Source organism: Musa acuminata, chromosome BXJ3-3 (assembly GCF_036884655.1).
Source record: "Musa acuminata AAA Group cultivar baxijiao chromosome BXJ3-3, Cavendish_Baxijiao_AAA, whole genome shotgun sequence".
In the NCBI taxonomy this organism is placed as follows: domain Eukaryota; kingdom Viridiplantae; phylum Streptophyta; class Magnoliopsida; order Zingiberales; family Musaceae; genus Musa; species Musa acuminata.
In genome coordinates, this window is record NC_088351.1 from 1,223,208 (window position 1) to 1,290,596 (window position 67,389).

The following is a 67,389-nucleotide window of genomic DNA, read 5'->3' on the forward strand; positions in this document are numbered from 1 at the left end:
CCTCCCATGGGATTCGGCCTCTCTGCTGAGGACAAGAGCAAGCCTGCCCTCCTCCCGAAGAAACGGATTGGTTTGTAGTGTTGCTGCCATTATTACGGCATGCATGCTCTCATGTGCCATCTCCTGTCTCCGTCCCCGACCTTGCTTTCTGCTCAAGTGATTTGTTTTCAGTGTTGCTTACCTTGTGGTTTGGACCTTCGCGTACACACTCTAATCATTTGTTTATCAGCCAAATTCCTTCATCTTCTTGCACTTATTATGGAGCAATTGCTTTTCTCTGCATGTAGCTCTGATGGTGAGGAAAGCAGATAAGCGTTCGATGGTCATTCAATTCACTGCACATCCCGCATTCTTAGTGTCCAAACCTCTCACATACCAGTCAGTATAATGGGGACAAAACCAGTAATGCAGACACACAGACACTGCTGTCGATGCTGAGGTAAATGGTTTGGCCATCCTGACCTGATTCTGAGGACTTGTACTACATAATTCTACAATACTACATATAATAATAGGTAGGTCTTCATAGTTTACTCCTGCCATTTGTAGCCACTGTCTGGGGCATCTTTTCCCTCATGCACCTGAACTGCAAAGTCTAGCAGTGGGATTTGTTTGGCATGCCTGAGGAGCCTACTAAAATATTCACTCGGAGACCCTTAAATACTTCACATGCTTCATGCCTCACCAGACTCGGAAGCAGAGTGGGTTGTTGTGGCTCTGTCCAGAGGAACACAGTGAGCAGACCAAGAGCTTCAGCTTATCATTGATTGAAGCTATAGCTTTGTCACAGGTTAGGGTCCATACTTGTCATCTCTGCTTCTTCTCTTTTGTCAGTCATCAGCTCTGGAGTTCTCTCTTGGCTTCCTCCGATTGCTTCATATTGTGATGATAGTTGGCATTTTAAGTATGGAGAATTTTGAGCCAATAGAGAATTTATTGCACCCATCATATGCTGTGGAGATTTTGCATTGTGATATCTCATGCAGCTAGCTAGTTTTTCTCATTTGAGTTTGTCATGCTTATGTCCACACCCACCAAAACATTGCTCTTCTTTTTTGAGATTGTTCATATCGAGTCTTTTGAGATAGCATTGCAAAGAAATATAATAAAATCATCATTGCTGTACTTTCAACTTTTTCTTTTCTTTTTTTAAAAGTCAACTTTGTCCAACTATTGGTACTTATTTGCCAAGAGGATTAGATAAACTTCTGAAAAATCTGACAAATGGGAGCTACTCCTTCCATCAAATGAAGATGACTTGAATAACATTTGAATTGCATGAGTGAGACCTTCATGTGAAGATCTTGATGATGTGCAGTAGCAGGTAGAGTTTTCCAATACCCCCATTCTACAAATGACCTTTCAAAATCACTCCTACTTTTAATAGGATGTAGAAACAGCTTATCTTTTCTAAGAGATGGTGGGTTATGATCTAAAACTCAAAACAGATGTTTGCAGAGCATATGCAGTGTCAAATATTCCATCACATTGACTTGATCATTCCATGCAAGAGCACACTGTCACTGAGTCCCTGCAATTCTTCAGCTATATACTTCACTAGTGAGACAAAATATTATTTTTCTTTCTGTACTGTTTCATGCAGTTGTGGAATATGTGATTAATGTTCATCAGATGACAACTTCCATTGAAAATAATCAATCGATTACAGACTGTGATGTGGAATATGTGCAGGGATAAAACCCACTTCTTTTTTCCATTGATAGATTCTGAGCATAACTCAACAAATTGGTAAAGAAACAGAGAGTGACCAGAACTAGTTGCTTTGCAGTTTAAAAGAACAAATCTTATTGAAGTCATATCGATCGCAAGACAATCATCCAATGGAGAGGTTTCTGAGGAAGTATGACAAAGAGTGCATGAAGATGATGCTGCTGAAGCATGAAGAGACCTTCAGGCAACAGGTAGGCTTCCAGCATCTGATCCTTCCTCCTCCTTTAACCATTTCAATCACTAACATCTGATTCTTTACCAGGTGCAGGAGCTCCATCGCTTGTATAGAGTACAGAAGCTTCTGATGACGGACGTCAAGATCAAACAGAGCTTTGTTGACTGCACTCAGTATCATGTTGGTGGAGGAAAGGATGCAGCAGATTCATGTGTACCAAGTAGCAGCCACCGCGACCGGCGTCGGCGGCGGCGTCGGGTGCTCAATCTTGAGCTTCCAGCAGACGAATACATCGAAAGAGCTGAAGAAGATGCAATGCTGGAGGTAGAGCAAGAGGGTGACATAGAGCTGACACTGGCTACAGGAAGCAGCAGCTGGAGGAAGAGAGAGGAGACATCCCTCACTTGTGATTCCGTAGCAAGTGTCTCCTCATCATCGACCGAGTCTGGAGGTCTGAAGTTGAGTGGCCATGGATGGGAACTACAGCAGGTGGGGGATGTAAACATCAGCTATGAATTGGGAGGAGGACTGAGAGAGGACAGGCTGCAGCAGCCATCCTGGCACTTGCAGTGTTTGAGTCTTAGGATGACTTGATGTGAGCTTCTCACACTCTTGCATGTTTCCTCCACTTCAGTAGTCAATGCAGATCAGTTGTTTTCTTTTTTTGGGATGCATGAGAACCTCAAAATCTAGTATAATTTCATAGAATTACAAGAAATTCCACCATGTTTGAGGTCTTCTTTTCTTTAATTTAGTTCAATCATATTATTATTCCCTATCCTTAAGTTGATTGATTTGGTGGTGTGAAGAGTAAGCTTCATTTCCAATGTAAAATTAGACATTTATGAAACTCAACAAATAAGTACAAATACAAAAATAAGATCATAATATCTTAATTATTTAAGATCGATTATATGAATATTTTATCATTCTTTTCGAATTCGAATGAATTATATATAGATATCTTAATTATTTAAATTTTAGATAAATTATTTTTAGTCGGATGAGTTGTGAGAAAAAATAATTATTATATGAATTAAAATTATTTTAGTATCGTAATAAAACTTAATGTATATAATCTTATTTTTATGTATGAAGAAATTATTTTAGATATTAAAAAATGGCTCTATATATTATGTTAAATCGGCTGCGCGCTCGCCTGCCTTTCTTTCCCGCTTCTGTCGATGGATCCTTCGATTCCATAGAGTAACAGCAGCCGACCACCCTGAGAGTGGAGGGAGAAGCCAGGGGTTGTCGAGAATGAGCCCCGAGGGTAAGGTCTATTCGCATTCCTCCGACTTCGATCTTTGGTATCCTATGGAGATCGATCCCTCGATGGGTTTTCGGTGGGTAGGGCTTGGAATCGCAGCTCGTCGGACTAGAAATCCGACGAGGAAGAAGCCATGGCCATCACAGGTTCTTCAACTCGTTCCTCTCTCTGCTTGTGTGCCACGCGTAACTAGCTTTCGTGCGTGATTCGGTCTGTTCATATGCGACGGGATTGGGAAGGTCGAAATTTGGATTCGACGGGTTTAGGGTTTTTCATGGAAAGTGTTTCTTGGTAGTATTGATCATTGATCGAAGGTATGGATCTTTGAAGTGCGATATGATCGGAGCAAACGGGTTTCGTCATGATATCGCTACATCATTCACTTATGATGAAATTTGGACAGTTAGGGTCATGATATGATCTATTTTGGGTTTCTGGTTTGCCTGATTACTCTCAGGAGGGCTTTATTGGACTTCTTAAACAAATGGTGAAAATTATAGTTTCTGTATAGTAGTTTTCTGTGAGATCTGTGATTCTAGCTAGATCAGAATATGTTACATTTTTCATTGTATAATGTACTAAATATTATGACAATATTAGTACCATAGGAGCTCTACTTGATGATCTAATCAACACGGGTCTTTTCGGATTGAACTGGATTTTCGAATCAATATTTGTTGTGGTGGATTGGAAAGGTTCACTTGTTTGGAAAGCTTGGCGAATTCTTAGAATACTTAGTATTCTAACTATCTGAATTGATCAAACTGAGAATACTTATGCGATCATAGGCCACTTCTAACTGTCTGAATTCCATTCTACATGAACAGATCCAACCAAGATCTATTCGATTCAGCATACATGATTAATCTGACTTGCATCCAATCGGTTCAAGAGACACGCCAACAGAACAAGAGAAACAATGGCTGGGAGGAGGAGAAGAACCTCGATGGTAAATCTCAACTGTTGGGGCTTGTTCTTGTTCATATTCTTGAGTGTCGTTCTTGACTCTGCATGAAGCCGCATCTGGAAATCTTTCCAATATGGTTGCACACATAAGATCTTGTATTGATGGAAGCCTCATGCGCATTCATATATTAAAGATGTTTAGAGTTGGAGTTCTTTTGCATATATATTTAAAGAGTTGGGAGCTCCTTTATATATGGATGTAAACATCTTTGGTGCTATCTTTCTGAAGGCCAACTTGGCAGGTAGATATCATTGTTCGAGCTAAATGGTTTTTCTAAGCTAATCAGTATGGTTGGTTGCTTTGGTTTGGTTGTTTGATTCCTCTTAAAAGTTTTTATGCTTACTTATTTGGAGATATGGTTGGTGCTGAAAGTGCTTCTACATCCGACATTAAGTGAACAACCTCATAGTAATTACTTCAATAGCTAGGTTGAAGTTGTTGTAGCTTAATATTCTTTGTGATCATGGTACCTCAGATTCATTTTTGATATATAGCTGCAATCTCCTATTTAACAGAATATTCCGCTCTAGAGCAAAAAATATAATGACACTCCAGTTGGTTCAACACTATTTTTACCTTCTACAACAATGATTTTGAAACCTGAGAAACTTTGTCACAGATGTATATTGTGTTTTTGGTTTCTATCTGAGTCATGTCATCTATTAATATGCTTCATGGGTATGCTGGTGCTCGGTAGTCATGTTAAATTATTGATCACTGCTAGTTTAAAAACTTAATTTACCAGCTTGTGAAAGCAACTAAGAGAGCATCGTTATCATCTTTATGGCACAATCAGATTTGAAAAATCCTTGCCAAAAATTAGATTGTACATTTGTCCTGTTGCTTGGTTCAACTTGATTAATTACTAAATTGATAAGAACAGATGTTCAACTTGCTCCAATTCAAAAGGCAGATAAAGGTGTAATCTGCTGTGAGAAAGTGTTGGAAGATACCATTTGTCATACCGGTCAAGCTTATTACCATAGCATTTATGATTGACATATCTGAATGACAAAATGCAATTTTATTTCATGTTAGGTTTTGGAACTCCAATATTCTTAGACTACAATTCTTGTGATCAAATAATCAGCTTTGAAGTCATGCATTAATGACACTTGTAATTTTCCAATCTTGATATGCAAACTCTGCTATCTACTTTAGCAATCTTACGTTATGACTCGATGGTTTCTAGTCTTAAAATTGGATACTCTACTGTGCATTTACATGACATTTTCCTAACTTGGTTAGGAGTTTGCCTGTGTCAATCTGAACTCATGAATTAGATATGATAAAACATGATATGAGTTGATATACAGAAAAATCTGGGTATCTTTTGGGTAGTCGATCATTTCTCTAATGATGCTTACAAATATATTCTCTAATGACCTGATAGTGTAATTATTTCCTTCCATATGGCAAATAATATTCCTCAATCTAATGTTTATTGCACTTTTGCTAATTAGCTTTTCAGTTTTTGTTGATGGTGGATTTCAATGTCGATAAAAATTGATACCTTGCTGCCAACCAAAGCAACAAGGAAAGCATCTACTCAAGAATTTGTATGCGGAAAGTATGCAAATTAGGCTACTACGACAGCGATATTGCTGGCGAGATGCACTTGATGGGATTGTCTCAACATCAACAATCTTAAATTCAGAAAGAATAGTTCCCATCAAAAAACAGAGTACGTTTCTTCTTCTTACTCTAATTAGTCTGCTAATGATTTATGCTTGAAGTCTCTAGTACCAAAGATCCCAATCCATTCATATCATCTCCTTGTATGCATAATTGGTAGTATATTATTGTGTACCAAATGCATCTCAGCTTAACTTGAGAAATCATTTCTTGTTTTTGTTTTAATCGAGTATTCTGCATCATCTAAAGGAGAAGAGCAAATTTAGTTCAAATTCAACATTGCCTGCTTCTTGTCTGAATACATGTCTCTGTAAGACTGGCTTGGGCACCACCGATGAGACGATCAATTAGAGCGTCTGGACTCTGTTGTGCCTCACTGCGTGATAAGTCAAACCAGGAATTTATAGCAACTACCAAAAAGGGTTGTGTTATGTCCCGACTTAACTCGTGAGGCAACCTGATTGCGCCCGTGAGTTATGTTAGGACATAACGAGTACAAGAAATAATGAGATATACTTGCGCAAGAATTCCAATTGTGCATGATTTGGCAGACATAGATTACGTCAATCTCCACTTCAGGCCCACTCTGGAATCTTCCATGAGAAACATTCCTCCCTGGCGGGTCAGCAGTGGTTTCAAAGGTTGACCACCACTGTGGACCGATGACAAAAGTCAACCGGAAGATGCAATGTGTCCCTGGACTTTTTGTGGAGAATGTGGAATGTTTCCCGGGTAAGCATTAGCCTTGGAAAATAATGACATGCTGATGCTGCAACCAAGAATGCTCAGATTCTTTTCTCTTATTTCTCTCATCAGTTATTCTATAAACTTCATTGTTTTTATCTCTACTTTATTGAGCCAACTGCCGAGTGTAAGAAGCACGTTTTCCATCAATCTTCTTCTTTTCTGTGACACAAGGTTGTTCCTTGCAAGTAACACGTCAGTGATCACCATCAGATTGCCAACTCTTGCAGGGCGTCTGCATTCAACAAATATAATCATCGAAAGAGAGAAGAATAGAAAGAGACGGGCTCCTATCTTCCTTCCAACTTTGCTTCCCCAACCCGGTATCATCCACGCCAACTTTCTTCGCTTTCATCGTCGAAGTGCCGTCCTTTTCAGCATCCTTCCCTGTGTCTCTCTGCCGCTGTCTCTACGTCCCAAAATTAAGCGAAGTAAAGGAATCAGAAGAGGACTTTATTCTCTGACGCCAACTTTCTTCGCTTTCAGCGTCAAATGCCTTCCCTTTCAGCATCTCCAACTTTGCATCTTTCCTATATCTCTCTTTCTTTTTTGGTGATCTCCGCAACGTTTTAGCTACCAGCGCGCGCGGCGGCGGCAGAGAAAGATCCCAGCTTTGGCGATCCCGAGGCCGTTCCGGCTACCAGCAAGCGCGGAGGCGTAGAAAGAACCCTCATTTCGAGATATCGAGGATGCTGCGCTCGTGCTTGAGGCCGCTGGAGCGATGCTCCGGGAGGCTCGGCGGCGGCGACGGGCTGCTGTGGCACATGGATCTTAAACCCCATGCCTCCGGCGAGTTCTCCATCGCCGTCGCCCAGGCCAACGTCTCCCTCGAGGACCAGGGCCAGGTGTTCGCCTCCCCTTCCGCCACCTACATCGGCGTCTATGATGGCCACGGCGGCCCCGAGGCGTCTCGATTCATCAGCAACCGCCTTTTCTCCCATCTCGATCGTACTTCTCTCCGTCCTCCCTTCATCGAATCTATCAAAATGTCATCTTGATGAGACAATCTGATGATAGTTCGATTTTTCTTTTTGGAACCGGGCAGGGTTCGCGTCGGAGCAAGGGGGCTTGTCCTCGGAGGTGATCAAACGAGCGTTTGACGCGACGGAGGAGGAGTTTTTGTATCTGGTGAAGCGGTCATGGCGGTCACGGCCACAGATGGCGTCGGTGGGGTCGTGCTGTCTCATCGGGGCGATCACTGACGACAGACTCTACGTGGCCAATTTGGGGGACTCCCGGGCTGTTCTCGGCCGCTGCAGCTTGGGTGGGAGGGCCGTGGTGGCCGAGCGGCTGTCAACCGACCACAATGTCTCAATGGAGGAAGTCAGAAAGGAGGTTGCTGCGAATCATCCTGACGATAAGCAAATTATTGTGCATACCCGTGGGGCTTGGCGGATCAAAGGGATCATTCAGGTGAGGAGACTATCCATAATTAATAGTTCGAAATTTCTAATAATCTCAGTTGCTTAAATTTATAGGATTTCCACTAATAGAGCTTATTGGAGTGGAACAACTAAAAAGAAATAGTATTACTTTGGTCCATAATAAGCATCTCCGTTGAAGCCTGTTGTTTCTTAACACTCTTTTGTTCCCCTCTTTTCTCCTCCACAGTTTTAGTTTCTGTTGCAGAGTGTATGCACACCGGTGTTCATCTCTGTTCTTTCCTTGAGAAGGTTTTCTTGTATTTTAATACATGCACACCTCTTAATAATGTCATCTTGAACCCTGGCCGTTTGAATATAATGTAGTTACCTTGTCCTTTAGGGGTTGAGATCTTCATGGGTTCACCTTGTGTTATTCATCCATCTGCTACCTTGATGCACTGCAGAAGCAATCAAAAATGTTATCTTTTCTTCATGTCCCCAGTATTTTATTGTTTTGTTCTCAATGTTCAAGTGGACCTAATTCTGTGGATGTATATGTACATGTACATGTACATGTACATGTATATGTATATGTGTATACCACGTGTGTGTGTGTGTGTGTGTGTGTGTGTGTGTGTGTGTGTGTGTGTGTGTGTGTGTGTGTGTGTGTATACCACGTGGCTCAGCCCGGTCATCCCGACCTCTTGCTCAGTCCTTCACTTGACTGTTAGACACCTTCCGAGACATGCTTCGGATCACTGTCCTATCCTCCTAGCTGTTGTTTCCCTTGACAAAAACCGTAGTCATCTCTTTAGGTTCCAAAATTCTTGGTTATCATATACTGATGTTAAAGAGTTCATCCAGAAATCTTGGACTTTGCTTAATCTGCATTTCCTCCATAGATTATCACTTTATGCCTGGATAAAAAAGATGCACCTTTTCTTCTTGGCCTTGCCACGGCCTTACTACTATAAAGAGACTATCGAGTTGTAAACGAGTCATACTTTTTGGAGTCAAAGAAGAGGAGTCTGACCACTGAGCCACTGGAAGGGAATCGGTGCAGGGATAAATTTCTTATCATAACTCAAAGTTGTCAGACAATGTACTAAATTTCTTAATGCATGTATAAGTTGAAAATATTGTACAATTTATTACCTATAACAAATCAATTAAATGTATTATATGGGCTTGGAGAATTGGTTCATGGCTGATGACTAGCACATTGTTTGAACTTTTTTTTTTTGGTCACATGTCTTTGGTGTTTTTTTTGTACATTCTATACTATGTTTGGTGCTTTCCTCAAGCATGGTTAATTTACTTGTTTCTCAGCATGCATGTTCATGAAAATTAATTGTCATGTAGTACTGTTGTTTATGGGGCTTCTGACCATTTTTTAAACTCTAATGTATTGATATCACAAATTCACAATTATATGTTCTGATGGCACATTCAACATCAAAGAAGCAATTAAGATTATCAATCTTATAACAAGCAATGATCAGCTTTTAAGTACATTTGTGCAATATGTCATTTTGATATTTTTTTTTATGCTTGTTAGGTCTCCAGGTCTATCGGGGACGTCTACTTGAAGAAACCCGAGTTCAGTAGCGATCCATTGTTCCAGCAGTTTGTTTCTCCTGTTCCATTGGAGAGGCCTGTCATCACCGCAGAGCCATCAATTCGGGTCCATAAGCTTAAGCCACATGACTTATTTTTTATATTTGCATCAGATGGACTATGGGAGCAATTAAGTGACGAAGCTGCAGTCAAGATAGTATTCAAGAACCCAAGAGCAGTTAGCTTCTTAACTCCTTCAGTTCTAGCATGCTTTCTTCTAATAGTTCTTTATTTCTTAGCATTTCTTCATCGGCGTCATGCTTTTGATGTAAACATAAGGTGTTCTCTGTTGAAACTCATACAGGGAATAGCGAAACGATTGGTCCGAGCTGCTCTAATTGAAGCTGCAAGAAAACAGGGAATGAGTTATGATGATCTAAAACATATTGAAAAGGGAATTCGACGGCGTGTTCATGACGACATCACTGTTGTAGTGATCTATATTGATCAGCACCATCAAGGTGGTCATTCCAGATTCAACCGCAGCAATCATGACTGCACTAGTGCACCTGTTGACATCTTTTCATTCAATTTTGATGAATCTGAAGACCCTCTTCGGCGAGCTGAGTAAATACTATGTGGAGGTCAACCTGTACAAGTACATAATCTGTCGATTTCATTATCAATAATGCTTCGATATATATAATCTGTCTACCATAAGCCTATGATCTAACATAAGGTGCAGAAAATTGGGTTGTTAGCTACTGTCGAATTCGTGGGCAGCCGGTGATGCCAAAGCATGACCTAAGACTTGAGATTTTTGGTATGCACTTTTGTTGACATTTTATCATAATGTTGTAAACATGTTTCATTTTCAAAATAATTATGATGATAATAATCGAGAAGTTGTATCAAAGTGATTGTTTGTGATCGTATGCAGTTTAGCATTCATCTCAATTGCCATTCAGAGGAGTTTGTTGTAATTGGGCCTTTGCGATTAGTGTGTTCTATCCCTATTAAATCTGTTATATAAGCACAATTCTTTTCCGGTTCTTAAGACTTGCAATCAGTTTTACTTGTCTTGAACTACAGGAGGAGCCCATCTTTGGATTTGAAAATTGCTATGCCATGATATCTTAGCATAATAATGACATTGAAAATGCAAAAATTTATGGATAAGATCTCTTGCAGATATTCTGATGTGTGTTAAGTGGTAAACTGCAAACATGTCTGATTGGGGTGAAATAGCATAAATTGATCGATTTGTTTCGTAAAGGCTGCCTTTAGCTATGATGTCGTCAACAGATTCTGACTGTTTGGCTATCGTATGGTGACAATAATATCTTTTTCTTTTTTTTGGAACTTTTATCAATGAATTTATTCTTTTCCAAATTATTTTATTATCCTGAAATGGTTGATGGATTCTCTGTCATGCAGCCTATTCGGATGCATATATATGCATGGCTGTCTGTATCTTATGATTCCACCTTCTCTTTTTCTCTTTTCGCATGCATGCACTGTCATCATCATTCGTATTCTCCTTTCATATGAATTCCCCACTTGACTTCCATCCCTGCCTTCTCAGCCAAGCAATCAAGATTTGCGTAGGCATCCAACCAACAAAGTGTTGCTGCACAGCCTTCGGCAGCAGAGTTACTCATGCATGCAGGTACGTAATGAGCTAAACCGTCAGATTCCCTTTTTTTTTAGATCGATTTGACATGCAACTTTATATATATATATATATATATATATATATATAATAGTTAAATTAAAATTTTATAATTATAATTTCTAATAAAATCTTCTCAAATCTTACTTATACTATTCCATTAATACTCACTCAATTGTCTCGTATCTTCTACAAATTATACACCACCGTTAAGTTGACTGATATCTCACGGATGTGATAATTGACTGAACCCTATAAAATTGATGCATTGTATCTAACTCAACCAAATATTATCTCATGTTCTTTAGATTCGGTACTACACAATCACATATGTGGTTAGAGAAAATATGTAACTGTTTTGAGTAATAATCATGACCTCAAACTAATAGGTAAAAATATCATACTAAAAAGATCCTTGGAAATATTCTCAAGACGGTTCGTTTTTATAGTGAGTTGTATCTTTCGTATTCAATACTTGATTGAATCATATAAATCCTTTACGGATTTATACATCAGATGGATCTTTGTCGGATGACACCTTCGATACAGTTCCTTTTTTTAAAGATCCTTTATGAAACCCACTCAATATTCACAATATTGACTTCCAATCCCTCCACACATTCCGACAATCAAATTCTATCAGGAAAAATAAAATAAAATAAAAACAAACCCCTTTATTTGTTGTGGATATTGCGCAAAAAAGCCAGCAACATCAGCTGGTCATGCAGACTCTGAAGTTAGAGGTTCACTTCAAGTCAATGAAATTTGTTGCTTTGATAAAAGGGTGATGCAGATCTGAGGATAAGTCTCTTGAAGTCAATGAAATTTGTTGCTTTGCTAAAAGGGTGATGCAGACCTGAGGATAAGAAGTCTTTTGTCCCCCATTTTCGAGGCTTTGAATCAAGTCCATCTTCTTTTCTAGCCAAGTGGAGCATGACATCCCATCTGAATGCCTTCGGCTAAAGATGATACTGATTACTTTACATCCGCTTGTCTGACATATCACAGCTTGCACAGGAACAAAGAACTTGAAAGTCTTGCCTGCAAAGAAAGTGATGTTTGCTTCCTGTCATGCTTGGCATGAATGGAAAGATCCGACTACCTAAGAGAAGCAGCCATTAACAAATGCCACTTATGCATAAGCACAGCAAACTACCTTAGCAGCATATATTTATTTAGGAGCACACAGAAACTGACATTATAGCCAATACCTGAGAGGTTCATCATGTTTGCTGCTTCCTTTCTTCAGGGGCATCACAAGCTAATATTTTGCAAAAGGGCAGTGAACATTGGATCCTCACTTCTTGTGTCTGCTCCTTTTGGGTTCCCCGATGACATATCTCCCATCAATGGCATAGGTCCCCACTGTCCCACTGGAAAAGGTGAGGGTACACACATGAATGAGGGATGTCCAAAGAAGCTTCCTTGAACTATAACCAGACAATACAAGGGCAGATATAGTTAGTTATCAAGCTTACTCATACTACCTGAAATATTCCAGAGGCAATGAATGTGAGGGAATAGTACCTGTCGATGTTACCTTATTACCTGGGCTGTGAAAGGTAGCCATGCCCTGTTCCATGAACAAAGGAATCCATGAACAAAGGAATTCAGCAAATGAGGCCCTGCAACAAGTGGCACAACTGACAAATGATATAAGCATTCGATACGAGAGGGCTAAGATCGACACAAGCAAAAACAATATGTTTTGGTTTACATCAACTCGACAAATATGATTGCAGTAGGTTAAGGAAAAGTAGGCTCCCGACCTCGGATCCAATCTACTAGCTTTCTTCATACTCCACAGTTTTGACACCAACCAAACAAACACACATGAATATGAAAAGAAAGTCTTGTTACAAACAGCCAGCTTTCGTGTTGTTGTGCATGAAGGGGGCAGGGCAGCCCATAATTATGACAACACAAAGTAACCAAACCGGGAAAGCTTCAAGAATTCTGTACTAACGCTATAAGCATCACCTTAAGCGTGCAGGTGGCAGATCCATGAATAATTATGCTCCTACTTACACAGGATTATTAAAAGTAGCAGACTCCAAATCCCCCCCCCCCTAAAGTTAGCTGCTTACCTCCAGTTTATGCTGAGTTAGTCTGATCAAGAAAAAGAGCTGCGATTATCGACAAATTGAGTTCACTTCCTTAACATTAGACCTCCACCCTCCACCAGATGTTATCATCAGAAACATCATGTGACTTCTCCAGCGCTGCAACTTTAGCCCTGTGACTTCCAGCCATGGTGCTTCTTCCCCTCTCTGCTTGAGGTGGTAGCTCACGGGCTTCACTGACTGATCCATCTTTTACATCAGCTGGAGGAATGAAACAGTCCATCGAGAGACCTGGGACATTAAAGGCTACTTCTTCGATGCTCCAAACTTCCTCCATTCTTGTCTTTGTATGGCTCATGGCCACTTCACCAAACCGGAAAAGGGTGACCACCGAATGCCCTGAATGGGCGATCATCATGCCCTCAACAGGGCGGTAGTCATGAATTCTGGAGTTGATGGTGGTCTCCCAATATACAGCATCACCTCCAGCACTCGACTGGATTCGAGTGAGATGTGAGTCTTCCATACAAGTAAGAAGCCCAGTCTTCTGGCTAAAGTAACCAAAGAAGACATGCCTAATGATCTCTACAGAACCTTCACTCCTAGCCTTCAGTGTCTGTGGATCTGCACAGAGCTTGAGGATGAAGCAATCTTCCCCATCGATCTTCTTCTCCCCAATGCACTGTGCATCAGCAAACACGTTCACGACGGCCAAAGGATCAAGACCCTACAAAGTCATCATCGCCAATAAGAATTAGTTTATCCTGAGCATAAACAGAATTTAAGCATCCTAGATAGATAGACTGAGATGGTAGCTTATGCTACATCAATTGCTTCTGCACCTGGAGTGCTCGACGGAGGGGTCGAACAGAGCCCGTGGCAGCATGGGCACCAAGCCAGGGAGTGTGGCGCCAAACAAGCTTGCCATTGCAACCAGCATGGACCTTGCTGCCACCGATGGCAAGTTCGACGTACCACATGTCCGGTGCCATCTGCCAGAGGACAAATCCACCAGACTCTGCATCCTTGGGCGAATTGCGATTTTTGATGACCCTAGACGCCGTTTCAAACTCGGATACCACCATCGTCACCTTCCCCATTGCATATGAGTTTCTGATGGAGCTCAGAAGCTTCAGCCCACCTGTTGCCGCTGTGTACTGCTGTAGTATATATTGAGCTGTCGATGTTTCCTACCACAGACCATCATCAAAATTCCACCAACTTGAAACACTCTGACATGAAAATTGCATATGTAGAATAGCAGCAGTTGAATGCATAAATGTTGGAAATCACTAGCATTTATAGCTACCACCCAATGGAAGAGAATCGACAGACATACATGCCACTAAAGGAAGAAACTCACAATGGGAGTGTCCTTGATACTGAGTGGAGGGAGCGAGTTGGTGGGGGAGACGTGGACGGGGGCCAGAGGCGCCCCCATGACGCCGAGGAGGAAGCGGAGGTCCGAGCTACGGCAGGAGGCGGATGGGGCACGAGAGAGCTGCCCCTTCACCCACCGGCCCCACCCTTCCTTCCTGCGCCCCAAGTCGTCCCCCTCCGGCCCCTCCGCCAGCGGCGCCAGGCTCCCGGACGCCGGGACCAACAGCTCATCCGGAAACCCCCGCGGCGGCTGGCGCCTCCACCGTCGAGGGAGGAGCAGCTCCGCCACCGTCGACGGGTTCTCCGACCTCGACCTCCCCGGCGACAGCCCCCGCGCCACCTCCTCCCGCAGCGCCGAGAAGAACCCTTGTTTCCTCTCCATCCGTTCCCAAAACCCTAACCCTAATGATAGAAGAGCGAGCGATGGAGGCGGACGCGAATGCTAAAAGGGAGAAGACACGCACCGACTCGCTTAGTGATCTCCAAACAGGAAGCCGGAGACGAGGACAGGGACTAAAATTCGATTATTCTTCTTTTGGAGGATCGAGAAGCAGAAAGAGGAAGGCCGAGGCGGTGCGAGAGCGCAGTGGAAGAAGAAGAAGAAGAAGAAGAAGAAGAGGAAGAGGAGAAAAAGAAGGCGAAAAGAACGAACGCGCCGTCGGTAGTGGTGGGAACGGGATGTAGTCGTGGAATAAAGGAAATGCGAGGGGGATAAAAGTCAAAAAGGAAAAGCTCGAATTTAAAAAGCAGCAGGTGAGATTACCGCTGACACGGTCTCGAAGGTTTCACAGTCGATTCGGGAATTTTTGACGATTGGGATGATGTGCGATGGCATACGTACGGTTACCGAATCCGAGATCACCGCGCCGGGCTCATCAAACGGCGTTGTTGATGAGGGCCGATCACGGCGCTGGGTTCGCGAACTTTTGGCCTCTTGGCACCGCAAAAGCGGGAGGTGAGCTGACGCTACGGTCACCAGAACTGAGATTAACGGCGCGTCGTAGGCCAAGACGGTCACGGTTGGCTCCGATAACCGCCGTAAGCACCTCCGATACGTTTTTGCGATTTTAGCTGGCCATGTATTGACGTCATGGAAGGCGGACGGTAATCTGACCGTCCGTCACCAAATCGGAGTGACGGTTCAGTTCGTTTGAGTCACGTGGTCGCCTGTGCACGGCAGCAGCGTTTCGTTTATCTGCAATAACGCCCTTCTTCGTTGCAAACAACAAATCATGCAGCCTTTTCCTTCACTCACTTTCTTATGCTCGGATACTGTTTAACGGTAAAGAAGAAAGAAGTCGTTGACGTGTCATCGATGACGTAGTTCCAACTCATATGTAAAAAATTATTCGAGATATATCTGAGATAAACATCAAGGTCGGAAGAGTTTTTTAATTCGATCTTAATAATTCGAGGTACATGGGTATAAGCATAAATAGTTTAAAAAAATAGTTATTCTTTTTATTATGTTGAAGATTAATTTTTATATATAATTAAATAAAATATTTAATAAAATATTCTACGAGGAAGTGGTCTCTAATCGCCTCCAACAACCTCCATTTTATCTTTTATTCACGCAAGTGATAGAGGGGGATAACCAAAAACGTTTACTTTGGAACCTTATTCACATGAGCAGACAAGTGGTGGGTGGCCTTCGTCTTTTCCTTTCACCCTGGACACCACATGAAGGTCATGTGTCGAATGACGATTGATTGAAGATGTTTTTTCTATCATTGTCCCCACCAAAAATGTGCTTTGTGGCTCTCATGAGAGGGATCCAAAGTGTGACATATAGTTCATTTGATATGTTAACCTTATACCTTTTCATTTGGTTTTTTGATTTTGCACATTAGGCGAATATCGATAGGGTTGGGGGACACTTGACCCATACCTTGAATCGACGGCCTTGGTCCCTTGGCAAGGGATCACTTCTCATCTATGAGCCCTCCTCGATAGCAGATCAATCCTTGTTAATATAAATCTGACCCTCCTTCGAGCATGGAGGTCGACAACAATAGGGGTTGATTTCTCGACCCCCATGGCTCGACAAAAGTGAAAGGGAAGGGTTGGGTTTCTTGACTTTCATACCTCGGATGGAGGAAGGGGTTCGATTTCCTAACCTCTCTAGCTCGATGAGGTCCACAAGTGAGGAGTGTGAACATTGTTGATGGCGATCCATTACTGACCTACCTCTCTCGATCGCCATGCCTCAAATTATATATCCTTTAACCTCCTTAGCATAGTGACAACCACAAGCAATGAGTGTGAATGCTCCTAGTGATGGTCCATCATCGATCTACCCCTCTTCTTCTACTCACCATCGAGGTGGGTTGTATGCGGTGTGGAGATGGGCTCTTCCTCAGTTCATCCCTAAGGGACTCATGTCATGCAACGTGTCCACAATGGGGATGTTGTGAAGCCTCCCATTATTGACCTACCCCTATTCTTCTCCTCGCTATTGAGGTAGGCCACAAGAGGAGTCGAGGTAGGCTGTAAGTGGCTTGGAGGTGGGGTCTTCTGCTCATCCCTAAGGAATCCATATGGGGCAATAGATCGATAGCGGGGATATTGCGAAGCCCCCCATCGCCAACTTGCCTCTCTTTTCATCTACTCGCCATTGAGGTCGGCTATGAGAGGAGCCGAAGCAAGCTACAAGCAATGCCCCTCTTCCTCTACTCACTGTCAAGGAAGATTGAATGAGGAGCCAATGCAAGCTGTAGGTTGCACGGAGGTGGGCTCCTCCTTTGCTCGTCCTCGAGAGGCCCATGTTGGGCAACGAGTCCACAATGAGGATACTGTGAAGTCCGCCATCGTTGACCTGCCCCCTCTTCCTCTACTCATTATCGAGGCAAGCTGTGAGAGGAGTCGGGGCAGGTTGCATGTAGTGCCTCTCTTCCTCTACTTATCCCTGAGTGACCCATATCGAGTAATAGGTCCACAATAGGGATGCTACAAAGTTTCTCATTATCAGCTTACCCCTTTTCCTTTGCTCGCCATCAAGGCGAGCTACAAGAGGAGCCAAGGAAGGCTGTAGGCAATGCGGAGGTGTTCTCCTCCTTTGTTCGTTATGGAGGGGGTCAGGTTTGTTGACCTCTACGCCTCGGGCTATAGGTGGTGTCAAGGTAGTCCCCTCCTCTATTCATTGTGGATGAGAGGGTCAAGTTTCCTAACCTGACGATGATCCATCGTTGACCTGCCCCTCCTATCATCATGGGACCCACCTCGAGCGGAGGGGCTCATTTCTACCTAAGGTCTCTACATCTACTCTTTCTATTTTTTGTTATGGGCCTCCAAGTTGATGGGCTATATTGAGCAGTGGCCTACCCACCTCAAGTAAAAGAGGGGTCGACACTCCACCTCCTTTCTTTAGGCATTCTTTCCTTTGTGTCTTCCGTTGTGACAGATCTACTTGCATGAGGGTTGGGTTTTCCCGACTTATGTGTCTTGGACATATCTTGCTTTGTGTCTCCCATCGTGATAGGTTTATTCTTACTGAGGTTAGGTTTTCTCATCTTATGCGACTTAGATACATTTGGTCTTAGGCTTCTTGCCGTAGTAACTTTCTTATAACATGATTTAGGTTGTCCTGACTCATATGGAAAGGGTATATTTTATCTTATACCTCCCATCATTGTGGGTTTCTTATTATATGGGTTGAGGTTTTTTTACTCATGTGCCTTGGACACATTTTGTCTTTGCCTTCCGCCATAATGATTTTCTTATTACACGAGTCAGATTTTTTAGATGCATATACATTGGGTATATTTTATCTTTTATCTCCTATCATAATGAATTTTTTTATTATACGAGTCAGGTTTTCCCGATCCATGCACCTCGGGCATATTTTGTTTTATGCCCTCCTACTACGATGGGTGTCTTTTAACATGACTTAGGTTTTATTTTTACTCATGCACCTTAGCATTTTGTCTTGTGCTTCCCGCCATGGCGGGTTTCTTATTGTATGAGTTGGGTTTTCTCGACTCACATACCTCAACAATATTTTATCTTATGCCTCCTATTGTGACATATTTTTTTCATATTTTTCGAAGTGGTCTTCGAACATTAATCACTTTTGCGCTTTCTGATGCTAGTACTCATCGGAAACTTCATCATCATATGGTAGATCAATACCACCACTCTCAGTCTGCTCAATGTGGGTGGCTTATGATTATGTTATATATCGAGGGAATATCCATTATCATGAATTTAGCTAGCATCATTTTAGAGCAATGCTCGTCTCTGAATGTGATATGTAGGCTCATGGTCTCGAGAGGCGAGATAGAGTCACTAGTAAATCCCATTAGCAAAAAAGTTAGAGGGGATAAAATTGTTAGTCGAGAGCTTAAGTTTTGGAAAGCACAAAAGTAGATGATATTAGCAGAGTTATATATATCAATTGTGACCCTTTTCGCTCGAGCGTTGATCATCCACATAGAAACTATCAAAGCATTATCATGATTCGGGTCAAGATACTTTATCTCTTCCTCCTTAAAAGTTATCTACATGTCATCCTCTGTCCTCGGACATTTTTCAATGGTAGCTCGGGCATAAACCTTACGACCTGAGTTATCTCTCCCCGAGCCAAGTCCATAAATGATGATGTCGATATGTCTCTCTACTGACCTCTGAGGTTTGGGTGAGGGTTTTCGGTGCTTTTAGACAAACCACAAGAGGTGTTCTCGATGTATGAATTCTTCAATATGCTCTTTTAAGTCGTGATAATCATTTGTGTCATGGTCGTAATCCCCGTAGAATCGATAGTGTTTAGACTTGTTTCTTTTTGTCAGTGGGGTCTTCCTCGAGTGAGGATATTTCAAGAGCTCCTTTTTTATCCGTAGAAAAACTTCAGTTCTAGCAAAATTTGGAAGGGTCGACTTGGACCTTGGGTGAGATAACTCAGGTGTTCATTAAAAGGGTTGGGGGCAATAATTATTATAAAAACGAACCCTCTTTTTAGTGTTAAAATGATAGGGGCAGAAATCTTTGATGTCTTAGTCAATCCGACATGATTCGAACACGTATACACACGGTTGTTTGAAATGTCTCTGATATGGAAACATCGAGCTCTTAATATGCCACATACATGAAGATTGAGGTAAGGAGAGATTTTTCAACCCGATCCCTCCAATGCAAGTTACTAACCAGAGGCTTGAACAAATTTGATCGATAATTCATATATGTGATATGGTTGATTTCTGTAGAGGAACTGTTTCTAACATCAAAATACAGGCATATTTCCAGTTCCATGAGATCATATCTTCGTCCCCTGCACATTACTCATGCTATAGACCTGGCAATCTTCTCCACTTGTGAATGAGCCTTCTACAGATGGGACAGACCTTGTTTTGCTCCTCCAGCACCCTGCAACCAAAGCCCACACACACTTGTAGCTTTCTCTTCTCGCATGGAGACAGACCAAAGGCCATTGCTTTACCTCTGCGCACAGGAGCAGCAAGCGACGCTGTGGCCGCAAGGGGTGAAGAAGCAACTGCGCCTCTCGTCGTAGCAGATGACGCATATCTTCCCGTCGTACAGGTCGTCGGCGGTGCAGCACACGCTCGACTCCGCCTCCTCTTCCGTGGCTCCGTAACCGCAGGCTATCTCTTTCCTCGGCGCTATCGGCTCTGTCTCCGCCTCCGCCGCCGCCGCCTCAACGCCCTGCTCTCGCCTCGTCTGCTCAACGCAGCATGCTCCAAGATGCTTGAGTATGACGGAAACAATCACGACCAAAAAGCCTGCAACAATCACACAACATACATTAGCTTCTCTTGTTTCCTTGTTCGATGTAGATTACAGTGAGCGGCAGGCAACCCACCTGTGACTAAGAAGTAGGAAGTCAAGCGGGCTACGAAGGAGAGTTGGATGTGCCAAACCTTGAGGGGCACCTAATTAAGGAACAAACGCCATGGATTCGAGTGTCTTTGTGTAGAGGCTCGGATAAGATCTGAGAACGCTTACCTCACTGTCTGATGTTGCCAACACATAGTACTGGGCGTTGGGGAACAGAAGCTTGAGCTTGCATTCGCCATTGCTGGTGGAGCATATGCTTGTGGCTTTGCTGGTGTCGTACATTTTGGATGCGATCTTTATGTTCATGTTCATGGTGATGCTCCGAAGAGAGAGATTGATGACGCCAAGGTAATACATGCCGTCCTCCGCAACAGTGAATTCTCGGTTGCTACCTGAGGATGCAAAGGAAAGCACAGTGTAATGTATCATCATCAACATCATCCACAGCAATGCCATTCTCTGCTTCGATTCCTGGGCTTTGAAAGGAACGTTTGTTTCTTTCTCTGCTTCGATCACAAAGAACTCGAAAGAGTGGGGGATGATAGCTTAAGCTTTTGGATTGTGTTCGTAAATAACTTAAGCTAAAGCTTAAGTTCGTAAATAAATCAGCTGCTAGCCTTTGTTGATCACATGCAAATAAATAATGATCATAAGAAGAGATAAATTGCAGGTGTTCACTTACCATCCCTTGAGTTGCCCATGTCATCATGGGAGTATCTCTCCAGCTCCTCCAAGTTCTGTTCTCCTGTCACAGTTTTAGTTCGAATGGATCAGCAACACCAGAAGAAGAAGAAGAAGAAGAAGAATTAGATGGCCAAAGCTTGCTGTAAAACTCAAGTCAACCCAGATTACCCTTGATCAAAACCACAAGCATGTCTGCATAGCTCTCACCACCATAACCCACCTGCCATGCCATCCAAATCCTGGATCCTCTGTTCAACCACATGGAGAATCCCTAACCAAAGATCAAACGAAATTTATATTTGCCAGTGATGGATGGCTCAACCTGATAACAACGTAGAAATTGATCGAGATAATTTTATTTTATTTCTTTCTATCAAGTGTATGATGTAAGTCCAAATGAATAATGAGTATTGTATGAATATTTGAAGTTAAAATACTGAAGAGGAAAAAAGAGAAGGAATTCAAACTCATATGTTTCTATCTTCCTACTGTTAAGGACAGTCGGGGGATGGAAATCTCACCTGGCGACTGTAGGTGTCGACGAAGAGATCACTGGAAATGGTCCAATTTGTTTCGGAGCTCAGCTGTGGCCTGTCGTTGAATCCGTAGAGCAGCAACCCTTGGCCTGCTTCGTCTTTGACCTGCAGCTGCTCCACGAAGAGCGAGCTGGTCGTCATCATCCGCGACGAGTTGGGACCCAAAGCCAGGTGGTTGCTGCCGTAGTAGCCGTAGCGAAGGCTCAGAGCCGCTGCACTTCAGATGATGCAAACCGAGAGCATAAGAAGAGAGGGGATTCAGATGAGGAGGAAGGGGGAAGATATCAACTGGGGGCGGATTACATGCCACATAGCCACGCGAGCAGCGGGAGGAGGGCTCGAGCGCAGTGGCGTTGGTCCCTGCGCGGAGGCATGCGACGGAGGGAGAGGCTCGAGGTGGGCGGGCGAGGGAGGATCGGTGAGCGTGCAAGTTATGAGAGGAGTAAGACGAGACAAATCTGGAGGGAGATCGTAGCAGCAGCTACCGGTCGTCGTGAAGACCGATGGAGAGGGGAGCCAACCACCGTTCCCGAGCTGGGAATGGTGGGAGTATGTGGTTCCACAAGCTGTGTGGGAAGGGCTGATGTCGAATCTTTGGTGTTGGACGTGATCCGACCTGTGTCATTTTTTCCAGCAAAATATAAATTATGTTTGTTTTGTCAAACTTGTCTAATTAAATCAAATTCTTTCGACGTGGATTTTTAGTTATTTTTCTTTGAAAAAAAATATCTCGATAAAATCAAGCATAATTTTGCAAAAAAAAAAAAAACAATTATTTTATCAAAAAAAGATGAAAAATATATTCGATATTATATGATTAAATAATTACCTCAGCTCCTTCTAAATCCTCTAACAATTCAAATCTTCGGAAATAGAAAGAACATGAGATTAGAAATTGAGTACTTTTACTATTTGTCACTCAACAAAATTCGATTAAATTTGAAAGATTCAACCACCAAAATCTTTAAGACTAACGTGTGTCCTCAGTGTGTCGGCGGTAGGAAAAATGCTGGTTTAACATCTAACAAGAACATTAACCAAAACTCTTATAAACCAAATCATCAAGCTTTTTGTACGATTCACTCACGCAAGAATTCATTATGTTCATGTTTTTGCAAAAGAATAAATGATGAAATTGGATTTTGATTCCAAGACCCTCTAATGATCCGATAAAAGCATTTTTTACCAGCTAAACTAACGCCTTCTTCATGATCTCATGCATGAAAGGGTGGGTTGCCATTGTCGGTGATAATGACAGACAAGCAGTAGTAGAACATATTGAACATATTGCTAAAGATGGAATTGTCGAAATAAAAAGGATAAAACATATCGTTCTAATAGGGTAGAATTTGCCAGAAGAAAACAGGGCCAAACCAATACAGACACTAAAAGGAACACCAGGGCAACAGTTTCATATATGAATCGTACACCACCAGTGATTACCTGAGCAATTACAGGCCAGTAGAAAAGAGGATCCCAAGGAAACCAACTGATAAATATTCTTCAAAAGCCAAAACATCCAATAGCTCCTTCAGAATCCCGAAATCTTAGCTGCAGCATGATACCTACTTGGGGCCGATGTCCTTCAGAGCACAGATCTGTTCTTCACCCATTGCAGACATCACAGTAACAACCAGATCTTTACCATCAGCAAACCCATCTTTAATCTGCATTGTGTTCAAAAGGTACAACATGATAAATCAATTAATCCATTTTACTCTTAAACTATTTCAAACTCATTTTTACTCACGATCTCTCTCTTATTATCATATTTTTCACTCCCCTAAACTCAATCAAATAATGATTTATGGATTGAATCAAATTTAGGAAGTTAATTTGAGAGAATTAAGAGGAAATTTTTTTTAATCAAGAGGTATGTATTCACAGTCGTCGTATTATGGAGAGTTTTACAACCAACAATAGTACGGTGATAATTGGTCATACTTATCTAAACAACAGTATGATACGGAGCAACAGATCAATAGCAAAAATAAAAATCCTAGCATTCACCAATACCATCTGGAGCCACCTCAAACACATGTGATTCACGATAATCAACCTACGACTATCACCACATTGATGCATCAATGACATACGGTGTATCAATATACTGTCCCGAGACCAATTTCAGAATTTGGTTTGACAAGCATATCACATTGATAGACAAATGCATGAGATCGAGGACCCCGATCCACCACCCGTGGAGACCCATCGTTCGTTTTGGTGGTGAAATCAAATATATCTACACATGTGATTACTTAATTCATTTGAATCTTAAAATTTAAGTTGTAAACAAAATAATCTAACAATTCAAATAATTTTTCTATAGATAATTCAATATTAACAGAAGGACGATCCGAAATGAACCGAAATTACGAACCTTGCACAAGGCTACTCCTCAAAGCCCGAAAAAAATATGTGACACTCTTCTTACCTAATTTACATTAGTTTTGCTAAAACTATAATAAATGTATATTTATTTCTAACTTAAAAAAATCTATCCTATTTTTTTTTACTTTTCAAGTATTTTTGGAGGGTTTTATGCCTAGTTTAGGGATACCGCTCGGTACGTTGGGACCATACCATACTAAGCAAAGCTCAATACATAGATACCGTATGAGATTAAAAGCCTTGATCAACGCAACCTGAGATTTACCAATGAAAACCCCAAAGAACACCATTATGCAGGCACATAATCATAAAACTAAACTACATGCACACCATAAGATCCATACTTTTTTTGTCATTTTCATTTGTAAAAAAGGAACCTAAATTGGTAATCAGTTCAAGTATATATGATTTACAATCTAAATTTTCTTATGAGGTCAACTCTCATCTTTAACTAAATTTGTAATTAGGAGGCCATGTAAAAAATTGCTTGACAATTTTGTGGTGTTCCAATACAAGGAAAAAATTATTTATTTAAGAATTGAGGCATTAGTTTTATCTTAAAATTCATTAGATGCTCAAAAAATAAAGGAAAATAGTAGAAACATAAATCGCCCTGACAAACCTGTGCAAGCAAAGTCTCATCAGTTGGAAGCCTCAGATCATCTTTGGTGCTACCATTTTCCATCAGAAGGCTCACCTTAAATATGCAACCAAGTGTTAGCTACAAAATATATTAAACAATCGGGAAAACATAAAGAAACAAATTACAACATACAAATCCATCCTCAGAGATGTCAATCAGTTGATAATCAGTGCGAGTGACATGAGGAACCTGCAAACAAACCAAACAAATTCAAATATCTAAGACACATTCAAAATGAAACTAACATTTTCCAATATATCAAATAACACACATCACAGTTGTGTGAGGATGGCACGATATCCTCAAGCTTCTTTCCGTTGAAGACGTCTATGGCAACGAAATGACATTTTGCATGACCATGCTTCCCAGTCTTCGAGGTTGAAACTTCAACAACCTAGTAAACAATAAGAGAACAAAGTGGCTTATAATCATAGGAACAACTACTGTAGAACATTTAGAAACAATCATGTATTCATGCATTCTGTGTTGCTAGAAGAAGAGCAAAAGAATCCAAAAAATATGCAAACTTCTTGATGGACCAAGGAAAATAACTTGAACTTTAGTGAAATGTGGTTAATATTAATTAAAAAGAGATCCATGAGCATAGATAGTTGTATACTGCTTCCCAAGGTCAAAAACCCATGCCATTAGTTCAAATGGGTCAAATGAGTATCAAGCTTAAAGAAAAAATTGGAAATCAAACAGTATTAGTGTCTCCCATCTGTCATGAGCATTTTTTTTCTTGACTTTAAATTAAATGAAGCCCCTAACTTCTAGTTGCTCCTCGACACATTTCTTCTTCACAAATCCAATTAGCCACAAAAAAAAATGCTACAGAAAATAGGTTCACTGCATGCGTTCAGCTAACTCCACTAATGAAAGGACTTCTTTCAGACCCTGCAAATTCAATTTCATTAGATGAATAGCTGAACAACTTGCAAGCAAGTAACCATTCATAAGCTATTAAACATTCACATAAGAAAAATGTAGAGCATGAGTTCATGACATAAATGGATCCCGTTCCCTACAGATTTCTAGCATCCTTAAACGACGTCACCCTCGACATACATAACCATACATGCCTAGGAGAAGAATAGAAAGCACCGTTTATCTAAACAGGATGATCAAAACCCTAAGAACCCAAGGAATCTAGACATTGCACCACGAAATGTCACGAATTAAACAATCGATCTAATAGAAAATAAGAACCAAAGCGAATTGCAAACAGTTAAGGTGAATCAAACGAATATAAATCTTTAATACATTCAAATCAAACACATGAGAAGGACAGATTTGACCAAATGATACAGATGTCACTGATCTAGAAATACATCGAGCAAAGGGTGGAAAGGAAGAGATCGGGCGGGCGAACAAGGAACCTTGCAAGGCCTCCCTTTGATGACGATGTACCCGTTCTTCCGGATCGCCCCAGCCTGCTGTGGGTAGGTCTTGGACGCCCCGGCGTCAGCCTTCGACTCGAAATGATGTTCCTCGTCCGACATGGTCACTGAAACAAAGGAACGAAGAATCGACGGACGGATGAGGTCAGGATCGAAGAAGAAACTACACGAGAGCTCGTCGAGATCGATGGAGAAGGAAAGATAGGGAAATGGGGTAAGAGATTCGTAGACCTGAGGGCGGAGGACGAGCAGGCGCGAGATGAGAGCTTCCAAGAGATCGGATTCCGCCGCAACATTGGATTAGGGTTCCTTTCCCATAAATATCCAAAAGTATCGTCGGCGTGGGGGTCATACTGGCCGTTAGATGATTCCACGTGGACGGTTAGATTCAATAAGCGGGTGTCATTTTAGATTATTATATCTATCCAAATTGATTGATGTCCACAACCTCACTTCCTCACCTAATTTCGTCTCCCTTCGAATGCTCGGTACTCCTGTCACAACTTCTTCCCTTTCTTTCCTTTCATCAAACATCTAATCGCTCTCGCAATCTCTTCCTCATGCATCAAACCCCCCCTTTGGTCGTTTTCGATCGCAGTGCCATCGTTGCATTCGCCAACATCACGTCAGTCATCTTTTCCTCGGTAAAAGCCGCCACACGATTAGTAGCTATTCAAGCACAAGTTCCTTCATGTTAGAATTGAACCTTTTAAGAACTTATAAAGAGATTTATATCAAGAGAGAGGTTCGGACAAATCAAATTAATTATTAATTCTTAAACAATTATAAAAAAATAATTTATTTTAAATAATTATATATATATATATAAACTTTGAGAGAAACTTGGAGAGAAATAGAATATTTTAAATAATTAAGCTATGCCTTTTCTTCGAGCACCATCTAACACCACCTCGCGTCTTCCTCTTTAAAATTTTCATTCATTTTTGTTTTCAAGAGTATGTTTGATTTATAGTGTTTGATTTTCAGCTTTTATTCATGAACTTAAAAAGAACTAATTAGTTATTTTAAAGATATTTGTTTGGAACCTTTAGACTCTTTAATCGCTTTAATAATAAAATCAAACTTTGGTATCAAAGTTAAGTTACGCTATGGCTTGTTCCCCGAACACTATCCAACTCCAGATCCTTAGATTGACAAAAGAAAATTATAATACATGATGCATCTAAATAAAAGTCCTTCTATGCTCCCAAGATATATGAGAATTTATAGAAGATGGATTTGTGGATCCAAGTCCGATAGAAAGAGCAATGAATGTAGAAGTAAGAAAATAACTCAAAGATAAAAAGAAGAATGAGAAAAAAACTTTATTCACTATCTACCAAGGGTTTAATGATACAATATTCAAGATTATTGCTCCAGCAAATACTTCTAAAGAAGTTTAAAAAATATTTTAAAAAGTATTTGATAGTGTGAAAACCTTCATGTACAAGTTTTACGAGTTGAGTTTGAAAAATTATAACAAGGTACTCCTGATTTTATTTCTGATTACTTCTAAAAAATTATTTCTATTGTTCATCAAATAAGACTAAATGATGAACAAGTGATCAAAGAGTAATAGAAAAAATATTAAGATCTCCATAGTCAAAGTTTAATTTTATTGTTATAACGATTGAAGAGTCAAAAGATTTAGAACAAATATCTTTAGAACAATTAATAGGTTCTCTTTAAGTTCATGAACAAAAGCTTATAATAAGAGGAGAAAAAAATCTATAAAGCAAGTATTATAAACCGAACTTACTCTTAAAAACTAAGATGAATCAAAATGAAAGAGGTCGTGAACAAAAATGAAGAGGTGGAGACTAATTAAAAATCTTAAAATAATGAAAATGACGGAGAAAATTCTAGCCAAAGAAACTAAGGTTATAGTAAGGATGTGGTCGAGGCCATGAACATTATAAAAATTTAAAATATACAAAATATAATGTTATATTTGTAAAAGGTATGGATACTACTCCTTTAAATGTTATTATAATTCTAACAATCAAGATGATAAGACAAATTTTGCTAAAAAATAAATAATAAAAATTAAATTTTATTAATAAGTTATAATAATTTAAAAGAAGATACATGGTATTTAGATAAGGGACTTCAAATCACATATGTGGTATCAACAAGAGAAACACATAAGGACAAACCAAATTTAAATATTGGAATCAAACTTGTTAAAGTATAGCTTCTTGTGACACAGAAGAAGCAATAGGGTCTGCATTACATAGAAAAAGCAACCTGCGTCTAAACCTGAAAATACCTCTTCATATCAAGCTTCCACAAATCACATGATAAATGATGAGTGATTATGCAGAATATTAGATGACATTAGCGGTGCTTGTTCGCCTGTCGTGAAGGCCCCAAATAGTTTGTAACCAATCCCATGATTCCAAACCTGGCAAAAAATCAATAGTTAGGTCGATACAAGAAAAGCAGCGTGGAAGTCTTCATTACTCCACGAGTGAACATTTGATGCTCATGCGTTGCGAGAAATCAGCCGACACAAATTTACAAGAGAAGTAGATCCAGATTGTTACTTACATGAAAGCCATAGACAACTGTTTAAAATCGTTCTCAAAATTCTTCATGTTTGCAAGAGACTGAGCACAGAAGATAATGGCCAGCCACGAACAAAGTTTGTACTGCAGGGAAAGCAAATTCATCATTTCTGAAGTATACATGCATAAGCAATGACCAACTAGCTAAATCCTATCATAGTTCTTTATAACTAACTAATTTACTAACCAGACAAAACTGACTGTGATGGTGGAAATTATAGTGTATGAGCAATCAAGCATAGAATCCCTGTCGAGGAGACGAAGAGAAACGATGGCAATATACATCACCATAACATAACAAAAATGTTATAATGACAACATTCAAGAATTTTTGGAAGTCCTGTTTACAGTTTTGGCAAGAAAAAGAAAAACAGAAAGTATGTCTGAAAACCATTCTAGGTAGAATGATGCATGCCGAAGATATCTAAGAATGGTATATAGCCTAAATCTTTTTGCATACGTATATGATATATAGAAATGCAACGTGTATAAGACATGCCAGGGTAAGATTGATATATGTCAATACTCGATGTCATATCCCATGATCATGCAAGTGATTTACATCTCTTAATAGATTTTGATTTATAGTAATGTTACTACTTAAAACCAGAATGTTGATATAACTTTTAATAAAACCGTCTAGAACGTGTTTTGTAATCTCTTTTTGTTCTTATTTTTCCAATGCTACTAACACATATACTTTATCTAAGCAAATAAAAAGGGAGAAAGCCTCCACAAAGTCGTGATTGCCATTTGATACGGCCAGATTCACAGTTCTATCGAGATGTCACGAGGATGCCAACATGTCAGAAAACAACAAAACAAGCTGATTGGATCTGCCATGTCATCGTAAAATCATAGTAGAAAGCATTCTTCGAATCAGAATTGATTCACAGAATATTTCCCTATGGTCCAACTTACGTATACCTAAAAGTAAACAGTTGTGATTCTTTATGAGACGATGTGCAATTAGCATGAAACGATCAGATACGACCTTAAGCCTTTATCTACATTCGAGAACCAGCTTTACCTGATATCTACAATTAGCATCATCATCATCATCATCTTCAAACTGCTCATCTTGACAGTTCGTTCTATGAATTGCTCATAGGGGGAAGAAGAAAGTCAAACGACCAATTTTACCTGCTCCAATTGTGAGAACCTAAAGGTCAAAACTTGCAGCTGAATATAAGGATTGAGGCCATTTTACTCTGATATTACATGATAGTCATCTATGTAACCCAAACAGTTATGACACAGTTGCTGGTTACTATTGTATGATCTTCATACTTTCTCTCTAAATGATAATGGGAGGTATCCTCACATTTAGGGCACCGATAACTCCGAAATCTTCATCCACGTTGTTCAATCCGATGGAGAATATCCCAAGGAAGAAGAAGAGAGTAAATCGTGGGCGTACCAATCAATGGAAGAAAGATTCCTTTGTTCTCATCCATAAAGTACGCTTAAATAAAAGAAATCGCGCACTTTCATCATACGAAAGAAGAGATTAGGCATCGATCTCGATAATTGTTGTCACAAACAAGAAGGGCAAAACATGGCAGATCCAATAAATTTCGACGCGAAAGGAAAAGAAAAGCCTAAGCAACAAACAAGGAATCGAGTAGAGAGACTAGTACACGCAACGTCACGCCGACGACGCCGCAGACGACGGCGAGGAAGCCGGCGTAGTCGATGGGGAGATCCTGCGGCGAAAGCGTGGCAGAGACATAGGGTTTCGCCGTGGACGGCTGCCTCGGATCGCTCGTCGCCTCCTTCATCGCGTCTCAGTCTCAGTTTCCTTCGCTTCCGCGGCTCCTCGCGTAGATCCGATGCAGAACGCTGCACTGAGGTTCGTGGAACCGTGGAAACACGGCATATGAGCGGATCACGACTCTGTCGGCTCTCCCGTAGAGCAGAAAGGGCCGGCGATGCAATCGGTTCGACTCGGCCTGATTTGATACAGTATTGGGCTAGATAGGCATGGCTCGCATCTCGGCTCGAGTCGAGCCGAGCCGGGTGGTCACGAAATAAAATCACAATATATATAATACACTCGACACGCCAATAAGCACAGTGGATTGTGTCATGAAACGTGGCGCTCGGGCCAACAGTGCCCGGTAGCCAGAGTGAGTCAACCTTGAAACTTTCTCTAGTGATGTGGCTTTCCGGAAACGTCAACTCATTATTTTTAATAAAGACTTTGATAGTTCGTTATATTTTTAATAAAAAATATTATAAAAATATTATCAAATATATTTTCATAAAATATTATTTAATATATTTTTAATAAAAAAAATATAAAAAATTATAATCTTTGTTTTTTATAAAGATTATCTTTATAATTTTTACCTATCATCTTTATAATTTTTACATATTGAAAAAATAATTAGGCATCGATTAACAACTCATATCTCGTTGCCTTTCTTGAAACATTTAATATGACATGATTTAGGATGTGATTCTATTTTGAATTTGAGCTTGAGCTTGTCTATCGCATCTTAAGATATAATATTTTCACAACTATCATTGTCAATAACAAGAGAATAAACTTTATCTCAAGACTTACAATATATCTTAAAAATATTATTTCGTAACCATTCTTCATTAGAATTATTCATTGGAATAGCAAGTGCTCTATGAATTAACAAGCATTTACCTTCTTCGGGTGTAATTTCTTTAGAAATCTCCTTGGGGTATTCATCATATATTGGTTTTCTAATATCTTTAAGTTGTTCATTGACTCTTTCTTCTTCGACAAAATTGACTCATGCATCAGCTTCTATTTGGGCACTTATTTATGTAGTGTCCTACTTGTTTGCATTTAAAGTAGAAAGGTGTGTCGTGCAACTAGATTATCCTCCACGATTGATAGGAGTTAGTTTGGATGTCTTTTTTCATAATTTCATTAATTTTTAATCTACTAACCTTATAAGGAGTAGAAAGCTTTTAAAAAAAATTGTAAATGAACATTAGAATACCTCTTTGCTCCATTTGTAGCAAGTTTTGTTTCAACTTTTAGCGCTGATTGATAAGTATTATATAACCTCCATAGTTGTATTTTCACTTCATCTAGAATCATAATTTGTAGGTAGTGGATATATTTTGCAACAAGTTATTCTTTCATCACTTTGAGTGTTATTTTGATCCATTAACTTATAAAATTCAACTTTTAGCGCTAATTGATAAGTATTATATAACCTTCATAGTTGTATTTTCACTTCATCTAGAATCATAATTTGTAGGTAGTGGATATATTTTGTAACAAGTTATTCTTTCATCACTTTGAGTGTTATTTTGATTCATTAACTTATAAAATTCTTCAGTGTAGTCAGTGATAATTTTGAACAAAGAATTTAAACGTAATCAAATAGAAGAAAATTCTTAAAAAAATGATATTTCATCTTCTGAAATATTCTTCCCTTTCCGAATGTGCATTTGTCATCTTGTCCCACCATATTAAAGCATAATATCGAAGCTTTGTAGTAATTATTTTTATTTTTATTTTTTTATCTTTAGGTATCTCTTGCTATTTTTTAAATATTATTATATTATAAAAAAAAAGATTTTAAACATAATTAGATAATTATATGGAAGAAAATTCTCATAGAGTCAAAATTTCTTCTTTTCTTTCCAAAGGCGTATCTCTTTTACCTTGTCCCACCAAATTGAAGCTTAACATCGAAGCTTTGTAGCCATTAATTTTATTTATTGGTCTTCAACCTATGCTTGTTCTCAAAAAAAAATTTCTAACGGTACTAAACAAATAAAAAAACTCTTCAAGTTGAAGTCGACTATAAAACTCCGATAACTCAATCTTCATATCATCGTTTGTATGAAAAAACCTCTCCATGGATGAGCTCACATATTTTTTCATCACATCCTCCTCTACTTCTTATAGTAGTCATAAGAAGAAAGTACTTTAAGAGCGTAATTTGATACTAAATAATATGAAACAAAATGAAGAAAGAATAAGAGGGTGAGAAAAAATAAAATAAAATATGAAAGAAACAAAAAAAAAAGAACTCTTCTTTTTTAGAGATAAATAAAAGCTAGTAGATCAAAATATAAAAGTTTGATAAGGTTCAAAAATAAAAATGTACCATCAATCTTCCTTCCTTCCTCCTATCACAATTTACTAAAAGTCAAACATAAATTATAATATAAATTAAATTTATAATGTATTATACTTTGATAATTTTAAAATTTTCATAATTATCTGAAGATACAAACTATTCTTTTAAAAATTAATAAGATTGAGCTTAAAATTTATTGTGTTACAACTTAAGGATCATTCAATGCTCACTATTACGGAAGATTATTTTTTTTCCTCGCGTAATTCATTCTAAATACTTCAAATCAAATTAACTTAATAAAAAAATCAGATATATGAAAAAATCCGATCAAAACCCAAACCTACCTCGAATACATATTTCATATATTTTAAAATTAATAAAAAATATTCAAATCCCATTTAAGATGGTTACTAAGTCTGGGATCAATAAAAATAAAATAATAAAATCCACGTCATCCATTTTAAGAAGCGTGTGAGAGAGTTGACATAATCCCTGACAGCTTTCAGGGGTGACTGTGTCCGTCTAATAGCTGACCGTTGAGATATTTCCCTGTTGCGTGTCGAAGGAATACTATATTTGTTGGCGATCGTACGGTAAAGACGAGGATCCGGTACGATGTGAGACAAGATAGGCCGTCTCTTCCGTCTCTTCCGACACTTCTCGCCCCAAGTCGTGACCCACTTGTTCTCTCACGACGCACACGAACAAACTAGAACGAGTCGAAACGATGCAACCAATTGGAACCCGACAACGTGGCGCGCTCTTTACCACCGGTTTCCATAAAACCGCCTCCTTCCTCGTCGAGTACTCGCCATCCCTCTCGCTCGATCTTTTTGGGTCGATCGATCGAGAGCGAGATGGGGAGGGGGAGAGTGCAGCTGAAGCGGATCGAGAACAAGATCAACCGCCAGGTGACCTTCTCCAAGCGCCGATCGGGGCTGCTGAAGAAGGCTCACGAGATCTCCGTCCTCTGCGATGCCGAGGTCGCCCTCATCATTTTCTCCGCCGAGGGCAAGCTCTATGAGTACGCCAGCAACTCCTGGTGCGGCTCCTCTCCCCTTGCACTTTCTCCTATCGCCTCTTCTTAGTTTTCCGAGTTCGATTCTGGAGTGCTTCGTTTCCTGTCATCGTCGCCGATGCTACAACATAAGTTGCATCTCCTAAAGATTTTGAAGCAACATCGGATGAAAAATGAGTGAGGATTTAGATTCAGCTTATGTGAACACCGCGCCATCCAGTCTGTTTCGTGTTCTTGAACCATACTGCTATGGTTTGATGAGGGACATGAACTAAATCGGTACTCGTAACCCTTGGTTTGTTCTTTCCTGTTTCGGGGAGAGTGCGACCACAATTAGAGAGTTGATCGGATGGCGATTACGGCTGTCAATTAGATTTACTACAATTCATTATGAAGCTGATTCCTAGTGAGTCCTCAGATCATTCTCCTGCCTTGTTCAAGCGGTTCTAGGGTTTCTATTCCTTGGTGTTCTTATTCTTTTTCTTGCTCCTATAAGTATCATTATCTGTTTAGAGATAGTTGAAAATAATTAAGTCTCAGTAACTTGTAGTATGTAATCTTGTACTTATTGTTTTGTTTTCCCCTCGAAGAAAAGGCTTCTTGAAGCTTCAACTAATCTCTCTAGCGGACACGGGTTGTGTAGCGTACCCTTCTGGTACAAGTCCGTAAGATGAATGTTACATGTATAGCCAAATCACCTCTTAGGCATTAATAGATTATTAATTATATTGTTTTGCTGTTTATATCAGAATTATGAAGTATTGAATTTAGATGGAGGGCGAAGTTTTCCTCTAATATCAGTGTGTTTGTTGTTTCTTTTGCAATTTTAAATTGTGATAAAGAATGTGTACATGAGGTTATTTCTAGTTATTCATAAACCTTTCTTCATCTTTTGTCATTTGAGAGAAAGTAATCGCTTAACATCCACCATTCCTTCTATAAGGATGGCAAATCTTTTCTTAGTATGGAAAGATTAAGTTTAAACTATGACGCTAGTTTACTTTGAAGCTACTTCAGACAGTCAGAAATGTAGTGCAGGTTCCAAACCCTACGAACACATAAATGTAACCCATTGACCTAACCATGCCCTTGTTGCATTTTATATACCTCTTTTATTAGGACCAGCCTTTTCCATTTCCTAGATGATTGCTCTCAGGATGGTTTATATATATGTATGACTTGACTTAATGATTGTCTATGAGGATATTGTGAATAATTTCAGATATTTACTGCCAAATCTACCAGGAGGCGAGGGTAAAACAAAAGAAGATATGCACCTTTAAAGTCTCATCGATGGATGAAACTGCATACTTGTGCATTATGTTTTTTTCCTTCAATGTTATTATCCTCTAATTCACAACACGTCTCCAGCAGCTGAAATTGGAAATTTATTCCATTTTTTTTTTAATTTTAATGATTATCTCCACATATGAAAAATCGAATACATAGATTGTCTACAAAATTTTATTGGCGTTCCTTCCTTGAAAAGATAAACTACCTAAATTCATGTTTGATGCACTTTGGAAAAGATCCTTGAGGAATAATAATATTGTTTGTTATGCAGCATGGAAAAGATCCTTGAACGTTACGAACGTTACTGCTACGCTGAAAAGGCAATTGCTTGCTCAGATCCTGGACCTCAGGTGCGAGGATGACAAACTCATATGCATCCTACAGCTGACAATACACATCTAATCCAAATTTTGTGCCTGATTCTGGGCACTTAATGATAGTATGCTAAGCATTATGCTTTCTTCTGCGTTGTTTATGATGTTTTTAGTTTAATACTAGTGCTGCTATTACAGTAGGATTATTTCGAATATGATAGCTCACAGTTTCCTCACTTTATAGGACAAATAATGTGACAAAAACTCAACCCTCTTTTTTACAGAAGTGTTCAATAGTATATATTCTAACACATGAAGCTTTTGCAAATTCTGACCGTGAACCTTCGGACCAAAATCTTCTAATGTAAAAAAGGAGAAAGAAAAGCAGAAAATGCTAAATAAAATGGAAATATTAGAGTTTCTCTCTCAGAGCGCTATACCTAAAGTATGCAATCGTTTGTCAATATATAAAAGACACTTGAGTCTAGCTCCATGTGTTTCAGTGCTGATAAAAAATAATAATCATATCATTCCCCATTGTGCTTGGAGTAAGGCTTTGTCTGTATGAGAGCATAAAGTTCATCTGGAGACCTTAATCATTATTGCTTATTTAAAAAATGATAAAGTGATACCTCAGATGATTTTTTTTTTTTTTATCCTTGAGAATGCATTGCATATAAGAAGCAAGCTGTGGGTTGCGTTGGGTGCTGTGAACGTCTTTTGTCATAAGCGAACACATAATACAATAGGATGCTTTAGTTGCATGAAGCGTCTTAGTTGCTCTTTTCTCCTGAGAAAATGTATCATGTGCAAGAGGCATATTAGGTGCTTTAAATATTTTTGTTAATCATGAAGTGTGGAACCTATTTTGATAGTCTTAGTCAGGGGAGGGGTTGATTAGATGATACTTATGTTGGTGATTTTTCGACTTTAGATGAGAGGGGAAAGGTTTTGGTCTCATCTCTAGGATCAAGCTATTGGTAGCTGGTGTTGGCTTCTTCGATAATGAGACTGACATCCAGCCACATGGATTGTTTTTTAGTTCTCGATTCTATTGACCTTTGGGATCTTTTTAGGGACATGTGATAGATTGAAACCTAAACCTAATATCTATTCAACGTTATGTTATAAACCAAAAGGATATTGAGCACAATCGAAAATGTAATTCCGAATATGGCATATAGATCCATCATCCCGAGTAGGAGATGGAATTACAAGTGAATCATATCAAAATTTATCATTGGATTAACATAGTTGTCAATCAAGCTTGTCTTATGAAAGATAATAAGATAAATGATGTAGGCCAAGTTATATGTATCAAGCATTATCCTTTTCAATAAAATGTTTAGGATTTAGATCGACATAACTATGACATTAGGTCAGGGTATCCGACCTCCTATGTTAAAGTTTTTTATGGGCCTTCGTTGAGTCGATGTCTTTTTTTCAATGTTACCTCGAGTATATGCCTTTTTGGTAGAAGAATTGTCCCTCGCAAGGTTGGTCTATAGATGATTATATCGATTTATATTTTAATGGGATTCTAAGATTGGAAAGAAGGATAGTGTTGCTTTTGAATATACTTTCCAAAGTGTTATTATGTTCTTTAATTTATATTTATATTATCTTATTGGCATGGACTTCAACGAGGTTCTTTTTGAAGTTTTCTTTCTTTGATCTGAAGGAAGATCTTTGTCTCAAAGGTGTTGAAAGAGAGTAAAATCCATTCTTGGGTGTAGGTTTCTTAGAGAATCTTCCTCCACGAGATGGTGGTTGAGGTTGGTAATGCTTATTCTCCTTTGGATGTTGCTTTACGTCCATGTCTTTCTTTCTCGATAGGAGAGTCTCAACAATATATATTTATTTGCTTTCTATAATAGTGCAAGGAGCTTTCTTCAAGATCGACTAAAGAAATCTAGATGATTTAAGGTTATTGATGAAAGCGTGGGTCAACATGGATAAATTTGGGTTGGCCACTTGAGAAGTTTTATTGTTGAATCTTATGAGGTAGTTGGTTAAGGATTTATCCTCATCTTATCGAATGATCAACAGCATTGCTGCTTCATCGAACATTGATTGCTAATGAAATGAAGGTCAAGCTCTTTTGCCGATTTTTCAAATGATATTATTGAGGCAGGAACAAGGTGGTTACTGTTTTTGAAATATGTGTAACACAAAACTGACATTTGGTTTCAGTTATATATAATGTAAACAAAATATGTATTTGTCCATGCTACTAAATATTCATTGTGATAACAAAATCTGTGACTGATCTTTTGCTTAATGGTACGTAGGGCAACTGGTACAGAGAATATGCCAAACTTAAGGCTAAGTTTGAGGTTTTGCATAGAAGCCAAAGGTAACAAACTTTGCTCAGTCTTTGAGTTGAATGCACGACGACATGCTGATATCCTGATTTCAGGCATCTCATGGGAGAACAACTTGACTCATTGACCGTCAAAGAACTCCAACAATTAGAACATCAGCTTGAAACTTCTATGAAGCAAATTAGATCAAGAAAGGTAATAAAGCTCATTATTCAAAACAGAATAGGCATGCAATATTTTCTGCAGGGACGATGCACAATGCTCACAGTTGCTCACGGAGCTTCTTCCTTGTGCAGACACAAATAATGCTCGACTTTGTAGCTGAGCTCCAAATAAAGGTAATCTCCGAAAGTTCTAAGAGAGTGTGAATGGAACTTATTATTGCTGCATTGTATCTGTTGATGATGCATTAGGTATCTTTAAAAAGCATTTAGTACATTTAGTTTCTCCAACCATATATTACAAAAAGTTCAGCGGTGATCAGCAACAGTATCCATGCTTGAATTTTCATTAGCACGATCATCATATGTCAGATTTTGTGTTAGCTTATAAAAGATGTTCACTGTTTTTTGATGAAAAGCAACATGTTAACAACTTTTTGGAATGAACTGTATTATGATTTTGGAACCATCATCCACATGCAATGAAAAATTTTCATTCCGTGCGGAATATATAACATCATATGAAGGTTAAATACCTTTATGGTACTCAACTTTTATGTTGAATACCTTTATGGTTTCTTCCATCCTATCTTTGGAAGCAAGGGTTGTAGCAGCACAAAATCAATAAATTCCTTTCACAGTGACATGCAGTTTCATATTATTATGCTAAAGTCATTTTCGTTAAATTTTAAAAAATAATTCTTATTGCTTATCCTAGAGGAAAACTATGTCGTAACAAATCAACCGTAGCAAGTGCTTGTCAAACCAAAAAGAGATCTATCTTAAGCCAAATAGGGAATGCTACACAAAGGATTTGTTGAATCTCGTATTTTGATGATGAAACTACTTGATATATGTTTATGATTTAATCTGCGTTTTGAGTGACGCAGGATGCTTCGATCAGGATGAGACAATTAAAGCAGGAAAATCATGTTGTGCCGAAGGAACATGTCAGAAGATTGGACGTCGGGCTGGTAGATCGGTCGACGTATCGACAGAAGGCTCCGGGCAGTGGACTCGGGCATCGGGCCAAGAAGAGCGGTTATTGTGCCAAGGATATCGGAGTTGCGGAGTCAACTGACCGATTGGGCAATAGGCCGCAGGAGAGGACGATGCGCCGAAGAATCAGACGAAGCGTCGAGGGACCAATGACATGCCGGAGAACTTGGTTAATTGCTTAGGATTAATTGTCTCGATCGAAGTTTTGTTTTAAGTGTGCAGGATTAACTACGATGAAAGTTAGACAAGCAGCAGGAGTTGCGCCGGAGTCAAGATCATGATCACGTTGGGAGTTCGAGAGTTCGACGGAAGTTCGGACGGTCGTCGGAGGTTCTGCGAGAACAGATCCGAGAAGTCCAGAAGCTTGCCAAGCGAAGCTCGTCGGAACTCGCCAAGTGGATCGTCGCAAAGTCCAGGAGTTTGCCGGAAGTCCGCAGAAGAATCACCGAGGGTTCATCGGATGATCGACGGAAGTTCGCCGGAAACTTGCCGGAAGAAGCGATTGACGCATCGGAGCAAAGCTGCAGAAATTGTCTTAGATTTAATCGTAGTTAGCATGTTGATTAAGTTGGAAAATGGGAGGTGATCCCATTAGCTTAATCTTGGGGCAATTGGGCCCCTGAAAAGATTGAAATTGGGCCGAATGGAGCTAACCATTCGGACCCTGATTGCACCAGGAGGTGCAACCGCCTAGGCCAGGAGGTGGCACCGCCTGGGCTAAGTCTCCCAGCGAGACTGGGCGGTGCAACCGCCCCAGTCAAGAGGTTCAACCGCCTGAGCTCAGTCTTCGAGCTAGACTGGGCGGTGCAACCTCCCTGACAGAGAGGTAGCACCGCCTGAGCTCGGTCTTCGAGCTCTGGCAGAGAGGTGCAACTGCCTCAGTCAAGAGGTGGCACCGCCTGGGGCTTAGTCTTCGAGCCAGACTCAGGCGGTGCAACCGCCCCTGACAAAGAGGTGCAACCGCCTGGGCTCAGTCTCCGAGCTCTGCCATGCGATGCAACCTCTCCAGTCAGGAGGTGCAACCGCCTGATCTCGGAATTTCGGGATTTGATCGTTTTGAGCTCCAAATTTGAATTGGGTTGGGGCCTATAAATACCCCACCCATTCAGCACAGAAAGAGCAAGAGACAGACCTACACCGAAATCTTGATTCTTTCTGTGATTCTAAGAGCTCAAAATTGTTGTAAAGCCTTTGAGTCTCCTCCTTCTGTTCTTTAAGCTTCTGAATTGTAAAAGTGAGGAGAGAAAGGTTCTGTAAGGGTTGTCTCCTGAGCCCATCAAAAGGAGTGAAACTGTAAAAGGGCAGTTGGCCTTCGCCCATTGAAGGAAGGCAGCTAGTTGACGTCGGTGACCTCGTCGGAGGAGGAAGCCAAAAGTGAGTAGGTCAAGACTGACCGAACCACTCTAAATCTCTGGTTTGCTTTTATTTCGAGTACCTTATCATTACTGCAAACCTCCTACATAACTACTGCTCTCTGTGCCTTTACGAATAAGTTCTAAGTGCTGATCTTTTCGAATATGCATTCAGACGTAAATCTGTGTTTTTCGTACGATCAGCTTACGTTTGTGTTTTGATTCTGCAAAACTGTCTTCTGCGCTTTTATGAACTAGCTTCTAAGTTTAGATCCCTTTGAAACTGTTTTAGACGCAAACTACGTTTAGACGTAAAACTGCGTTTAAACGTAAACTGCGCAAACTGTGTTTAAACATAAAATTATGTTTTAGACGTAAACTTCTTTTAAACGTAAAACTACGTTTAGACGTAAAACTACGTTTAGACGCAAACTGCGTTTAGACGTAAAACTACGTTTAGACGTAAACTGAGTTTAGACGCAAAACTGTGTTTAGACGCAAACTGCGCAAACTGTGTTTAGACATAAAACTATGTTTTAGACGTAAACTACTTTTAGACGCAAACTGCGTTTAGACGTAAAACTGCGTTTAGACGCAAACTGAGTTTAGACGCAAACTGCGTTTAGACGCAAACTGCGTAAACTGCGCTTAATCTTAAGATCGACTTTTACATCGAAATCGCTTTTATTGAACAAACGCAGCTTTCGTTTTTAATCGCTGAAAGATTTCCGCTGCACTAATTCACCCCCCCCCCCCCTCTTAGTGCTCTCGATCCTAACAATTGGTATCAGAGCAGGGTATTTCTCATTTCGGATTTACACCCGAGAGAAATGGCTCTTCAAGAGGGCTTTTCGGTCTTTCGTCCATCGTTCTTTAACGGATTGGACTTTACTTATTGGAAAACTCGAATGAGAGTTTTCTTGATTTCTCTAAATCTGGATTTATGGAATATCGTTGAAAATAGTTTTCAACTTCCCTCTAAACCGACGAACAAATGGTCGGATTTGGAGAAGAAGTATTTCTCTTTAAACGCAAAGGCTATGAATGCCTTATTTTGCGCTTTGGACAAAAATGAGTTCAATCGGATTTCTACATGCGAAACAGCTTTTGACATTTGGCGAACACTTGAAATCACGCACGAAGGAACTAGTAGTGTCAAAGATTCGAAAGTTAACTTTTTATTGTATGATTTCGAGCTTTTTCGAATGCAACCAAGCGAGACTATAGGCGACATGTACACCCGTTTCACGGATGTCGTCAATAGTTTAAGAGCTCTTGGAAAATGTTTTTCGGACTTTGAACTCGTAAACAAGATTTTGCGTTCTCTTTCTAAGAAGTGGGATTCAAAAGTAACTGCAATACAAGAAGCTAAAAACCTAAACAACTTACCACTTGAAGAACTAATTGGTTCATTGATGACATATGAAATGGTGCACAATGCACATGATGAGGACAATGATGAACAAAACAACCTTCCAAAGAACAGGAAGGATTTGGGACATAGAACATTTGAAGACCACTCGAGCATAAGCTCAAGTGATGGTGAACTTAAACTACAAATGAAACGAAAATTAAAAAGCAAAAAGAATCGAACTACTTGCTTTAAACGCAAGAAGAAGAACAAAAATTGGGGTGAATCGAGCTCCTCCGAAGAAGAGAAAGTCAACAAAAGCAAGGCGGCAAACTACGCCTTAACAGCCTACAATGATGAGGTAATCGAAATCCCCCTAATTTATTTTGAAATTACTTGATGCTTTCATGATGTATTTTTCTCTTTTAGTTTAGAATTAATTTTCTTAAAAATTACATGTTAAAAAAAAAATTATTATGATCATACTAAGTAATTTCGAAAATGATAATATTACATATTTTATGATAAACAAATAAAATGACCTTGATTGAAAATATGAAATCATGGTTAAGAAGTAATAATGTGTATTACGTTGATTTCCATTGTTATTTCTCGTTTTTTATTAAAGATCATGTTTGTTTTGAAGAAATGCATAATGATGAAATTAAATATTTTGATTAACAATTTTATGCATGAGATTTTAAGCCGATGATAAGCATGTGTTATTCTCATGAGTATATTTGAAAAACTATGGCAAAAATGTGCTCGAATGCATGAACGTGTTAAGATTATTTTTCGGACATTCTTGATTCAATGTTCAAAACACTTAATTGCCATGATGATTTTACACTATAACATGTTGGAAATTATATGTTTTGGATACATAAATTTTTATGATCATGAGCATGTTTTATCTTCATAATTGAACTTGAAAATCTATAGCAAAATCTTATCCGAATGCATGAAAGTACTAATTTCATTTTCGGATTCACTTAACAATTGGTATCCTAACAATCGGATTTTCTCATACACTTATGAAAAATATTTTTCTAAAATGGATTTGATGAAATGATTCCTGCTTATAAATTCCATCTTGAAATATGAATGATAGTGTCTTTGCTTGCAAAGATTTGTTTCACATACATATCTCCTATGATTCATGTGCAGAAAAAGAATTTATAAATCATAATACAATGAGATTTCTTATGCAAAAATAAAGTGCTTTTGTGATTCTTTGCTAAAGAGAATAATTATTAAAATCATGATCTTGATAATTATAACATGAAGCTCTTTATAAATCAAGATCGTTCATTATGCTCCCTACATTTATCAAAAAGGAGTTCTTCAAATGAAATGCAACTTGTCTTTAGATTTCATGATATTTTATGAATTTCGAAATTAATTTTAATGACTTGATTATGAGTTTCAAGTTGACGATTTGATTTGAATAAGTTATGTCTAAATCATAATCATGATCTTGCAAAATTGAAATCACAAATAATATCTTTTGGTATTCATAAATTGATACTCACAATATGAAAGTATTGGTATTCATGACTTGATTTTGATTGAAACATTACATGCTTAAATTAATCATTCTTCTATGTTTCAAAAATTCTTTAAATGCCTTATGTGATGACTGAAAATTAATTTGCTTTATGATGAATCACGAATTATGACTTGATCTATGATATTGAAATATTTTAATCATGATTCTTGGTTATATAATTACTTTGCCCTATTAAAAGGATTTGTTGAATGGATCATGTCCTTCTTAAACTTTCTTGATATCATGACAAGATTTTGTAATATGGCCTATATAATAATTAAAAATTTTTGGTCATTGATTTCTCCCTTCTTTTCGACAAAAACAAAGGGGAGAAAGCTTTTGCTAATTAGAACATGCAAAGAAAAGCAAGTGCAATCTTGCACATGAAGCAAGTGTTGAATTGCCATGATTGAACCTAAGAATCTTGCTATGCTTTTGTGCTTATATGTTGTGATGAAAATATAGCTTCATGTTATAAAAACTTGCATATATTTTAAAATAGCTAGAGCTACTTCTCCTTTTGTTGATGATAAAGGGGGAGAAATATATGAATTGATACTATAAGTGCCATATTTAAATTTTCATCATGTTAAGATATCAAGAACTTGCATCGTAATTCTACTTGATGATATCTTGTCATGTGATGAAATGCTACGATTTGTTGCTAAAATGATGCATGCAATACTTATGCTTTCTACGTAATGTATTGCATATGATATGAACCGATTAAAATTGCCTTGATTTGAATTCAAGGTTTATCTCAATTATGGAATTTTGAAATAAAAATGATTACTCACCTTTGTCATGATTTAGAAATTGACAGAAAGGGTTTTCCCTTCTTTTTGACAATGACTAACGAGGAGATAACTTGCATGCACAATTCAAGAAGAAAGCAAATTTTCACTTCTCAAAAGAGAAGAAATTGCTATCTTGAACATCTTAAGAAACAAAAAGAACAAAGGTGCTATCTTGCCTATCTCAAGAAGCAAAACATGCTAACTTGCGCATCTAGCAAAGTGGACAAAATTTTCATATTTCAAGAAGCAAGAGTTGCCTTCTTAAACATCTCTAATTTGCTAGCTTGCATGATGTAGAACTTGCTATCTTGAACATCTCTAATTTTCATACCAAGTGCTATCTTGTATGCTATAAAACTTGCATATCTAAAACTTGATAGCTTGAATATTCTAAGCATGATTCAACACTTGCTATATTTTCTAGCAAACTTGCATGATGATAAAACTTGATATTATGTTTTTCATGCAATGAGTTGAACCAATATCACAAACAATTGATTGTGGTACTTCTCCTTTTTGTTGATGACAAAGGGGGAGAAGTATGTTGATGAAAGTATGTTGATGACATGACATGTGATACATAAGTTTATGCATATGTTCATGTTGACGTGTTGCAAGTATTCATGATGAATATTGCAATGACTTGAATTCAGTTTGAATTCAAGGTTCTATCAATATGGCATATTGATAGGGGGAGTTTGTTTAAACTCCGGGAGTTAAGTTTAACTCCGTCATCAAGTGGTTGTCATCATAAAAAAGGGGGAGATTGTTGAATCTAGTATTTTGATGATGAAACTACTTGATATATGTTTATGATTTAATCTGCGTTTTGAGTGACGCAGGATGCTTCGATCAGGATGAGACAATTAAAGCAGGAAAATCATGTTGTGCCGAAGGAACATGTCAGAAGATTGGATGTCGGGCCGGTAGATCGGTCGACGTATCGACAGAAGGCTCTGGGCAATGGACTCGGGCATCGGGCCAAGAAGAGCGGTTATTGTGCCAAGGATATCGGAGTTGCGGAGTCAACTGACCGATTGGGCAATAGGCCGCAGGAGAGGACGATGCGCCGAAGAATCAGACGAAGCGTCGAGGGACCAATGACATTCCGGAAAACTTGGTTAATTGCTTAGGATTAATTGTCTCGATCGAAGTTTTGTTTTAAGTGTGCAGGATTAACTACGATGAAAGTTAGACAAGCAGCAGGAGTTGCGCCGGAGTCAAGATCATGATCACGTTGGGAGTTCGAGAGTTCGACGGAAGTTCGGATGGTCGTCGGAGGTTCTGCGAGAACATATCCGAGAAGTCCAGAAGCTTGCCAAGTGAAGCTCGTCGGAACTCGCCAAGTGGATCGTCGCAAAGTCCAGGAGTTTGCCGGAAGTCCGCAGAAGAATCACCGAGGGTTCATCGGATGATCGACGGAAGTTCGCCGGAAACTCGCCGGAAGAAGCGATTGACGCATCGGAGCAAAGCTACAGAAATTGTCTTAGATTTAATTGTAGTTAGCACGTTGATTAAGTTGGAAAATGGGAGGTGATCCCATTAGCTTAATCTTGGGGCAATTGGGCCCCTGAAAAGATTGAAATTGGGCCGAATGGAGCTAACCATTCGGACCCTGATTGCACCAGGAGGTGCAACCGCCTAGGCCAGGAGGTGGCACCGCCTGGGCTAAGTCTCCCAACGAAGCCAGGAGGTGCAACCGCCTGAGCTCAGTCTTCGAGCTAGACTGGGCGGTGCAACCTCCCTAACAGAGAGGTAGCACAGCCTGAGCTCGGTCTTCGAGCTCTGGCAGAGAGATGCAACCGCCTCAGTCAAGAGGTGGCACCGCCTGGGGCTCAGTCTCCGAGCCAGACTCAGGCGGTGCAACCGCCCCTGACAGAGAGGTGCAACCGCCTGGGCCCAGTCTCCGAGCTCTGCCAGGCGATGCAACCTCTCCAGTCAGGAGGTGCAACCGCCTGATCCCGGAATTCCGGGATTTGATCGTTTTGAGCTCCAAATTTGAATTGGGTTGGGGCCTATAAATACCCCACTCATTCAGCACAGAAAGAGCAAGAGACAGACCTACACCGAAATCTTGATTCTTTCTGTGATTCTAAGAGCTCAAAATTATTGTAAAGCCTTTGAGTCTCCTCCTTCTGTTCTTTAAGCTTCTGAATTGTAAAAGTGAGGAGAGAAAGGTTCTGTAAGGGTTGTCTCCTGAGCCCATCAAAAGGAGTGAAACTGTAAAAGGGCAGTTGACCTTCGCCCATTGAAGGAAGGCAGCTAGTTGACGTCAGTGACCTCGTCGGAGGAGGAAGCCAAAAGTGGAGTAGGTCAAGACTGACCGAACCACTCTAAATCTCTGGTTTGCTTTTATTTTGAGTACCTTATCATTACTGCAAACTTCCTACATAACTACTGCTCTCTGCGCCTTTACGAATAAGTTCTAAGTGCTGATCTTTTCGAATATGCATTCAGACGTAAATCTGTGTTTTTCGTACGATCAGCTTACGTTTGTGTTTTGATTCTGCAAAACTGTCTTCTGCGCTTTTATGAACTAGCTTCTAAGTTTAGATCTCTTTGAAACTATTTTAGACGCAAACTACGTTTAGACGTAAAACTGCGTTTAGACGTAAAACTGCATTTAAACGTAAACTGCGCAAACTGTGTTTAAACATAAAACTGTGTTTTAGACGTAAACTTCTTTTAAACGTAAAACTACGTTTAGACGTAAAACTGCGTTTAGACGCAAACTACGTTTAGACGTAAAACTGTGTTTAGACGTAAACTGAGTTTAGACGCAAAACTGTGTTTAGACGCAAACTGCGCAAACTGTGTTTAGACATAAAACTGTGTTTTAGACGTAAACTACTTTTAGACGCAAACTGCGTTTAGACGCAAACTGAGTTTAGACGCAAACTGCGTTTAGACGCAAACTGCGTAAACTGCGCTTAATCTTAAGATCGACTTTTACATCGAAATCGCTTTTATTGAACAAACGCAGCTTTCGTTTTTAATCGCTGAAAGATTTCCGCTGCACTAATTCACCCCCCCCCCCCCCTCTTAGTGCTCTCGATCCTAACAGGATTAACTTTCACATCATTGTAACAACTTGGGAGAAATTGACATGGAGCCAGATAGCTTGCCCCTATAATTACAAATAATGCTAGTAACGAGTCATTCCAACGGTAAAGAGCAAAGTATCAAGTGATGAAGATATATATATATATATATTGGAAAATTACAAAAATATAGAAAAATGGTTGCCTATGAACGGCTATTTGAGATGGTTGTTTGTTATTTCTACTCTTATCGTTTGGGCTTGTGCATGATCCATGGTTTTTTTTTTTTTCCCTACTGACACGTTCTTGTGCACAGGAGAAGTCACTGCGGGAGCAAAACAAGATATTGGAGGAGGAGGTCAGCTACTGTTATCATCTCTTCCGTGTGAATAAAATTTCCAAGTGATAATGCATTCATCTATATTATCGTCTGAAGCAGCTGATGGAGAAGCAGAAGCTCATGGCTCCGTCCCACCAAGCACAGAGGCAACAGCAAAACCAGCTCCCATCAAGCTCGTCTTCACCGCCCTCATTTCCGATAGCCGGATTGATAGCTGAATCCAACCCTATTCTAAGCATCGGGTACCTCCTGAAGGCACGGATTTGCCTTTCTGAATTGCTCTGAGACTTTTTGTCACCGATTACTACATCCATGATGCAGAACTTTCCGAGGAAGGGGATCAGTGGATAGCGAAGCAGCAGCACAAACCCAGGTACGAAACACCAGCAGCTTGTTGCCGCCAATGGATGCTTGGCCATCCGAATGGTTAACTTCCATGTGCAACCTGAAGCTGTAGGTTGTGAATGGTACGACGATGGTGTTAGGCTACTGCTTCCACAAGCATGCACTTGAATATGGTCAGTATATATTATTCTTAGGTGTCCTAGGCGTATATTATCAATCAGAGAATCCTAGGACAAGATGGTTATGCAATCATATAAGTGTGTCTCGTGCATCCAACTCCCGTGCTCTCACTCTTGCAGATGTACAGGAATATATATGGCCACCATAAACAGCCTGACATGGGCTTCACTTCAAATGTTTGTGTTTGTCTTCTAATCACATCAAGTATTTAGCAGAGTTGACTAACATCAGCCTTGATGTTGTTTTCTCGTGTATGCAGAAGTAGCCAATAAGCATCATTTATGTAATAATAAGATGATGCATGGCTATGATGTCGCTATATATCAGGGATGCTAGGCTCCATGGCATTCTTGTGTAAAAGGCAAAGGTTGGGATATTTGCAGCTGCCATATTTGCAATGGCAATTTAGGCTACAGTTTCATTATTTATTGTTATTATTTTACATTCTATGACTTGCTAATTAGCAAAAATAGTTATTACCGGAAAAAGTTCAAAGTGAAGTGTTGTCTCCGATGTCAGACAGGTGATGGTAGATTCACAAGCGACGGACATGGTGCTTTACCACAATACAATACGTGTTGGTGCAGTTAATGAGAAAAGATGTTACCGTATGTGCAGATTTGAATCAGATAAGATCAAGAAAGACTTGTGAGGTATGAATTGTTCAGTTTGATTGTTGCTTTTTTTATTCATTAAGAAGTCAATTCTTGAAACTGAAATCAGAAACGAAATACAAGCAAACTAATAATCTCGGCTCCGTTTATAATATACATAATTAATAATTATTGCAACATGGTCAGTTAAATATCATTTATAATATTTGTTATCATTGTTCTAAATATCTATGGCATCAGTATGCACCAATCGGCCTGATCTTGAATCAGAGAATTTTATCCAATTAACATCTAAAATCAAATTCCTTTCTATCTTCTGTTCCTCTTCTTCTTCTTGTCTACCGAAGTATCAAGATTTCAAATCATATTTAATACAATAAAAGGTGTCATTACTCATGATGATCCAGATAGGCTGATCATGAGTTACAGAAACTATTGGTGATCCAGGATGGATCAACATGAGCTTAAAATAACGTATTTCCCTATATTTGACAATGAAAGAAGGATTTTTTTATTTATTTTTTCTAATAGAGAAGAATTCGGGGCCTTGGAAGAAAATTGTTTATATGCAACTATACATTGAGTAATAGACTGATATAAGTCTTAAGATTCAACATTAATACTGCAAATTATCCATGCAAGCATGTCTAAGGCCCAATTTTTCTTTCTATGTTTCTGAATTAAGTAACTTGAAAAAAAAAATACAAAATAAAACAAGCATTTTAATCTCATGTTGACAGAATAAAAGTACGTTAAATCCACTTTTTCTTTCTCAGAAGAAAGAAACAACAAAATTAAAATGAGACGAAGTGTTATCTATCATTCATCTTTCGTTTAAACGTTGATCACATCTATGTGAGCGTTGCAGCTTCCATTGAGGGAATCGGGATTCACATTTCTTCGTTAAATTGCACCATCTACAAAAAGCCAAAGAAAAGGACAGAAATCAGAATAAGGCGTATCCAAAATTGATTTCAGCTACACTGTCAGATGTTGCTATCTATGTCACAACAACAATAACAGGTCACATAGTCCTAACTAATTAAGATGATACTAATTGTTTCACATTTTCTAACTATAAGATTTATAAATCTTCTTGGGACAGCGATTTTTCTTTATTTAATCTTCATCTATAATATCTAATTGTTCATAAATATCCAAACATTCTCTATATTCTCATTTCCGAGACGCCCACCACTCGGAATTAAAAAGCATCACTGAGAAGTTAACATACTTTATAATGAATCCTTGTTTTATTTCTTCAATCATTTTTGAACTTTTGTAGTTGTAATAAGTTGTTTGACCTCAAATGTCTCAACAACAGCATCTTACAGATCAGCATACATCTTAATACTCTACTGCCAGCATCTTACAGATCAGCATCACCCTTCTCTCCTCTCAAACCTGTAATCTGAATTGCCACACCTTGATTCATATTTGGAGGTTGGACATATGTCGAAAATCACTGTTAATGTATCATTCTTGAACTGTTCTAAATGTATAAGTTCCATGAACGAAATCATTTTGGTGATCATTCTTTTCTTCTCCCTAAATAGTGCCATGTCCATAATTGTTATGAGAAATAAAAAGGTGCTATAATCTGCATCAATTGTGTTCTACTTTATAATGACCATAGTTTGTATGTCACTGAATGACATCAGTGATGCCATTGAAAAGTCTTCTTGATTTCTTAAAGGAGATACCAGGAAGAATTGATGAATGAGACATGCCAGGCCAGTTAGTTGAAGTTATAATTCTAGTGCTAGCAAAGTAGCTGAACTGTAATGCCCTTCCGCCATTACAAAAACCTATATCTACTAGTCTGCAGGCAATGACTCCTCTGGTATGTGAGAACTTAGAAAGGTTCTAGTATACAATAACAAGCTAAGCTGTATTCTGCACTTTTTTTCCTACTTAATTCTGCCAAATCTACCTAAAACCACTATGCTATACACTAATTGAAATTAGAAACTGAATTTATAAGAGAGTCATAGACAATTGAGATGGACTGGATGAACAAACTTAGTTGAAATAAACAATAATTACAGTAGCACTTGGAAGAAGGGTTGTTACCTTGCTGCAGATTGGACAGGATTCACTTCTCTCCAACCATTCATATATACAGCTAAGGTGGTAAATGTGAGTGCACTTCAAAGGAATCCTTGGATTTTCATATGTGTACTCTGCAAAAAATAAAATAAAACAAGGACAACAAGAAGTGAAATCCAGGTCGAGCCTAATAATTTGTCAATTTTGGTGGTAAATGTGAGTGCACTTCAAAGTAATTCTTGGATTTTCATGTGTACTCTGCAAAAATAAAATAAGTACAACAAGAAGTTAAATCCGGGTGGAGCCTAATAATTTGTCAATTTTGGTGGTAAATGTGAGTGTACTTCAAAGTAATTCTTGGATTTTTGATATGTGTACTCTGCAAAAAAAAAAAAAAAAAACTAAGTACAAGAGGAAGCGAAATCCAGGTGGAGCCTAATAATTTGCTATTTTATTAGTATTTGGACAGTTCCGATGGTTGAAATGAAACTCATGATTGCTTTCTTTCCTTTAACACAATCTGCTGAACCTTACAATATAATCATCATAAACCTGTTGAATTAAGCAATAATGTACAAGGAGAATATAATCAGTTGAAGCTCAAAAGTGAAAAAAGCAGCTCGCCATGTACAAGTAGACTAAAAAAGACAGTCCAGTGTGCGAGGCTACTGCTAATGCAAGGTATGGGAAGGAACAATGCATGTAGCCTCACCTGTACAAGTAGAGAATGATAAGGATGAAGATTATAATATCTTACTTCCTGCAAGAACTTGATTGTTCTTGCTCAATTGCAAATCCAAATTTGTCTATGAAAAAATAATCTAATTGTACCTATGATCAACTTCCAATTTGCAGCACTAATATATGCAAAATTTATGTGACCGGCTGGTCCTAAGCAATATAAATTCATAGGGCCTTATCGATAAGAAATAGAAGATCTCAAGAACTCGTGACAAAATAGCTAAACAGTCATTAATATATCTATACATTTCCATTCAACGTACCCTCAAGGCATATTGGACACACATCTTCATCCTCAGATTCTGAATGCAGATATGTTATTCCAGTAGTCATTTCTGATAATGGCTGCTTCGATGAACTCTCCGGAGATGACATCATGGATCCTCCTTCATACTTGGATTCATTTAAATTCTCCATTAATTCTGTGTTCATATGAAAATCATATCTGAGTAATTGGGATTTTTCATGAAGAGGTATCGGACCCCTGGCACGCCGTAACACAAATCCATCATTTTGGCACTGTGAGTGAGAGCATCCAGGATCGGTGTGTGACAATGGCCTTGGAGAAGAAAGATCTGTATCATTTCTGGTATCGGTTTGCACCGAGGATGTAGAAGCTAGAGTGGTAGTCCCCTGCTCATCTGAAGGAGAAATATGTTCAATCTGCCGGAATCGTGGATGACGCTGCATAAAATACATATGTAAGTTACTGATTAATTTACCAAACAAATTGGCCATCAGTATAATCTCTCCCTTGATTAATACTGGGCAGATAATCTTCACATCAATTTGTTCAAACAAGAAAAGTAGTAACTTCAACCAGAGGTGATTAAGTTACTGAAAATTGGGAGTGATATCAAGAAATGTTGCACTAATTTCTAATATTTCCTAGTCAAAATGCACAATGTAACAAAGAAAAGTCTCTTAAAAAAGAAACACTATTAAAACATAAGCCAGTAAATGAGCTCCAGATGAGAAATTGGTCGAGCACATCCTCAAAATGAACTTGTTCACTCTCACAGTGACTCTACAGTGGTGGAGATTTTTCATTTTGTTACTGGATAATATATTCTAGTTAGTCATGTTGATTAGCAAGAGCCTGAATAATTAAACAGTTACCACGCTGATCAAGATATGTAGTGAGGTTTTTGTTTGATCATAAAGCTGGATTTGGCTAAAAGTAGGAGACCAAGAGAGCTCAATGCTCGAAACTATTAAACATTGTTCAGATCCAAGGACATTACTTTCAACTGAGGAAAGACCAAAGTCAATTCTGTGGAATTTTACCAATGCATCTATCAGAATTTGGTATCAGTTAAATAACATACAAGAAGTTGAGTTACATTGGTCCAACACAATTAAGCCAGTCACTCCCAACTTCCTGCATCCAACCTAAACCCCATGATTTGGGTCAAACATACCCAATCGGCATGATCGAATTCAACTAATCTTATAAAAAACAACACATTTCACCAGAACTCAGAATCTAGGAACATAAACTCATGGCAAACAAACATATGCGTAGAACTCAATTTGCAAGTGCTATTTTTAGCAATAGTTGAGATTGATTAGAATTTTATTGATTGCTTAACAAGAAAGCCTGACTTGAATTTACATGTCTGTGTTCAGTTTCCAGATGAGATAATCTAGCCTAGGAACAAAAATTTCCATGTCAAGATTGGCCAGATCGATAATGATAAGCCCAATTTCTCAGAACCAAGCAATCCCGACTGCAGAATTAGCCAAACTGGTCAAACCCACATGATTTCCAGGCTTCATGCTCCTTTAAGTTTCAGAGTCACTGGACCAACAATGACCAGACGAGAAGTGGAGATGGATGTAAGGAGGACAAGTAGAATAGAGAATGCAAGGGAAAGGAGAAAGGGAGGCACCAAATTATCGACTATGCAATCTATCTAAATTCACATAACCTTGATGATGCTTTGCGATGATGTATGGTGTTGGTATGTAAAAATATTATTTACTAAGCTCACTTTAAGCCCATGATCTATCTTTTTCGTCATACTTATCACATTAAATTATAGATTTTTATAGATGAAGCATATAACCCTGGAAAATTCCTATGCATAAGTTAATCAAATTATCTTTTTCATAATAGGCCCCTGAGGACATAGATTGTCAAGAAAATGCAAACAGACAAAGATTAAGCCACCATGTACATCTTGAAGTTTTACCGGTGAAGAAATCATAGTTCAGATACCTAATTATGACTTTTTTTTTGCAGCCAAATGGTTTATTTACATAGTTTTCAATTAGTCGAAGAAGTTCATAAAAACAATTTTTTGTGTGAAACAGGCAGTGTAATTTTTCATGAGAAGAAGACATGAACAAGAGAGCAAAAGAGTCATTCTTTTCTCACTCCCAAAGAAGTTATTCTGAAGGAATTACATGAAACATACCTTATTTTCAAGGAGATGAGTCAAGAATTCGAAACAGCTTACTCTCCAAGGAGCATGTTCACGCTCTTCCATGTTATCCTTCCAACGACCGAACAGCCCACCAATCCTTCCTCCTCTGTGTAATCTTCAAGAATTCTGCGCTTAAATTTACTACCTTGTGGAATCGAACAAACAAAGATGGTTCCTTTATCAGCATTAAAGTTCAACAAAATCTTAGAAAAAGAGACAACTTCTGCTCGGACGCCTTTCAAACTCCAATCTTCGCAAGATAAACTTACTACGAAAAAGAGCTATTAACTTCAACTTCTGCCAAAAGAAAAGAATCAAACAGACGAGAAAACATAACCAGTAACAAAGAAATCCATAGGATGTGCTTCGAAATTTCATCCGCGTGAATGCAACCAACGATAGACCACCAAAGAGACTGATTTGAGCGCAACTCAAACAAGTCCTTATAAATTCTTTGATTGCCAATCAATCCCACCAAAAAGGAAAAATAAAGTTAACGTTTTTATTTCCTTCCCGATACTTTCTTTCCTTCCTATGCTCACTACAAGAAAAACCGCACCTTTGAATCGTAATTGCAAAAAGAAAGGACTGCAGAATCTCCGACGGCGTCAATCAAGAATCCCATAGAAGAAAAGAGCCAAATCAGAGATGAAATAAGAGAGATTACAGGTAGAACGCGGAGCGAGTCCAGAAACCGAGTCGTTCTAGGAGAGAGGTTCTCGAACTGAGCCAAAGCTCTCACCCTTCTGTCTCTCCTATGGGAAGAGATGGGCGACGAGAGATGGGTGTATTGCACAGCAATTTAAATATAATTTCAATAGACTTTAATATATATATATATATATATATATATATATATATATATAGTAAAAACCATTTAATTCATGATTGAATTCGAGCTTTGTTGGTGATTCATATTTAATTAAGCATATTTGATTTAAAATAATAATTATTACTAATATGAGAATTTATATTGAAATAGATGATGAGTTTGGATTTCGATTGGATTCATTAGGAAAGTTATGGTATTGGAAAAACCTATTTTGGATAGAGAGATGGAGCACTATTTAGATTCCTATAATTTGATATATTGTCACAATTTTTTTTTTTTATTTAATGTGAAATCTATAAGGAACATTGTTTGGTATGGTGTGTTTACATGTGACAAATACATATAACTTCACATATATGCATATATAACTATCTACACATTAATCCTTTTTTTTTTGTCCCACTTTCGAGATATTCGATAATGTATTTAAGTTCATATTTAAAAATTATTTATCTTATTTAATATAATTAAAATTTATTTTTTAAAATCTTGAGCGTTGAGACATCCGATCGCAATCGATCGATTAGTTAGTGTATTTTTGCACGAGTGATACTTCTATAATATAAGTCAATATTTGAGCATTCTGTATCTTATTTAATGTAATTAAAATTTATTTTTATTAAAAAATCTTAAAAGTAACCTAATTGGTGGATGATGTGATGTTTGAGATGAACTATATTTTTTATAGTAAAAGAGAATTCCTATTGAACATATATCTATTGTATATGTGTGTGTATTTATAAATATTGGGACCAACATGTGGTTTCTAAACTTTCAAAGTATATATAGATAATTTGAATTTACCAAATATATTAATAAAATAAATATATTATAAATATATGAAATAAAATGAGTGATTTTCATTAAAATAAATATTTTTTAGATTTTTTTTATGGAGATGATGCCCCCTTTTTCAATTTCCAATTTAGTGCTCTTATTTTTCTCGAATATCCTAAATATCATTTTCCCCTTTCAATAAAACAATTCATATTCGCAGTCGATTTGCATAGTAGTATGGTTCAATCTATTTTCCAAGTTAAATCGATTAAATTGGTATACCCTATTTAACCTTCTTCCTTTTTCCTCCTCTCCTCTTGATTTCATATTCATTTTATATTTTAAGAAATAATATGTTGAACTCAATAAATAAAATTATATGTATATTCCTATAAAGAGTAATTTAAGAATTATCTAAAATCACATGCTATCTTCGAGAATAGTTTTTATTTTAAGAATTATCTTATATATTTATTAATTAATATTGCATGTAACACAAAAAATCATAAGAATTATCTTATTAACCTTTTTATAGTCTTCTCAACATAGTTAACTATTGAAACCAAGATATTCTTTTTTGACACTATTATTTTGATGTTGAAGTAATAATTATTTATATTTAATATTTATATTTGTAGGGATGAGTTTTTCAGCTTTGGGAGGATTTTAAAAATTTTAAAAAAATATATATATATATAATTTACACACTTTCTATTTAAATTTAAAGAAAGAATAATAGAATTTTCTTTTTAAAAAATTATATGTTGCTAAGAACACAAGTTGATCTTCCTACCATACAATACATATAAGAATATATTTTAATTATTACTAAGAATAAACATAGCATGTGTGACAACAAATCCATTAAATCCTCAAGCAAGTTTATATTAAGAACAAACCAACAAGTAGTAGTAGTTTCCTTCCACAAATGTCTACCAAAACTATTTGAGTCAATTGCCAATGGAAATTTTCCTTCTCTCCTCCTACACACCATTAATCATTCATCCATAGTTACATCTACAATGGAAATGGAAATGGAAATCTCATATTTTGATTTCAAAAATGGAAATAAATAAATAAATAATATATATATTTTTTGGGGGGAGTCTTTTTGTAGGAAAAAAGGCCCAATTGGAAGAATACCTGCAAATATGTGGCGCGCACCGGCGGTTGGGTTTGCGCGGGGTTGGGATCGGTTCGGCGCGGGCTCGCGAACCGAACAAGACAACGCTTTCACTTACTAATTCGAGCGTAAACCATTCGAAATCCAACGCAGCGGCGATGGGGTCTCACCAGCTTTCCTCGCCATTTCTTACCTTACCGCACCACACGACAGCCGAGGGAGATCTCCCCACCCACACGCCCCTTTCTCCGCCTATTTATGCATCCCTCCATCCTCCCTCTTTCTTCGCATAGGAGGCTGATAGGATAGATTAATGGATATGTTTTTGATGTAGGAAAGGCCACGTTCGTTCGTCTTCGCTCCTTCCATTTGCTTGCTGAGGCGGGCGGAATCGGAGGAAGGTAGAGGAAGCGCTTGAAGCTGAAAGAGATTCCCTTTATTATTATTATTATTATTATTATTATTAATTTTTGTTTGTATGTTTGTCGATCGAAAGGAAAAAGAGAGAGGAAGAGGAAGATAAGAGTTTGTTGTTGTTGTTGTTGTTGTTGTTGTTTCTCTGATGCCGCCTCGCAGATCTTAGAATCGCCCCGATTGCTCTTCTCGTCTTCGCTCCCGGCGCACGCTTCAGATCGGTGAGACCCTCCGTAGGTGCCGTCTTACTTGTGATTTCTGATTTGGTTTCGCTTTGGCCCCATCCGCGAATCCCGTTGATTTTGCCCGATTTTATCTTCCTGGTCTCGATTGTGGTGTCGGATTCCTTTTTCGGTTTGTCCGATTCGGTTGAGCATCGAATCGCGTGCTCCTGTGATGGCTTTCTTATTCCCATCGGATCTACGCCATTTCTGATCGCCCGAGCTATCAAACATTTTGGAGGACTCAAAAAGGAATGTTCGAGTTGTTCTCTGAAGTCGATCATAACTATTTGCATCGATTCTTCAAAATTGATTTCTTTTCTTTTCCATCATTCATTCCGTTTGATTGGTAAAGCGTGATTTTTTTTTTTGTCTGGGGGGTTGTATCTGTCTTGAATTGGTGGAATTCGGCTTCATCTGATTATGATTGTGGCAACGGGAAGTCAAGGATGCTTAATTTGCAGAAAACAGAATGCGGTCGGATCTTGGAAAGCTGTTCGTCGGTGGGATTTCCTGGGACACCAACGAGGAGCGCCTGCGGGAGTACTTCAGGAACTACGGAGAGGTGGTGGAGGCCGTGATCATGAAGGACCGGACCACTGGCCGCGCTCGTGGTTTCGGATTCGTTGTGTTCTCAGACCCGACCGTCGCCGAGCAGGTTGTCATGGAAAAGCATGTGATCGATGGTCGGATGGTAAATGTCCAGCCTTTTTTCTTCTGCTCTTTGAACATGCTTTAAAATATTTACGCTCAGCATTGCAAATTATAACTCGTGATTTTGATTCTGGACAATGTTGATGGCATTTAGTTTTAGACAATTCTCGATGATCAGCAATTCGTTCGTGAAACTGTTATATTGAATCGATCAATTGCTCAGGTTGAGGCGAAGAAAGCTGTTCCCAAGGACGACCAACAGATCCTCTGTAGAAACAACAGCAACGTGCATGCTTCTCCTGGTAACGGCCGCACTAAGAAGATTTTTGTGGGAGGCCTGCCATCCACCATTACAGAGGGTGACTTCAAGAAGTACTTTGATCAGTTTGGGACAGTCACTGATGTTGTGGTGATGTATGATCACAACACCCGTAGGCCCAGGGGATTTGGTTTCATCACCTACGACTCAGAGGATGCTGTGGATAAGGTGCTATTTAAAAGCTTCCATGAGCTGAATGGCAAGATGGTAGAGGTCAAGAGAGCTGTTCCCAGAGAACTCTCCCCAGGGCCTAACATGCGCTCCCCTATTGGTGGATATAACTCCGGTCTGAATAGAGTGAACAGCTTTCTGAATGGATATACTCAGGGATACAATCCAAGCTTGATTGGTGGCTACGGAATGAGGACGGATAGTCGATTAGGACTTTCTAGTAGTGCAAGGAATGGTTTCTCTTCATTTGGTCCTGGCTTTGGAATGAAGATGAATTTTGAACCTAGTATGATACCAAACCTTGGAGGGAATTCAAGTTTTAGCAACAATATTGGATATGGGGGTGGTTTAAGCCCATATTACACTGGGAACTCCACTAGATACACTAGTCCTAATGGTTATGGTGGGAGTAGTACAAATACTAGCTCTGATTTCAGCTCAATGGTTCGGAATGCTTGGGGTGGTAGAGGTCTTAGCTATACTATGAATAATGCAAGTTACAATGACTATATGGCCTTTGGGAATGGTAGCCTTGGCGGCTTTGCCAATAGGACTTCGAACTGGGGAAGTGCTCCTCCTATCTCAGCTCGGGCTGGGGAAAGCACTTCCAGTTATGTTAGTGGGAATCTCAGTTATGGAGATGATGATAGTGATTTCGATCTTGGTGCTGGCAATTTTGGGAGAGAAGGTGGTACTATATCTGCTAAAACTTCCTTTGCTGCATCAACCGGTGAATTTGAAGGAAATTATGTGGAGCTGTACAGTGGCAGTTCAGTTTATGATGATCCTACTTGGCGATCATCATCTTCAGAACTTGAGGGTACCGGTCCATTTGAATATGGGCTTGGTAATATGCCTTCAGATATCATAGGCAAGGGCTCTGCTGGTTATGCGGGCAATTATAATGTCACCAATAGACAACCAAATAGAGGTAAGCAGTTTCTTTAACTTTATCCAAATATAGATTATATATGTCTTCTTGTTAGCCTTGAAGAAGAAAATTACAGGCATGAGCATGCATGTAAGTATGAAACCTGAATAAACTACTTTTAGATGCCAATATGAATGAACATTTTCATGCATCAATCGGATTCATAAATCCACTAATGAATAAACACTTTTACGCATCATTGCATCCATAAGTCATCTAAGTTTTGTGGTCAACCCTCAAAGTTTCACCTTTTATGCTTTAATCATCCTATAAAATTCCATGTACTGTGTGCATAGTCATTCTCTTCATTGCAATGTTTGAGAAAGATGATGCTTCTTACTTTTTGAGGATGAATATATTTTAAATGTATGCTTATATAATGCACATACCAAACATTACATGCTAAACTTTTATTGTTTCCGTCATCTTACATACAGAATCAGCATTTTACATCGGTAGTTTTATTCTCACCAACAATCATTACTGAATTCAAATACTGGGCATGGCCCTTACTGGGCTGTCAACAAATCCTTCCTTTTATTATGTCAAAGTTATATATGCTCATGACAGACAATTCTGCTAACATTCAAGACCATCTGCTTGGTAGAATAAGAATTTGAAACATCATTGGCAGCAACCATATCCCCACAGATTTTTTACACAACTAAAGCTCCAAAGTGTTAGAAGGTAATTTGTACTACTAAATGAAAGTAGAATGAAATGCAAGAGAGCAATAGGATTTGTCAAAACATGAACATGTATGGGAAAAACTGAAAAATGTCACTCACTACTACAATTAGAAACCTGACTATTCTGTCTACAACATGCGCTTTACCTTGATTGTTTCATCTGCCTCTTGTGTTCAGCAGGGGTGCTTGACCTTGTATGGATTGGGGTGTATGGGCTTGAGTTTCCTAGTTAAGTTGAAGTGCTTGCACTGTCTGATACTTCCGATTCTTCTGAAGATCTGTTTGATTATCGCCGACCATATTTTTTTTAACCCCACTGACCACATTTAGAATAAGCACCAGAAATCATTTATAAGCATTCACAAGATGTCTTCTATTGGACCTAGTGCATTTCACATGATCATGATGTTGTTCTATTCCTTGCACAGATGGAGTGCCATAGAGACTTTTAAGTCCATGTTTGAAATTCCTTCATGCCCTTTGAGATCCTGAAATTATGCTTAAATACTCAAAGTTGTGGTTGTCTAAGGACTTTATCCACTTGAATCTCTTGTTTTGTTTTAGTTACCTCTTAGCTCAGAACAACTTGGTTGCACTTTCCAAAGAAAGGGTCCCGATCATATTTAAAAGCAAACTATGGACTGAAATGCTGCCATAAACTCAATCCTGTATAGAATCTTTTGCATTCTCTCCTCAGTACTAGAAAGGCTAGGGGCAAGATTGACTAGTCCTTCACATTTTTTTCCTTTGCTATATGGATTTTTTGTTTTAAGCTGATATTGTTGTTCATTATAAGGGAAGCATCTTTCCTTAGAAAACACTTTCTTGAACACATTGCAGATAAGTGGTTCAGAATCTTCCTCATGCCTCGTCTTTTCTTATCTCTAACAATCATACACATTACTTTGAAGTTTGAAGCACACAGGAGATACAGTACCTTCTCCTTATCCAAGCTTTCTGCAACCAAGAAAGGTTTAAGCTGCTCCATCAAAGGAGTGTGGAAGAATACCATTTTTAACTTAACTTTTCCACTTTGTATCAAGGAAATTCTATCACAATTTGCTATTTTTGGCTTTCATTATTGCAAATGTTATGCCAGCCCAACCATCGCTTGTGTTATCATCCTTTGATGAACAACACCTCCTTGATTAGGTGCACCCATACTAAACCCGATAACAATTCGGTTTCAATAAAAATTAGGATTACCTGGTTTCTTTAAGCTTTTCAAGAAAATGGTGAAGGATGGCAAACAGCAATTATGGTGGTTCCCTGGCTGCAAGATTATAGGAATTTTAACCTACATAATAGTCATCATTAATCATTATAAAAGGATTCTCTAAATTTTGTATAGAGAAGGGTCAGTAAGATCTCTAACAAACATGAATGAACCTCACACATCTCAAATGAATGGCTGAACCTCAGAATTTGGCTCTGTAAATGCTAATATCAGTAAAGTTCTGAAAAATGATGAAACAGTTGAAAAATTATTAATACTTTGCATTAGATATTTGCACCGAACTCTGTAATTATACTTGAATTTTATCAATTTCATAGTGGTTCAACTTCACTAACTCGGTCTGCTTCAGTCTTGGAGTGTGAAACATATTATCTGAATCATGAACAACAAATATTCTAGGTGCCTTACTTCTTAGAAAAAAGAAGAGATGGAGATCTAACAAGAATTACTGTAGTCCACTATGAGAAATTGAAAGCAATTTTTGGACTTTGTAAAAGAGACAAAATTCTGCTGGTTTGCAATGGTTTGGATGGTCTTATCTCATTTTTTTATTGCATTGATCTTGAAAATGACAATTAAAGAGCTTGTGTAACCCTGGACAGAGACCATTAAAGGCTGGGAATGAGAGGTTCACAATATTGGCAACTTTTTCCCAAAAAACAAAAAGGAAAACAAAGAAGAAACTGATGAAGTTTTTGTAATTCTGTACGTAGTTGTATTAGTCTTAACAGTTTGCTTGATATCAAGTTGAAGACCCTTGTACATTAACACACCCAAAAATCCACTTGACCTCACTGTAGATGGATGGACATTTATTTCTTCTCCCACTGATACATGTATCTTTCTCTTTGCTGTATATTTTTAGATCTGAATTTACTCTGACCATATTTAGTTAACCTCTTAATTCATTGTATACAAGAATGACTATAGTGTCCTGGAAGCTTTCTACCCTGGATATGTACCTTACAGATTCCAACATGTCTGGCCAACTCATATGGTAGTTAAGAACCATTATGCAAGTTAATATATATGCTAGCTCGTTTGTTATAACATTTTCAACTTTTTTCTCTGAGATTCATTTTATACTCTGCACTTTGAAACATTAGAGTTGGGTTGTCAACGCGGAAATATAATTTATGGGACCAAGGTCTGGTCTGGCAATCTGCAGGGTGCTTTCAATTATAGAACATGAAACATAGTTTGCACACAAATTTAAATTTTATTTCAATTTGTTTCATTGTTTTGCTGTTTGCGTTATCTAAGGTCTGCTACACAGAGTATAACAAAATAGATACCTAAATTTGCTTAATGAATAAGTTTAGGTGAACAGTTTGAACCCTTCTACCATCAGATGAAGAAACAAAGGCATGAGCTGCATAATCTTCGAGCTAAACACAAACAGTATATGGACTCTATGACAAGGCTTTTGAATTTAATTAAGCACATCTTGCTAGTTTCATGTGGTTTCATAGGATGATGATAATTTTCTTACTATGATACTGTTAAGTGTAAACTAAGTGTACATGCTACCAAAACTTTAGGTTTCAACAGCACAAGATGATTTAGTTGTTTTTGCACCATTAGCCTGCACTTCATTTGGCGTGGATTCTACAGCCTGCGAGTGCTTGTGTATATATGGAAAGATGAGCATCTCGAACTTTAGACTAGTATTGGCTGTAATAATTGAACTACTTCCCTAGTGCATGCAACAGAGGCCTGAAGGTAAGCAACCTAAATGCATCATTAAGTAAATTTATTCTTTTAGTAAGCGGTTCGTTAGCACGGAATAGAATTTCCGTAATGAAGTACAGTTTCTTAGTTTCTCAAACCAAGGTATATATCCTTTGCATTCTAGGCATTCTTCCTGTAGCTGAGAACATAGCTTCGCTTAAATCTCAATGAATCCATATGACAATAATCAAGAACCTATGCATTAAAACTCTCAACCTACCCCAATTAGATTCAATTGCTCACCAAATTAGCATCATGACAAACCTCATCAAAATGGCTAGTAATCCATATCTTTCTACCTTTTTGTTTATCAAGTCACTTAACCTATATTCTCATTGTGTACTCCAGATGAATTGTAGGTTTATCCACACTAGTATCTTCATGCTTGACCTTGCTTCAGAATTTATTTATATTTGTTGGACTTCATGTTTATATTGATGACTGGATACAACTTCAGAGCATGGACTAACAATTCATATTGATAGGGATCTTGTTGTTAAGTGTGCTTCTGATGTAGTTCTAACTTCTTCTGAGAAATAATGTTTGGATAAATTTCCTCCTATGAAGGTTCAGCATTGATGCCATAATAATATCTGGGTGGTTTGTGCATAAGATAGTCTGTTCATAAACACTAGGAGGGATAATTTGTTTTGTTTCTGCTTCCTGGAAGTTTATCATCATATTTTGGGTTAATTAAATTTGACTTGTTTTGCAAAAAACAACAAATAATAAAGAGTCAACCATCATATGTTTCACCATATGACAGCTGTATTTCTTTTTCCGTACTGAGGGTATGGATACAGTATCTACTATCTAGATGGAAGAAATCTTCAGTGGTTCATATAGGTGTGCAAGCAGATATTTTCAAATTTATTTTTGTTCTGCTTCTTATCTTGTCTCTATGATACTTATTCACATTATATTGCCTCTCAAAAAATTCTAATATGTTAAAGATATATTGGCAGAGAGCTAAAGGTATAGCCTGCATGTTTTTCCAGATATGCACTTATGGGATCAAAGTCTTCCTTCCAAGTTTTGCATGATAGAAATCTATTTGATTTCCTTTGTAAAGGATAATTGTTTCCTGATATTTAACTTTTTGTTGCAGGAATTGCTACCTAAGGTGATATTTGCTACATACTTATCGAGTTCTAAGATTACGATAGGTGAACCATCTTGTGAGTGAGGTGGACGGCTTTGAGTTTTTCATATCTCGTACATTGTATTGGTTAGTTAATTTTATACAGCTAACCTGGGAGGAATCAGACAAAAAAAGAAGATCCAGATCCAGAATATTCAAAATAATGGTTCTTGTGTCAAGCTTTGGAGTTTGAGTTTAGTTCCGTGTGCCATGTAGATTTCGTTTCTTTGGGTTTGATTGAGATGTAATTTTGTCGGGGGGATACATTCTGAACTGTTCAGATTTACGCAACCCATGTGCCAAATAGGCCTAGTTATATCTCTACAAAAACAAAAGATAGCATGTTGTTGTACTAAGAGTTGGTTCTTGTCAGGTACTTTGATCTTCCTTGTTTGTTTCTATTTAATTTTGTTTTATTTGTTCTTTCAGATGTACCAGAGATTAGGTTGTGTTGTTATTGTGGATTGTCCCAAAATAACTATATCATGTATTACTTTCAATATCTGAAGTGAGGTGATTCATTAGTCATTTGCATATGTAATGCCATGCACTTTCTATTGCTTTTCTTATGTTTTTGGGGAATAGTATTAGCCTTTACTTTCTCTTTGCTCCTAAAAGTGAGGCATATATGTTATAAATGTTCATTTTGGTTTTCACAGTGGATTTGGATATGTATGTGGCTGCTGTATAAAGGTCAGCTCATGTGGTGGTGGTGTGTACTCCATCATGCTGAGGATTTAAAATCTTATTTGGTTACATAAAAAAATATATTTTTTTTATTTTGATGGCACTGTAACAATAATATGGTAGTAATATACTGGATTTACTTATCAGAGATTAAGAATGTAAATTTTTATTTAATGAAATACTAATTTGGTATTGATCCATCAAACTTATCCAACTCAAAATTTCATTCATTCAGCAAAAAGTCAAGAGTTTCAAATATCATTTGAAATTTTAAATATTTTATTATTATTATATATTTTGAGATTTATATTTAGATAATTTATCAAAAAAATTCTAATAATGGGTTTTTATAAGATGACACCCCCATATTTGATTTTTATTAGGAGCATCGTTTTTTTATCTTTTAATCAAAATATCCTCGATGAAATCATAAAAAGATAAGTGAGATTTATATTTAGATAATTTATCGAAAAAAAATTTAATAATAGATTTTTATAAGATGACACCTCCATATTTGATTTTTATTAGGAGCATCATTTTTATCTTTTAATCAAAATATCCTCGATGAAATCATAAAAAGATAAGTGATTATCTTTTTATAGAAGAAATCAATATATCGTAACGAATGTACAGTTCTATAGAAGAAATGTAATAATACTTTTGTTAGGGGGCATACTGTAACTTCGTCAGAGAAGAAAAATAGAAGAAGGGGATTAATGTGAAGTTTTCAAATAACCCCCTAAACATAGTACATATAAAGTTTGTTTCTTTTAATGTGATTTGAGTTTCTACGTAATAATGCTTTTGTTAGGGGGCATATTGTAACTTCGCCAGAGTAGGAAGATAAAAGGGAAGGAACCAATGTGGACGGGTACTTCGCACCGGCTATTGTCCGAGGACCTGTGTAACCCTAGCCATGGCGAGGCCGAGATCGGGAGCTTTCCTCCTCTACCTCCTCGCGGCGCTCCTCGTCGCCGCCCTTCCGGCAGTGATGGCAAGCTCCGATGCGCCATTCATGGTCGCGCACAAGAAGGTGAGCCTCACGCGGCTCAAATCTGGCGTCGAGCGGGTCTCCGTCTCGATCGACCTCTACAACGAAGGACTCTCGTGAGTTAGCCCCAAAGATCTACGCATTTTTACGGTCTAGAGTTCTGTTTCTCTTATCGATCGTCCGATCTAACTGATGGATCGTACGTACGGCGTCTCCAATCGGGGATACGCTGATTGATATCAAATGCCGATCTATCCATTCGATGACATCGCAGATTGAAAAGACATAGTTTACCTCGTATCGATCGTCTGTTCTAATGGAATCATATGCATGACATCTCAGATCTAGGAAACGTTACTTTTTTCGTTGATTTCTTACTTTATTAGCTTTCTTTATACCATCTGCTTGGTATACAAGTACTTTGTTTGCTACTAATATCTCTTTTCTTTGTGTATCGGATATAGTTTTGAATCTTGTTTTATAAAATAGGTTCTGTTATTTCCATCATGACAAATTCATGCCAATTGAGGGATTGATTAGTCATTAAACCATTCTCCAGAGTTAATCAATTATTCTTGAGCTCAATAGCTTATTTTGAGATCACTTGCAACAACAAAGAACTACTTAGAATGAATAAGTCAGTTAAGTGCTGCCTGCCTTTTGCTTTGTTGGTTATTGTTTCACTTGTCTTTATTTATATTTCATGTTTTTGCTTGCATATAAAGCGTGGAAATAAATCAATCAGTTTATTCTCTAATTTATTTAAATTCCCTTGCTTGTTCCAATTTGTCCAAGTTGTTTCGAAACTTTTTGTATCTTCTTTAAAATCTGTTATGAGGTTAGCTATTGCGCCATCCGGAATTCCTTGATTAATCTTGTAATTCTCATATTCTAAGTGCTATGCAGACATTTGTTTTCCTTTGTTAGAGGTGATTACCTATCAAAATTTGAAGTTTGTTTTTGGTAATTAGGCCTTTATGTTCCATTCTCTCCTTATTCGCATCTCTTTTTTATCCTTTCTTATGTTCCTTGCAATTCTGTGAGATCTTTGTATGGAGCCAATGCAATGACAAATTGCTCATTCATTTAGATTGGAGCCATTTTCAATCAACATTTTATATTTCTTTTATGATTAGTGTCTGTTATCAATAAATCTTAGTAACTTCTTCTTAAGTGTATTATTGTCAGGTAAGAGTTGTGGTTTTTAGCCTTGGGTCCACCCAGAATTTCCTTCATCAGTGTGCTTTGTTGATTTGCATACATCATGCTGTACGTTAATCGGTAATATTTCAGGACTGCATATGACGTGAGCATGAACGATGATAGTTGGTCACAAGATATGTTTGATCTTGTCTCTGGCAGCACATCAAAGACATGGGAAAGGCTTGATGCGTAAGCATATCTAATCCTACAATCTCATTCATGGTAAAGCCATTGGTCTTTGTGATAAATATGATTTCTGTTACTTACAGTGGTTCCTCAGCCTCTCACTCTTTTGTCTTGGAGTCTAAAGCGAAGGGCATGTTCCATGGTTCTCCTGCTGTCATCAAATTTCGTATTCCCACAAAGGCTGCCCTACAGGTATGGTTCTTATCTCGTTTGTAAAGGAGCATTAGTAAGATTTTAAGGCGATGCATTTTGAGTCCGTATTGTATTTCATTTTGGCTTGCATTTGAAACCGTTGAGCATGAAATCTTTTAAAGAAAATATTGGGCATGAAGGACAACAACTTGCGTTCTACTTCTTGAGAGTTATCCTTCTGTGGCAATAATAATAAGAATGTTCTTGAACATTCTGAAATTTGTTAAAGTGCTTAAATGATTTCTTATCACCTATTTTAAAAGCCTCGGAGATTTTGCTGGAGAAATTGTAGATAAGAATCCATACCTATATTATAACCTTTTGCTAATATGGTTAATGATCGATGTT

The 67,389-nt window shown here is 38.4% G+C and overlaps 10 protein-coding genes across 28 annotated transcripts in view; 5 read left to right on the plus strand and 5 right to left on the minus strand.

Moving 5' to 3' along the window:
- Positions 1-695: 695 nt before the first annotated feature.
- Positions 696-2,614, plus strand: LOC135584834 (uncharacterized). Of its 2 annotated transcripts, XM_065142221.1 has the most exons (3): positions 696-790; positions 1,790-1,922; positions 1,994-2,614. In XM_065142221.1, the coding sequence occupies exons 2-3, from the start codon at positions 1,842-1,844 to the stop codon at positions 2,498-2,500; spliced, it is 588 nt and encodes a 195-aa protein (XP_064998293.1). In that variant the 5' UTR covers positions 696-790; positions 1,790-1,841; the 3' UTR covers positions 2,501-2,614. The 2 variants fall into 2 exon arrangements, with proteins under 2 accessions (XP_064998293.1, XP_064998294.1); XM_065142222.1 differs by lacking the exon at positions 696-790 and having other exon boundaries at positions 1,724-1,922.
- A 4,104-nt stretch (positions 2,615-6,718) lies between these two features.
- Positions 6,719-10,451, plus strand: LOC135633002 (probable protein phosphatase 2C 78). 2 transcript variants are annotated; one of them, XM_065141995.1, is made up of 5 exons: positions 6,719-7,470; positions 7,568-7,935; positions 9,445-9,681; positions 9,808-10,101; positions 10,183-10,451. In XM_065141995.1, the coding sequence occupies exons 1-4, from the start codon at positions 7,212-7,214 to the stop codon at positions 10,072-10,074; spliced, it is 1,131 nt and encodes a 376-aa protein (XP_064998067.1). In that variant the 5' UTR covers positions 6,719-7,211; the 3' UTR covers positions 10,075-10,101; positions 10,183-10,451. The 2 variants fall into 2 exon arrangements, with proteins under 2 accessions (XP_064998067.1, XP_064998066.1); XM_065141994.1 differs by having other exon boundaries at positions 9,808-10,451.
- Positions 10,452-11,769: 1,318 nt separating this feature from the next.
- On the minus strand, positions 11,770-15,222 carry LOC135633001 (uncharacterized). 7 transcript variants are annotated; one of them, XM_065141993.1, is made up of 6 exons: positions 14,542-15,222; positions 14,021-14,368; positions 13,203-13,905; positions 12,643-12,740; positions 12,327-12,488; positions 11,770-12,156 (listed from the first exon to the last, which is right to left on the minus strand). In XM_065141993.1, exons 1-3 carry the CDS (start codon positions 14,938-14,940, stop codon positions 13,279-13,281), a joined length of 1,374 nt encoding a protein of 457 aa, XP_064998065.1. In that variant the 5' UTR covers positions 14,941-15,222; the 3' UTR covers positions 11,770-12,156; positions 12,327-12,488; positions 12,643-12,740; positions 13,203-13,278. The 7 variants fall into 7 exon arrangements, with proteins under 7 accessions (XP_064998065.1, XP_064998063.1, XP_064998060.1 ...); XM_065141991.1 differs by having other exon boundaries at positions 12,327-12,545; XM_065141988.1 differs by having other exon boundaries at positions 12,327-12,740.
- A 4,485-nt stretch (positions 15,223-19,707) lies between these two features.
- LOC135633315 (E3 ubiquitin-protein ligase APD1-like) lies at positions 19,708-22,178 on the minus strand. 4 transcript variants are annotated; one of them, XM_065142644.1, is made up of 8 exons: positions 21,872-22,178; positions 21,554-21,785; positions 21,201-21,303; positions 21,031-21,093; positions 20,517-20,740; positions 20,374-20,431; positions 19,993-20,293; positions 19,708-19,919 (listed from the first exon to the last, which is right to left on the minus strand). In XM_065142644.1, exons 1-8 carry the CDS (start codon positions 21,940-21,942, stop codon positions 19,841-19,843), a joined length of 1,131 nt encoding a protein of 376 aa, XP_064998716.1. In that variant the 5' UTR covers positions 21,943-22,178; the 3' UTR covers positions 19,708-19,840. The 4 variants fall into 4 exon arrangements, with proteins under 4 accessions (XP_064998716.1, XP_064998714.1, XP_064998715.1 ...); XM_065142642.1 differs by having other exon boundaries at positions 20,374-20,443; positions 21,872-22,175; XM_065142643.1 differs by having other exon boundaries at positions 20,374-20,443; positions 21,554-21,780; positions 21,876-22,174.
- A 675-nt stretch (positions 22,179-22,853) lies between these two features.
- Positions 22,854-26,355, minus strand: LOC135632431 (eukaryotic translation initiation factor 5A-2-like). The gene is made up of 6 exons (XM_065141004.1): positions 26,234-26,355; positions 25,982-26,109; positions 24,874-24,996; positions 24,735-24,791; positions 24,582-24,656; positions 22,854-23,235 (listed from the first exon to the last, which is right to left on the minus strand). Exons 1-6 carry the CDS (start codon positions 26,352-26,354, stop codon positions 23,134-23,136), a joined length of 606 nt encoding a protein of 201 aa, XP_064997076.1. The 5' UTR covers position 26,355; the 3' UTR covers positions 22,854-23,133.
- A 1,792-nt stretch (positions 26,356-28,147) lies between these two features.
- On the minus strand, positions 28,148-30,510 carry LOC135633305 (protein Asterix-like). The gene is made up of 3 exons (XM_065142623.1): positions 30,210-30,510; positions 28,553-28,653; positions 28,148-28,406 (listed from the first exon to the last, which is right to left on the minus strand). The coding sequence occupies exons 1-3, from the start codon at positions 30,348-30,350 to the stop codon at positions 28,340-28,342; spliced, it is 309 nt and encodes a 102-aa protein (XP_064998695.1). The 5' UTR covers positions 30,351-30,510; the 3' UTR covers positions 28,148-28,339.
- Positions 30,511-33,439: 2,929 nt separating this feature from the next.
- Positions 33,440-48,209, plus strand: LOC135586972 (truncated transcription factor CAULIFLOWER A-like). Of its 5 annotated transcripts, none has more exons than XR_010494737.1 (8): positions 33,440-33,687; positions 35,228-35,306; positions 37,562-37,626; positions 37,690-37,789; positions 37,891-37,932; positions 38,646-41,818; positions 47,161-47,202; positions 47,284-47,375. XR_010494737.1 is itself a non-coding variant. In XM_065141331.1 (8 exons), exons 1-8 carry the CDS (start codon positions 33,503-33,505, stop codon positions 47,639-47,641), a joined length of 792 nt encoding a protein of 263 aa, XP_064997403.1. In that variant the 5' UTR covers positions 33,443-33,502; the 3' UTR covers positions 47,642-47,884. The 5 variants fall into 5 exon arrangements, 2 of the variants coding, with proteins under 2 accessions (XP_064997403.1, XP_064997402.1); XM_065141331.1 differs by lacking the exon at positions 38,646-41,818 and adding an exon at positions 47,506-47,884 and having other exon boundaries at positions 33,443-33,687; positions 47,284-47,426; XR_010494736.1 differs by lacking the exons at positions 33,440-33,687; positions 35,228-35,306; positions 37,562-37,626; positions 37,690-37,789; positions 37,891-37,932 and adding exons at positions 47,506-47,702; positions 47,969-48,209 and having other exon boundaries at positions 39,014-41,818; positions 47,284-47,426.
- A 762-nt stretch (positions 48,210-48,971) lies between these two features.
- On the minus strand, positions 48,972-54,291 carry LOC135632670 (E3 ubiquitin-protein ligase At3g02290-like). The gene is made up of 5 exons (XM_065141332.1): positions 54,210-54,291; positions 53,534-53,687; positions 51,377-51,797; positions 50,397-50,506; positions 48,972-49,240 (listed from the first exon to the last, which is right to left on the minus strand). The coding sequence occupies exons 2-5, from the start codon at positions 53,603-53,605 to the stop codon at positions 49,214-49,216; spliced, it is 630 nt and encodes a 209-aa protein (XP_064997404.1). The 5' UTR covers positions 53,606-53,687; positions 54,210-54,291; the 3' UTR covers positions 48,972-49,213.
- Positions 54,292-56,416: 2,125 nt separating this feature from the next.
- LOC135585073 (heterogeneous nuclear ribonucleoprotein 1-like) lies at positions 56,417-64,310 on the plus strand. Of its 4 annotated transcripts, none has more exons than XM_065143797.1 (5): positions 56,417-56,675; positions 56,771-56,925; positions 57,374-57,603; positions 57,787-58,984; positions 63,750-64,310. In XM_065143797.1, the coding sequence occupies exons 3-5, from the start codon at positions 57,382-57,384 to the stop codon at positions 63,761-63,763; spliced, it is 1,434 nt and encodes a 477-aa protein (XP_064999869.1). In that variant the 5' UTR covers positions 56,417-56,675; positions 56,771-56,925; positions 57,374-57,381; the 3' UTR covers positions 63,764-64,310. The 4 variants fall into 4 exon arrangements, with proteins under 4 accessions (XP_064999869.1, XP_009390838.2, XP_064999870.1 ...); XM_009392563.3 differs by having other exon boundaries at positions 56,771-56,921; XM_065143798.1 differs by having other exon boundaries at positions 56,771-56,909; positions 57,381-57,603.
- A 1,038-nt stretch (positions 64,311-65,348) lies between these two features.
- Positions 65,349-67,389, plus strand: part of LOC135633531 (uncharacterized) — a 2,743-nt gene continuing 702 nt past the window's right edge. Inside the window, exons 1-3 of the mRNA XM_065143080.1 lie at positions 65,349-65,576; positions 66,754-66,852; positions 66,933-67,041. Coding sequence (XP_064999152.1) covers positions 65,386-65,576; positions 66,754-66,852; positions 66,933-67,041 — 399 coding nt within the window. The 5' untranslated portion in view covers positions 65,349-65,385. The remainder of the gene's footprint in view (positions 65,577-66,753; positions 66,853-66,932; positions 67,042-67,389) is intronic.

What these genes read in the sequence shown, in the direction of transcription:
- LOC135584834 (XM_065142221.1), top strand. Translation starts at nt 1,842, where the DNA reads ATGGAGAGGTTTCTGAGGAAGTATGACAAAGAGTGCATGAAGATGATG. An exon ending in AAGAGACCTTCAGGCAACAG is followed by an intron (nt 1,923 to 1,993) that starts GTAGGCTTCCAG and finishes ATTCTTTACCAG; the next exon opens with GTGCAGGAGCTCCATCGCTT.
- LOC135633002 (XM_065141994.1), top strand. Translation starts at nt 7,212, where the DNA reads ATGCTGCGCTCGTGCTTGAGGCCGCTGGAGCGATGCTCCGGGAGGCTC. An exon ending in CCTTTTCTCCCATCTCGATC is followed by an intron (nt 7,471 to 7,567) that starts GTACTTCTCTCC and finishes GGAACCGGGCAG; the next exon opens with GGTTCGCGTCGGAGCAAGGG. An exon ending in GGATCAAAGGGATCATTCAG is followed by an intron (nt 7,936 to 9,444) that starts GTGAGGAGACTA and finishes TATGCTTGTTAG; the next exon opens with GTCTCCAGGTCTATCGGGGA.
- LOC135633001 (XM_065141993.1), bottom strand. Translation starts at nt 14,940, where the DNA reads ATGGAGAGGAAACAAGGGTTCTTCTCGGCGCTGCGGGAGGAGGTGGCG. An exon ending in GTATCAAGGACACTCCCATT is followed by an intron (nt 14,369 to 14,541) that starts GTGAGTTTCTTC and finishes GGTCTGTGGTAG; the next exon opens with GAAACATCGACAGCTCAATA. An exon ending in CCCTCCGTCGAGCACTCCAG is followed by an intron (nt 13,906 to 14,020) that starts GTGCAGAAGCAA and finishes ATGACTTTGTAG; the next exon opens with GGTCTTGATCCTTTGGCCGT.
- LOC135633315 (XM_065142642.1), bottom strand. Translation starts at nt 21,942, where the DNA reads ATGCCTCCGCGCAGGGACCAACGCCACTGCGCTCGAGCCCTCCTCCCG. An exon ending in CATGGGCAACTCAAGGGATG is followed by an intron (nt 20,741 to 21,030) that starts GTAAGTGAACAC and finishes TTGCATCCTCAG; the next exon opens with GTAGCAACCGAGAATTCACT. An exon ending in TGCTGCTCCTGTGCGCAGAG is followed by an intron (nt 19,920 to 19,992) that starts GTAAAGCAATGG and finishes CTTTGGTTGCAG; the next exon opens with GGTGCTGGAGGAGCAAAACA.
- LOC135632431 (XM_065141004.1), bottom strand. Translation starts at nt 26,354, where the DNA reads ATGACCCCCACGCCGACGATACTTTTGGATATTTATGGGAAAGGAACC. An exon ending in TGCTCGTCCTCCGCCCTCAG is followed by an intron (nt 26,110 to 26,233) that starts GTCTACGAATCT and finishes CCTTTGTTTCAG; the next exon opens with TGACCATGTCGGACGAGGAA. An exon ending in ACATCTCTGAGGATGGATTT is followed by an intron (nt 24,657 to 24,734) that starts GTATGTTGTAAT and finishes TGCATATTTAAG; the next exon opens with GTGAGCCTTCTGATGGAAAA.
- LOC135633305 (XM_065142623.1), bottom strand. Translation starts at nt 30,350, where the DNA reads ATGAAGGAGGCGACGAGCGATCCGAGGCAGCCGTCCACGGCGAAACCC. An exon ending in TCGTCGGCGTGACGTTGCGT is followed by an intron (nt 28,654 to 30,209) that starts GTACTAGTCTCT and finishes CTTTCCCTGCAG; the next exon opens with TACAAACTTTGTTCGTGGCT. An exon ending in CAGTTGTCTATGGCTTTCAT is followed by an intron (nt 28,407 to 28,552) that starts GTAAGTAACAAT and finishes ATTTTTTGCCAG; the next exon opens with GTTTGGAATCATGGGATTGG.
- LOC135586972 (XM_065141330.1), top strand. Translation starts at nt 40,937, where the DNA reads ATGGCTCTTCAAGAGGGCTTTTCGGTCTTTCGTCCATCGTTCTTTAAC. An exon ending in TAACAGCCTACAATGATGAG is followed by an intron (nt 41,819 to 47,160) that starts GTAATCGAAATC and finishes TCTTGTGCACAG; the next exon opens with GAGAAGTCACTGCGGGAGCA. An exon ending in ACAAGATATTGGAGGAGGAG is followed by an intron (nt 47,203 to 47,283) that starts GTCAGCTACTGT and finishes CGTCTGAAGCAG; the next exon opens with CTGATGGAGAAGCAGAAGCT.
- LOC135632670 (XM_065141332.1), bottom strand. Translation starts at nt 53,605, where the DNA reads ATGGAAGAGCGTGAACATGCTCCTTGGAGAGTAAGCTGTTTCGAATTC. An exon ending in CTCATCTCCTTGAAAATAAG is followed by an intron (nt 51,798 to 53,533) that starts GTATGTTTCATG and finishes TATTTTATGCAG; the next exon opens with CGTCATCCACGATTCCGGCA. An exon ending in GTGTCCAATATGCCTTGAGG is followed by an intron (nt 50,507 to 51,376) that starts GTACGTTGAATG and finishes TATTTTTTGCAG; the next exon opens with AGTACACATATGAAAATCCA.
- LOC135585073 (XM_065143797.1), top strand. Translation starts at nt 57,382, where the DNA reads ATGCGGTCGGATCTTGGAAAGCTGTTCGTCGGTGGGATTTCCTGGGAC. An exon ending in ATGTGATCGATGGTCGGATG is followed by an intron (nt 57,604 to 57,786) that starts GTAAATGTCCAG and finishes TCAATTGCTCAG; the next exon opens with GTTGAGGCGAAGAAAGCTGT.